This window comes from Varanus komodoensis, unplaced genomic scaffold, assembly GCF_004798865.1.
Source record: "Varanus komodoensis strain SLA01 unplaced genomic scaffold, ASM479886v1 scaffold99, whole genome shotgun sequence".
In the NCBI taxonomy this organism is placed as follows: Eukaryota; Metazoa; Chordata; class Lepidosauria; order Squamata; family Varanidae; genus Varanus; species Varanus komodoensis.
Window position 1 is genome coordinate 19,263 of NW_025336676.1, and position 57,223 is coordinate 76,485.

Sequence of the window (57,223 nt, forward strand, 5' to 3'; positions counted from 1 at the left end):
AGCAGGTGAGGAGTACAAAGACAAGTCTTGCCTACAGTCAAGCATGGTGGTGGGAGTGTCATGGTTTGGGTCTGCATGAGTGCTGCCAGCACTGGGGAGCTACAGTTCATTGAGGGAACCATGAATGCCAACATGTACTGTGACATACTGAAGCAGAGCATGATCCCCTCCCTTCGGAGACTGGGCCACAGGGCAGTATTCCAACATGATAACGACCCCAAACACACCTCCAAGACAACCACTGCATGCTTAAGAAGCTGAGGGTAAAGGTGATGGACTGGCCAAGCATGTCTCCCGGCTTAAACCCTATTGAGCATCTGTGGGGCATCCTGAAATTGAAGGTGGAGGAGCACAAGGTCTCTAACATCCACCAGCTCCATGATGTCATCATGGAAGAGTGGAAGAGGACACCAGTGGCAACCCATGAAGCTCTGGTGAACTCATGCCCAAGAGGATTAAGGCAGAGCTGGAAAATAACGGTGGCCACACAAAATATTGACACTTTGGGCCCAATTTAGACGGTTTCACTTAGGGGAGTACTCACATTTGTTGCAGCAGTTTAGACATTAATGGCTGTGTGTTGGGGACAGCAAATTTACACTGTTATACAAGCTGTATACTCACTACTTTACATTGTAGCAAAGTGTCATTTCTTCAGGGTTGTCACATGAAAAGATATAATAAAATGTTTATAAAGTGTGAGGGGTGTACTCACTTCTGTGATATGCTGTAGCTGTCCCTGCCACAGGGCCAGAGGCTGATCAGCAAGGTGAGAGGCAAAGGGGCTCACACAGAGAGACTCATGCACACTCACACAAGCATGTGCTCACGCACCATGCCTGATCCAGCTCCATGACTCTTCAGACAAAAATACAACCCTTCAGACACAGCCTGAAGAGTCTGTGTGGCCCCACCCCTAGGGAGACCCCAGACTCCCACAGCTGTGGAGATGCTGAAGGGGGCTCTTCAGTGATGGGGCCCTGGGGTATCACGCGAGGTTTGCTCCAGGGTGGCTCTGGAGCTGCGGGAGAAGAGTGAGCATCCGTCGAGGCTGGAAGTGCCCCAGCATCAGAGAGTGAAGGCACAAGCTGCTATCCGGTGATGGTGTCCACAGCCCACAGCCCAGAGCAACCCAGCTGCTCAGGAGTACAGGTCTATTCCTGCAGGTGGAGACACAGCGTCAGCCACAACAAATCAACGATAACTGGGCCAGGAGACTTCATTCGGTGTTTGCTGGAGGCCTAATGCCATTGTTCTTGGAACGAACTCAGAGTGGCTCACACAGCTCCATTTTATCCTCATGAAAATAATCCAGTGAGGCAGGCTGGGCTCAGAGCTGGTGTCTGGCAGTACCTCAGGGTGGCTTTGTCAGGAGCAGAAGGATCTCAAGCCATGATTCTGGGAGTAGCAGTGCAGTGTGACAGCATGGTGTGATGGTTAGAGTATTGGATGAGGGCCTCTTAAAGAGGCTGGGAGAGACAAGGGGACCTTAATGTCCCTTGCTGTCCTCCATGTTTTATTGCTGATTGCCACAGCATATACTGGTGTTCTTCATGAGATGAAATCTGGGGGGAGGGATGCCTTACCCACAAGAAACTGTAGATTTGCTATGACTTCTTCCTTGTGAGGCGATCCCTGGTGTTGAGTTGGGGCCTCAGAAGAACAATGTAGCACTTGGGCAAAAAGATGCAAGCCAAGAGACCAGCCGCAGAGGCCAAGATAGAGAAAATCTCCACGGCCACAGCATACTTCCCCTTGGTGCTCAGGTAGGTGGGCACAAAGGAGACCCACATGCTGCAGAAGACCAGCATGCTGAAGGTGATGAACTTGGCTTCATTGAAGCTGTCGGGCAGTTTCCTGGCCAGGAAAGCCACACGGAAGCTGAGAAGAGCTAGGAAGCCCATGTAGCCCAAGACCATGTAAAACATGGAGGCTGAGCCTTCGTTACATTCCACTACAAACTCTCCAGCCAGGGAGTGGAAGTCCAAGCTCGGGAAGGGGGGAGAGATCAGCAGCCAGAAGGCACAGATCACAGCCTGAAGGAGGGGGCAGGCCAGCACGATGGAGGAGGTGAGCTTCCTCCCCAAGAGTTTCCTTGCCATGTTCCCTGGCTTGGTGGCCATGAAGGCCAGGCCAGTTTTTGCCAACACGGAAGAAACAGCAAGAGAGAACACGATGCCAAAAGCAGCTTGTTGGGGAAGGCAGGTGGCCTTTGTGGGATGACCGAGGAAGAGGAAGGAGCAGAGGAAGCAGAGCAGGAGGGAGACGAGGAGGATGTAGGTGAGGTCCCGGTTGTTGGCCTTGACCACTGGGGTGTCTCTGTGCTTAATGAAGGTCACCAGCACAAGACATGTCATCAGACACAGGAAAAGAATTAGACACATGAAAAGGATCCCCAGGATGCCTTGGTAGGAGAGGAAGTTGTAGGTATTCGGGATACACTGGATATTGTTCTTGTTTGGCCACTGATCGTCTGGGCAAGAGAGACAGCAAGCTGCATCTGGAAAGACCAAGCACAACCTAAGGATCTGTTACACTGCAAAACTCTTTTTGAGGAGGCCAGTCCATCTAACTCTGAAGCAATTTGGCTATGTTAGCTTGACGATTGGACACCACTGGTGGGGTGGCAGTTTGCAGAATAGTAATGAAAGAGAAGTTTGGTGAGATCTGCACTGTATGAGTGAAGGAGCATCAAGGATGTAATAGATTGGCAGGGAGTCTCCCTCTGCACAAATCCATCACTATTCTTGCTGTAGCTTAAGGAGAACCCTTAAGGAGAACCCACTGCTCTGCACATTTCCCACCAGTAAGAGTAAAGATGTTAGAACCAGAGAATTCAGAGGTTCCCCAGTAATTTCCCCTGACTCCCCCATACAGAGCTCAATATACCAAGGCTCCCCTACAGCCTGCCTCACTGTCAAATCTGTATTTGGAACATCTTCTGGAACAACTTGCCTGTTTCATTAGAAATGGTCCCTTCTGGACAAGGAGCACAGGCGTAGCAGCAAACTTCCTTCCCCTCCTGAACTTTTCTGCTCTTCCCTGGGAGGCAGTGCGGCACACAACAAGAGAAGGGCTGCATCTGGAACAGGAGAGATTTGGCCTGCTAGTTCTGTTTTTTATTATTTGTGCCACAGAAATATTCAGTGAGAAGGAAAAGATGGGCCATCTGCCTGATGTCTCCAGGGGCGCTCCTTAGGTCACCTCCTCAAGGCAACTTTTGAGGTAAGACTGAAGATGCAGTGGTGAATTTGGGAGTGCCAGGAGTCCAATGATCACAGACTGGATGAAGCGAGCCTGCATACCGCTGAGAGTTCTCCATTAATGGATTTTGGAAAACAGTGAAACAGACCTTTGGAAAGTTGGAGATCAGCGGGCTAAGAGATGGCTTCTACAGTGTTGACCGTGGAAAACTGCCTTTGCTTGGCTAAGTAAAACCACTGTAGGTTTGAAAGCAAGGTTAAGTCCATAAAAATGAATGTTCCATGAGATTGGAAATTTCCTCTTTAGTGCCAAGTTAAGACAGCCCTTTATTTTGGGGCTTTTAAAGAAGTGAGGGGAAATTCAAGGCCTTGAGGGAATCATTCATCCTTGGTGTTTTACAGTGCTACTTTTCCCTGTATGTTGTTCTAACAATTTTTAGTTTTGCTTTAGTACTTTGTGCACTGTTGTAAACTGCCCAGAGAACTTTGGCTACTGGGTAGTATAGAAATGAATGAATCAATGAGATCGTCATCATTGTCATCACCATCACCATGGAGATGTGCTCAGAAGACGATGGCTGATGCAACCAGAGACTGGCGATACACTGAGTTTGTGTAACAAGGGCACATCTAAGTGAAGATGGGCTCACAGACTTGTATGATAGAAGCATGATCCAATGCAGTTCCTCCAAACTCAGAGAGTTCCAGGCATCCTGCAGAGGGCTAGAGAAAGTCGAAGGCAGAAGGAGAGGAAGCCCAAATACAAGATAGATCAATTGGATCAAGATGGAGGAAGCTGCAGCCTGGCGTTGACAAGAGCAGGGCTGAAATGGCAAGAACAGGACCCTGTGGAGCACCTTCATTCCTAAGGACACCTAAGGCAGGGACAACTTGACAGCACGTAATAGCGACATGGAGGCTAGAAAGCAAGGGGGCCTCCATGCTCCTCATCCCTGCAAAACACAGCTGCTGATTTCAGACTTCTAACAGTGTTGCCCCAGGGTGCAAGGAAAGGTGGCTGAGGTTCCACCAAGACACCACGTCTGGTGCAGAGGGTTGGAGAGTGAGAGTGGGTAAGATTGAGAGCAGGGGTGTGGGGAGGAGGATGTAAGCTGATTTTTCTTTAAAAGAAACATGAGGGTAAAAAATCTGATACACATAACTAAGAGTGCTGGGCTGGAACCTGGGAGATCCAAGATTTGGTCCCTATTCAGCCACCCCACTGCGATTGGGAGACACGTGTTTTAGACCCTGCAGGGCCATGGAGCTCACAGGGTGACATTTGTAAGCTGCCCAGAGAACCTTCAGTTTATGGGACAGTGTATAAATGGAAAAAAATAAGTAAGTAAACCGTGTGAGGTAAGGCTAGGCTAGGTCAGTGATGGGCCAGCAGCCACCCAGTGAGCTCCATGGCCCAGCGGGGTCTAGCGCACATGTCTCCCATCCCAGTTCAGCTCTCCAACCACAACAGCACACTGGCTTTGTTAACCTGACCGAAACATTTTGTGCTACAAAGCCCCCTTTTTGTTTGTGCTTCCGTTGGTCTGTTCTCTCCCTTGCATTGCCAATACACAGGTGAAGCAAGCAAGCAAATGGATGTCCCCCTCCCTGCAAAACAAACACAATCCTTGAAGGAGGCAGGGCAATTCCACAGTGAAACCCTCCTCAAAAGCGCCTGTGCTGATGTCCCACTTGTCCCAGGCAGGCCTCCCCACCTGGTTAGCCCACGCAATGGCACTGGGCTGGATCCTGAGATCAATGCCTGCTGGAGCTTCAGGATCCATCCACCTGACTTTCCTTCGAGTCACTGAGTTGTTCGGAAAGATGAGCCAGTTTTGGATGTCAAACCCAGCAAACTGCATTCGGTTCCCCAAGAAAGAAACCTCATCCCCGGCACTGTTATTGAAATGGATGTTCGTCACGGAGGCAGCAGTCTGAAACAGGAGGATGCGGGACACGAAAGGAGCACAAAGTCACATACCTTTATCCAGCACAAGCTGACATTCATCCACAGAGAGAGGCTGGCTGAAGAAAGACGCATTATTCCTGCCCTCCATTTGTCATCCAGCTCGGCTGCCCCACGCTTCGTCTGCCCTTTTCCTTGCAAACCAAAAAGTCCACTGAGGAGGGAAGGAGGAGCCCTTTTGCCCCTTCAGATCTGCAGCTGTCCCAGGAAGAGCCATGCAGGCTGCGGGGCCAGAGGGAGGGCACCCTGAGGTCCAGTTCTAGCTGTCACCTCCTGACCCATCCTGCAACCCTCTGGATGGTGCCCCATGGACACAGAACGGCAGAGACAAAGACTGTTCTGCCATCCTTTTCGGTTCATGGTGCTCAGAGCTGCCCCCTGGAAGCCTCCGGGCAGCACCAGGCATTCTTCACCCACGCCCTCCAGGATGCATAAAACAGAGACAAGCAATGCTCTTGGTTGTACTAACTGAAGAGCCAAATCTCTTTTCTGGAGAGGTTCACAGAGGAGGATTTCTAATGCCCGAGGCATCGGCAGCATCCCTCCTCCCTGGTCAGAGGCTCGCCTCTCTCCTCCTCAGCCCCCAGCTCCCTGCCAACACAGGCTCTGAAGTGGTCTAGCAACCACGTGGCGCAGCGATTGAGGAAACAACCCCCACCCGCAGTAGCAGTGGGATGACACTTGGAGGCCAGGGGCCCAGGTCTCATCTGGGAACACAGCACCTGGAACCCACAGGATCATGCCCCGAGGAGTGACATGGAAAGCAGCTGCACAGCTCTTTGCAACTGGGGGTGCCGCAGCATTCTTCACAGGGTCAGGAGAGTGGCCAGGGGCTGGCGCTCATGCTGACTGTGATTGTCATTACGCACAAGCAATTTTGTTTCTTTCTAGAAAGCATTTTCCTTGCAGAGAGAGAGAATAGATCCACAGGTTACAATTTCAAGAAAGGGAATACTGGGAAAAAAGGATGTGGGAAGAATCCATTTCAGAAGGGGAATCCATCAGATTCCTGGGGCTCAGGTCCCCAGACTCCAGTCCATTTGTGCTGGCCCAGAGTCTGGGCACTGGCATGCTCACCCAGTGATCATGGGGCACTCTCCAGGAACCGAGCCCCACATGCTGTGGGAGCAGCTCTCCTTCTTCCTGCATGCTGCCCCTGCTGGCAGTCCCTGGCAATGGCGACTCGCCTGCCCACTCACAGCACCACTTTTCTGCATTCCCTAGCCTAGCTGCCCCTGAAACAGGAAAGGAGCACCCCTTGCACTGTGTGGGGCTCAGTTCCTGGTGAACCCCCAGAAACATGGGTCACACCCACCAGGAATGTGGATTTGGGGATCTGACAGACACCCACCCCCACATGGATGCCTGACACATCCCGAGCCCACATCCTGTTCTACTCTAGTGCAGCCTCCTGAGACAGGCAACCAAGAAGCACTCACAGAGAAAAAGAGTCCCAGTGCATGGGCGATTCCATCAGGGATAGCATGGCCATTATGGTAATATTCAGAGACAGGTTCCCCCCGACAATGAAGTCTCCCGGCCTGTGATACTGTTCCTGGGAGTGGAACGGTCTGGTCAGGAGGCAGCTGGGCCTCAGCGTCACCTAGATGGCCTTAGGCAGGAGCCAGAACAGCACCAGCAGGCAAATCCTCAGCCTCTCTGGGAGCCCCTTCTTTGGAAAGCAGCAGCAAGCGCTGCAGGCAGAAGGAGCCTGGCACAAGGACCCGCCGCATTCATTCCACAGTTGCCAGCCATGGGGCTGGCTCTGCAGCCAAATCGTTCCAAACTCCTCTTAACCCAGCGCTGCAGGAACCAGAGTGTATTTATAGCATGTTTATGCCCTGAGTCTGTTTCCATACTGATTTGAGAGTTAATTGGCCCCTGGAAATCCACAGGGGTTGAGCAGGTTTGCTGTCCTCTCTTGCACATGCAATCAACTGTAATTCGAGGGGAGAGAAATAAACATATTCCCTCAGCGCAGAGTTCTTCCTTAGCATCTCGACATGAGGAAAACATGTTTTTGAGGAGGTTCCTGGGTCATGCTTAGCTGGGCTGCTAAACTCAAGGAGCAAAAGAACTTTGGAACTAGATGGTGGAGCTTGGAGGTCACCCAGTCAAACTGGGCCTCCCATGAGAAATTCTGCAGCTATGGCATCCCTGGCCGAAGGCCATCCTGTCTCTTTCTGTAGAGTTCCAGGGATGGAGAGGTTCCTCCTTTGATTTACTGCAATACTTTTGTAAAACCTCACTTGCCAAAAAGCTTACATGCAAGGCTTCAGCTTGAGCAAAATTTGGCAGGTTGTGGAAGGCTTCAAAATTCGCATCTGTGATTGGGCAAGTCCTGCAGCGCCCGTCCTGTGTCAGGGCTTGTGGAAGGGCCTGTGAAGCAGTATTGGCAGAAGGTCAAGAAATCGTCCCGCCATGCCCACCTGTGGATGTGTTTCCAGAAAGAGGTGAGATTGGGCTGGTCAGCAGAAGACTTTGAAATTCGCACCATTTTTAGGGAGGGGCTTGGCTTCTAGGGCTGCTCTCCTGGCTTGCATCTTCCTCCCCAAATGCTATGTCATTCTTTTGAAGGCCCAGCTGAACAGCAAAAATAGTCTTATAAGAAAAAAGAATTGTGGACTCAAGGAAATTGGTTGATCTGCCACCTCACAGTCTGGTCTGTCTGCTGAGGTGGGTGCTATTACCCTCTCCTGGGTGGGGTTGCACTCCCCCTAAGGGACAGGATCCGCAGCTTGGGGGGTGCCCCTGGCTCTGGCACTACTGCTAGAGGTCCAGGTGGATTCAGAGGCCAGCGGCGCCTTCCCTCCACTGCAGAGCATATGAGGGAGCGCTCCCTTTGCAGTCTCCCCCTCTGGGATGCCCATGCCCACAAGCCCTATAACCTGAAGCAGTGGGCTAGAGGGTGGCTGGCAGCATGTGTGTGAAAAGGGCTGGGCACCCTCTTCTTCGCCAGCCCTCAGCAGCCCTGGTGCGGGTGCCAGGCAGCGCGCAGGCCCAGGCCTGCCCGGATGCCCAGGAGGGGAGCTGGAGAGCCTGGCCAGGGCTCCTCTCGCAGTGAGGGCAGGGGGTAGCCTGCGGCACAAGCCCAGGTCTGGCATAATGGAAATACATGACACGGAGAGACCACCTTCCTCCTCTCCAGCTCTCAGCACTCTCCTTGTGGCCACAGCACCCCAGCCCTCGGCCACAGGCCTCTCCCAGCCCCTTCAGGAGAACTTCTGGCCAATCACACAGCCCCAGAACCCCCAACAACCAATCAGCTCTGCCGGCCCAGCTGCCACTCCAAAAAGGGAACCAAGTAGGAGCTGCCCCCTCCTTCTCCCGCCTCCTTGTGCCAGCCACTGTAACCGTGGCAACCGACACACTGCCAGGTGCCAGGCATGGCCACCGGGCTAGGCCTCTGTGCTGCCCAGAGAGAGCGTGGCTACTCAGAGGCTGCCTGAAGCGTGCGAACAGCAGAGCACAGGCACCAGCACAAAGTCCCTGGGAGTCTTCGGGCCTGTCGCCGGCTCTCAGCCTGCCCTGCCTCACAGGGCTGTTGTGAGGATAAGATACAGAGGAGAGGAGGACTTTGGAAGCACCCGGGGAACGTTGCAGGAAGAAAAGTCCAGCTAGAAAAAGAATGAGTCAATAAAATAGTTGCCATTGACTCTCAGACTCACTGATGACACCCAAGTTAACACTAGTGTGAGCACCCCGGTATGGTATAGAGTAGTGGAATCACCACAGCCATGTTGGATTCCTTGTTCCCTCAGAGCGGGAAGGAGGCATTGGTGAAATGAACTCTAGATGGACTGTTGGGGAAAAGTGAGCAGAATCCCAGCTGAGGGTCCAGTGAGAGGACCGATGCACCTACCTGGTTTTGAATCTGAATAAAGTAATAAAATGTATTATGAATTGCAGCTAATGCGAAAACCTCAGAACGGTATGAATAGCCAAGAGATAATGGGCGGGCATGAGGAGAAGAAAGTCACCGGGAAAAGAAACGATTCTTTTATATATATATTTTATTAACATTTTAAGCTCACACTAGAAAACATCAAACATAACAAACATTGGATTTACTGGGTCACCCTCCTATTACATATTTTTTAACATTCTAAAGTCAAATTTCAAATCAATTCATAATAGTTTAAAAAACATCTCTAAGTTTACGCCAGGTCCCATTTCTCCAGCCAATTATAGAAAGAGTCCCAAGTTTGATAGAAATCAGTAGAGAAACTGATTCTTTTTGTAACGTGCCCAAGGGGAGGACTCATTGCTGTGTTGGTGCATTGAACTTGTATCAGGGTTTCTGGCTTCTGGCAGGAGGTATAGAACCGTTGCCAATTGCAGCATCCCAAAACACCGCAAAAGTAATCAGCCAGAGAAAGGCCCCAAAAGTAGTTGGCCAGAGGAAGGCCACATAGTAAAAACACCACAATTATACTGTCCCAGAAGGGAGGTCAGATAAGAACAAAAAGAACTTTGTGTAACCCACAGCTAACACAGCTGGGGCAAACCCAGGTGGACCCCAGACCCGAGCCAAACAGAGTCTGAGACGAGACTTAGAGCCAAAACCAGCTTTATTCTAGTGCACTACAGAAAGAAGGGAGACAAAAGGGGACATAGCAGTGTCTCCAAAGTTGCACCCCAGTACATGCGTTTTATACCCTAGGTAACCAATTAGGTCAGCTAATACACATCTAATGCATTGATACATCAATGTATGCACCCCCTCCCGTGCTGGAGAAAGAGTCCTTTCTTCTGTCAAGGACCAGACATTTCCCATGTCTATTTCTTATCTGCTCGAGATTCACACAGGCTTGTCATGTTCTTACTCCCTGCACATTTGCAACTTTCATGGCAGCTAGAACCAGTTTTCACTGCCCCTTTGATTACTGTATTCGAGGGCAGGCTAGCATGTTAGCTGTGGGTTACACAAAGTTCACTTTGTTCTTATCTGCCCTCCCTTCTGGGATAGTATAACTGTGGTGCTTTTACTATGTGGCCTTCCTCTGGCCAACTACTTTTGAGGCCTTTCTCTGGCCAATTACTTTTGCGGTGTTTTGGGGTGCTGCAATTGGTAACAGTTTCCCCCCTCAAAGGAATCTTCTTATTAAAAGACAGATTCTTCTTGATTAGGGAAATAGTTTCTAAGCCTTTGCAGCTTTGCCTTGAAGGTGCAGACTGCTGGTGCAGGTGAGGGCCATTTGAACAGAAAAACATGGAAGCATAGAAACAGAATGAGTAAGAAGGGGCCTCCTGGATTATCCAGTCTGACCCCTGGCCCCAGCTGGCCCACTCATGACATGTCTACCATGTGCAAGTCTGAGAAATATTAGAATAAATAATTGTTGACAGACACTGTCAGCAACAGCAAGCAAAATAAGGAGGAAAAGCATAAAAAAGCAAATACAAAGTTTCAAGTTTTTGTAGCCAGCCTCAGTTGGAGAACAGAAACAACAATCCTTCCAATTCACTTTTACCAGAATGAAACTGATAGCAGGTTGTAAAGCATTGAGCTTTTGAATGAGATGCTTTAAACAAACAGTTTTGTCTTCTACAAGTGTTGCAAACCCTGTCCTGGCTTGCTAACAATGCAGTGTCTAGCAACTTTATATGGCAAGTTGCTGAAGTTGAGCTAACTTTGTTGTATGTCTGAAATGGCATCAGCTGTTTCACTAGAAACACAGAGAATGCAGAGGCTGCACTCGAATGTCATGGTGATTTGAGAAACCCCCAACTGGCGGAAGGATGGCACAGAGAAAGAAATAGGCTACCCCGCTTTGGCAATGTCTTCCACCAATGTCTGAACTACCTCTCTGTAGTTTGGGCAAGCGCCCCTGGGGAATTCTTATTGTGAGCCGCCCCGAGGCTTATTGTGAGCTGCCACGAGGCTTTGTTGCTATGGGGACGGCATAAAAAATGTTTAAAAAAAATTCTGCAGTAATTCGGAGGTTGGGGACAAGGTATCCAGTGCCCTATCCTTCTGTAGGGAAAGCCATGAAAGCCTTCTGGCTACTAACCCAATGGATCCCGAGGTGGTTTCCATGTTTGGAAGGCATACCTGTGTTGTGAAGCTGAGTCCAGAGATCCTCTGTAGAGGATTTCTCTGTGGAGTTTTGTATTTGCCAATTATTTCCAATGTGGGCCATTGAGCTAGGCATATTTGCTGACTTCCATCTTTTGGCAGCACCAAGTTCACTTGCACTCAGAGTTTGCATTCCAGGCTGTACTTACCAGCCCCATTTGTGTGAATAATGCATAGCAGGCAGCATCCACATGTAGTTGCCCATCCAGCTGCAGGCAGGACCTTTCCAGCTTTGCAAAGACTAAGCTACCTGCTGGCCACCGCACCAAACTCTCCCTCACACACAGGGGCCTATTCCAGCTTGTGCCAATTGCCTGTTGCTCTCTTGGGTGCTGTAGAGATGTTGCCAGTCCACCGCCACCAAACTAGACCACTGTGCCTCAGTGGCTCTTGCCTGTAGTGGCCTCACATGGAGCTTGTTTTTCCCAGGGACCTGTGCAATCCTTTTCAAGCCAAATACGAATTCTTCCTTATTACTCTCCTTTGGCTGATCTGGGATGGCAGTGCCCGCCCTTCTGCAATTTGCATGTCAGTGTTACCTGGTCTTTGGTTAGGATCTAGACATGTGACATTTCCAGGTGTAAGAAATTCATGTGGGTTTTCACCAGCACTACTGAAACAGAAGCATTCTATTGCACACTGAGCCAGTACTCTCAAACTGAAAACTTAGGAATGAGGTAGTCCACTGTTTTCTTTCCACAAGGACATCTGGTGTAGAAGGGAGTAACAAAATTAACAGAAATAAACAGAGATAGCCAGAGTAGCGATTCCAAGAAACTCCCCCTCTTTCCTTCAGCATTATTATCTAGGCTACTTAGCGTTAGGCAAATGCAAGTCTCTTTGTTTTCAGTTTTCAAGCTGGGACCCGATCCTGGTCCCCGATAGGCTGCTTTTCTTCAGGGCTCTTCTCCCTTGCCCCCTCCAGTTGCAGGCCCTTGGCTGACCCTGATGTCAGCTTCTTCTCGTCCTGGTCTGTTACACCACTGGTCCTCCCTTGCAGGGTTGGTGTGTGAGCAGGAACTTCAGGTCCTCCATAGGTTCCACGGTCCTTTGGTCTCCTTGTGGTTTTGGAACTTTCCTCAGCCTGGTGTAGTGTCCCCACATAGGCACTCCCTCAGATCTCACTGCTGTGTAGTGAGGTGCATCTAGGCATGGTCCGTCCACTGCATCAATGATCTCCAGGCAGTCCAGAGTTGGCTGATGAAAACCGGCAGCCCCACCTTCCCCTGTGCCATTGCAAGCCGCAGGCAGCAACCAGCCAGTGGCCACAGCTTCACACACTGCAGGCAGGCAGTTAGCCAGGCACAGCCGGGCAGACAGCATGGCTGCCCTGGCCTCAGAGAAGGAGCGATGCCAGCCAGTTAGCCAGCGTCACAGAAGGGTGGAGAGAGGTGCCTGCCAGGACTGGTGCTGGAGAGGACCAGCCCCAGCCCCCCCCCACTTCGCATGGCAGGAGTTGCCCTGGTGCTGAGGAACAGCCATGTGTGCCCCAAGAAAGCACTAACTGCCAGTTTTCCAAGCCTGCATCTACAGCTTTGGGGGAGTTTGACAAACCGCCTCCTTCCTCTCCTGAGGCAGCTGGTATTTCCCTCCCCCCACCTCCTGAAAGTCAGAAACCCCAAATACTGCACCTGTTCTTGTGAGGTTTGCATCTTCTCCTCAGTGACCCAATGAAATCCAGCAGATGTGCACTCGTCTGTGGCCTCAGTGGCAATTAAAAGATTGTTCACATACTGCAGTAAAAACACCATTAGAGTCTCTAGTCCATTCAGACAAGTCCTTAGACAGCGCTAGAGAGAAAGATGGGTGAATTCTCCCCTGGGAGAGGGTGATTCAACACAGCTGGCTCTTTGTCCCATCCTGGCATTCTCATTTGAAGGCAAAAAGAATTGGTTCCATAGGAAGCACTGCATGGGCCCCACTGCCCTGTGCCCCCGTCATCAAGGATCCCTGCTGTGTCCCCCCCACCAACTGGGACAGTCACAACTGAGCAGACTGCCCTAGTGTTCACCAAGAAATCCATGTCCTCATGTCCCACCCTCATTCTCTCCCAGGGTTGTAGGGTGACATGGAACACAATTATTCCTTCCTTACCTATGAAACTCCAATCTTGGCTGGTGGTGCTTGGACCTTCTGTCGCTCCCTGCCTTTCCCCATTCGTGCTGCAGTGCTGCCTTCATCGCCACTGCCATCAGATCCATTTGCAGGCTGTCTTTTGGTACATCTGCTTTTTAACTATGCATCTTCTTAGCTGTTTCCAAAAAGTGCACCTCACCCCCTCAACATTCTCAGGGAGTTTTACACAATGCTGAGTGCACAGGCACCCAAGTGCTTGGGGAACAAAACTTGATTGAACAAAAGAAACAGAAAGAAGTGGAGGAATTTTAAAAGAGCACATGCACAGACAAGCACACTTACAAAGAGGAAGAGGAAAGCAGATAACAGTGCTGATTACAAACTGAGAGTTTAAACACCAAATCCCAAGCCCCTTGACCACCTCAAGCAATGAGGCTGGCTGGTCTGTGGCTTTCTCAAGAGTAACTAATCGAAGCACCAATGGACAGAGTCCTCATGGCAAGCTGAGCTGTCTCTCAGAGTGAGGGAGTAACTTGCTAGCTTGAGAAACCCCTCCTTTTTTTTCCTGGATCCTAAAGGTAGCCAGTTTGAAGAACTGAAGGGCTGGTGATTCCAAACTGCAGCCATTTGGCTAGGATTCAACCACCCATTCATGCCCTCCTGGCCATGAAAGCTATCACTGCCCCCAGGCATGGTGGCAGAATCCCCAGAGTTCCCCCCAACCCAAAGCCCATACCCACGCTGCGCTGCACTGCTGGCTTTTTGAGAGGAGAGAGTGAGTTCTACTCTCCCTCTTCTTTTCTCTTCTCTGTCCTCCCCAGTGGGGACCAGTCTGCACTTCTCCAGCAAGTTCAGACTGTCAATGTAACAAACACTTGCGCAGGAGCCTGAGCTGTTCACCGGTATGTTGAAAGTTGCAACTGTTGGAGAGTCTGAAAATTGGTAGACCCTCCAGGTGGCCACTCTGCCCCACCATCCAATTGATGCTGGAGCCAAGTAGAATAACAGTAGATGTTTAGTTTTTTTTCTTTGAGATGGAATCTCCTTTTGAACCTTTTCCAATTACCCAAAAGGCAACCCTGTGGTGTACACATTTGAATACAGTAATCAAAAGGACAGTGGAAACTGGTTCTAGCCGCCATGAAAGTTGCAAATGTGCAGGGAGTAAGAACATGGCAAGCCCGTGTGAATCTCGAGCAGATAAGAAATAGACATAGAAAATGTCTTGTCCTTGACAGAAGCAAGGACTCTTTCGCAAACATGATGTCTGGATACAAAATAAATTCATTCCCCTATTATTCTTTGTTCTGTTTGTTAGTTTACAGAAAACTCTATTTTTCCAAGGACTCCCCTTCTTATGTGTCTGCTGATTATCTCCAAACTATTCACACCCGCTTTATGTTTCCACCTTGCTGCTCTCCTGTCTAGCAAGACAGCCAAATAGCCAACCAGATGTCCAAAGAGGCTGCACCACCACCAACATTCCTGAGATCTCAGATCCCTGGGATCTCACCACCCTCCACCCATTTTCACAGGATGCTCCTACTGACTTAAGAAGCTGCCATTGCTGTTCTTTCAGTGCCAGACACAGTGCTGCAAGGATCCCAATCCAGAAGTCTGACAATCCAAAGAACATCATGGACCCTTCTGACGTTCTCTAGAGTCCACAGGATTTGCTCTGAAATGTCCTTAATTGATTACCAATGTTTGCCCCTTTCTTGTCAACTGCAACAGGTGTTCCAGCTCACAGACCAAGAGTTTATAGCTTAGGGATGAGCAGTCTCAAACCTGAGCTGGCAGAGGGCACATTTTGCATCAAATCTGAGGGAACTCTGACCTCCTGGCCTCCTACAGGTAACTCCCTGTGCTCCAGAAGCACACACAACCCTGAATGCTGTTTCAGCTAGGGCTCCATCACCTGGTACAGACTGTCCTTCCAATTATGAATCCATTTCATGACCCAACTGAGTGTCTTCTGTCACTCAAAGGCTTCTGGCAAAAACAGTACACAATAATCTGTGGAAGAAGTTCAAACACCATGCATGTTCAGGCCGAGTACAGATTTGTATAGCTTTGTCCCATGGCTAGATATTCATGGCTGAAAATCAATAGGAAATTCTGTTTGAGAGCAGGCCAATCCGGGGGGGGGGGGGTTACCAGCCGGTCAAAATGCAGTCTCCCCAGATGCCTTTGCAGTGACAGGACAAGCAACCACCTTGTTTCTTGAATGTGGGAGCAGCTGTTGCTTCTGCCTTGATCCAGTTTTGTTGCAGCCATTATATAAATTAGTTCTGTTGATTTTCTGTGTGGTGATAACATTGACACGAATGCTTTCCTCTGCTGAGGACTTTTCTACAAGAAGATTTTGTGGCTTCCACTGTGGATCTCATTGCTAGGTTAAAATCGGATCCTTTACACATTTTTATTTTTCCTATTCATTCCATATGTGTGTTTATTTAGGGCAGAGCAGGTATTGTCTAGCCATGCATCGAAAAAGGCAGAGTCCCTTCAGCAACCTTGGAAAGTTCTTCCAAGCCTGCAGTGGTAGCTTCCTCTTTGGAGGAGATCATTTTTGGCCCAGATGCAATTACAGCTCTTGAAAAGGGGATGGTTCCCGCCGGCCTAAAACAAAATGCAAAAAGAACATAGGAACTGCTCTCCTGGATCAGTTCAAGGGTTCCACAGTATCCCCCAAGCAACTGCTCACTTCTACTTGCGCTGCCTCATCACTGTTGTTTGACGTCTGACACTGAGAGTAGCCTGTAGCCATCCATACATGTACCTTTATCCCAAGGAATTTCACTAATCCCCTTTGAAAGCTGTCCAGATTAAAGAGAAGAATTCATAAGATAAACATAAGAAGATAAATGGAACACACTTCCCCTTTAACATGTATATTTCTTGAATTAAAGGACAGCTCCTTCCCAGTTTGCTGATTGATTCAGGGAGTGTGAACTGATGAGTTCTTTACCCAAAAGCAAACCATACACAATTATCTCCCAGGTTTATCTAAAGTTGACCAACCTAATACGTTATGTTAGACTTTCAATACAGTGTAGCAAGGTTGTTGCTCAGAAGCAAAAATGGTAAAACTAAGGCTGTCATAGTTTGGGCACACTGAGAGAGAGAAAGACCCACTGGAGAAGATGATCGTGCTGGGGGAAGTTGAAGGAGAGTCAAGGGCAACAGGATGACCAACTATGAGATGGATTGACTCCATCAAGGAAGCTGCAGCCTTGAGTGGAGAAGAGCTGAGCAGGGCTGGCAAACACGGACTATGTGGGGGCCCTCAATTCATGCTGTCACTACAAGTCAGAGATGACTTGGTGGTGCATTACAAGGTTGTGGCTCGCATTTTGTGAGAACAGCAGCAGAGCCCTAGTGCTGAGTCCATCTGCTCCAGCATCCGGTTTGCACTGCAGCCAACCTGCCCCAAGCACAAGCAGGGCAGGCGTGCAATGGTACCCTCTCACCCATGTTCCCCAGCAATAAGCATGCACAGACCTTTCATTTCTGACCATGGAGATAGCCCATGGCCATTAGCCACTGCCAGCCTGCCTAATCCCCTTTGAAAGCTGTCCAGTTGGGTGGCTGAGAGGATGCCCTGCCAAGGCGAATTCCGTGGTTAACCAAGACGTCCTACCACTCTGGAGGTTAACCATGAGACACATTCCCAATGCCAGACGTCCACCCATAACCCCCACGGCCTTCCACATCTGTTCAGCTGGGAGAAATGCCCCACCAGATGCCACTTTCTCTCTGGCACACAGCTGTGGGGCGCGCCCTCTGCTGGAAGAGCCATACCTGGTGCGCTGTCTGTCTTGCACCGCCAAGCAAAGCCCGAGCAGCCCCATCAAGGAAGAAAAGGGGAAAAGAGCTGCAAGCACCTGGCTTCCTTTTTTAAAAAGAGCAGAACAAGCAACCAAGACATGGGTGAGTGCAGACGCTTTATTGCTGTGATCATGAGGAAAGACCATTGAGAGGAAGATGGATTTTATGCACCCCCACTTTGTCTCTTGTACATGAACCTGCCCCACCCCCCCCCCCCCCCACCCCAGTCACGAGCCATGAGCCATGAGCCACGAGCCATGGAGCAGATATGAACGAACACACACACACACAGCATTTCCATTCCAAATGCAGGTGGACCCCAACCCAAGGCTTGCTCCTTGATGTCGGAACAAGTCTACTGCCTTTCACTGCAGCTGTTTCTGAGGCTTTGAATGGGTGAGGTTGCCACTGGAAGACACACAGGGCCTGCCTGATTTTTCCATATCAGGCTAGTTTGGAAGACAGAAGAGCAAACACAACAACCAGAGAGTAAGGCCAAAATTGTGCACAGCATTGTATGGCAATTTGCAGCCCATCTGCTGATACAACACATATCAGATCAACTTGCCACCAAGGCTGATGAAACAGAATAAGGAGGCCAAGCTGAGAAATGCTCTGAATTTTCTCCCCAGATTCCTCAACAAGTCTAGCAGCTTGCAGGCCCAGGCAAAAGCTCGTGTAAAGCAGTGTCCTTGAAGATATCACAGAAACTGATGGACACAAGCCAGCCTGCCAGAGAAGGGCCCATGGCTTCTTCCCAGCCCTGCCCTGAAACTTCACCTCCATTCCAACCACTCCAGTTCTGTTTAACTTCCTATCTTCATATCCAGCCCCACAGTCACTTCCCAGGGCTGTGAGTATTCTACCATACAAAAGAAAGTTAAAGAACAGAATGATGTCTCCAGAAAAACTAAATTCTGTAAACTAAATAGAGGCGGAAACGAAGTAGATGTGCACACATTCCCTTATTTTGCACATCAATATTTTTGCCATTTAAAACAATCCTTTGGCATAAATCATAACTTATTTGGGTTTGTTGGAAGACGAGATGCTATGTGCCAATCTTGTTTCCAGTACAACTGGTGTGTATAACAGAACCTTTCTACCTAATGGGGCAGGATATAAATCTAATCAATGGTCATCATCATCATCAGCAATAACCACAGGTGTGTCTGCTCAGAAGTCACGATGAATTCAGTGCTGAGTTCTTCAGTGTATTGGCCCAGCTGTGAACCTTCCTTGTTTTAATGAAGCTTCTGGTTTTCAGTCTCATGGGCATGCTGTGTTGAGAAGGAATGAGGCGCATGGGCATGACTGAGAGTAGCTGGGTGTGAACCAAGAACCTGCTCATCACCTCTCTGCTCTCCCACCTGGGAAAAAATAGATTGTTGCGTGCATTTTCATTTCCGGTTTCCTGAAAGGAGCTCACAGCAACATAAGTGCCTCGCTTATCCTCACAAGCATCCTATTGAGGGTGAGGTTGGCAGGGCTCCAAGAGACCAACTGGCAGGAACTGGTTGTGACCCATCATATCAGGTGATCAAGGACTCAACTCACCTTGGCTGCTCCTCTCCCTCACCTTCACTCCTCCCCATCAGTCACCCCCCCTTGTGCTTTTAACACTGCTGTGCAGGCAGAAATTCAAAAGGTGCAGTTTCACCAGGAATGGAAACATAACAGCAGCAAACAGCAGTGAGTAACAGACTTCCATCTATTGTGAAGCTATTCAAAAACTCAGCACACTTGGGCAGGGGGCAGGGGCAGGATGTTGGCCATCCCATTTCTGGCCCACACTTGCCCTGGGATAGAAGGACAACAGAAATTTGAAATTAAAGAAGCTCTTGCCTAGAACAGAACCTGAGTGCCACACGAAGGGATGGAAGGTTGTGTGAGGGAAGGGAGGTGACTCTAAGTTCTATATAAATGTCCAGCAAGGAAGGCTCCACCTCCCCAGCCCCAGGCCAGACTCCATGATCCTCCTTGCTCAGCTTCATCTCCCTTGTTCCTGGAGTTTTTGCATCTTCAAAATCTGGAACAGGATTTTTTGGATGTCTTCATCCATGCGACCCTGGCAAAAACAAAGTAAACCAGGCCTGTGAGATGAGGACTAATTGGCACCTGGATCATTTGGAGTCTCACTTTCCACCACATAATTCCAACTTTTCTAAATATTTTCCAACTAACCACAATTCCCTTTTCTCACAACCTTCCAGTCCCCTGGAAGCCTCATGCCAGGCCTGCCCCCCTCCCTCCCTCCCGCCTAGGTGAGTGGACTGACTGATCCCCCAGTGAAAGCTGCATTTGGACAGGTACTGGGAAGTTGGTGGGGACAGCAGGGCAGATAAAAATGGCATCAGGAAACAAGAAGAAAGTGGGAAAGAGGGATATCATCCTGGCAGTTGGCTGGGATCTTACAGAGAAGAAGCCTGTAAAAGCCCAAGTGGAAGTGCAAGCCACATGCATGCTGACACACACACATCCTCCAAGACACACCTGTTTGCACCCACTCCACAGCTGTTAGTGTCCCCAGAAAGCTCGTTCACACAAACCCCTTGGAAGTCCTGGAAGGAGCATTTTCCAAAGCGAACTCATGCAGGGGAAGTTCCTGTGGGAGTGTCCTCTACAGGCACCCCAGATGCCCATCTGCACCTCAGCCTCCCCCTCCCTACCCCCCCAGACCCATGCTGGCCCACCTGGATTGCGTAGAGAAGGTGTCCCCTGTAGAGAGAGACGATATTGCTGTGGCGTCGCTCAGCTTCCTGCAACCAAAGGGAAACCAGCCACTGAAAGAAGAGTTCCGAGATTTTCTGGCTTTGTCTGTTCAGCATCTAAGTTCTGCCCAGCCGATAAAGTACACGGGGCATAAAGAGATTTTCCCCAGGCATCAGGGGCTTGGGGTCCACCCCCTGCTGCACCTGCCCTAGCACAAACTGAGCTCGTGGGTCAGGCATCCACCTTTGCTCTGAACAGAAATTATCCTCCACGCTTCCTTGGCTCCATGTTGGAGCTGCAAAGATGGGGAGAGCCTTTCTCCCCTTTGGACCAGAGGCTGGAAAAATTCCAACCACTGTTGCAGCTGGCAGACTTCCTATCTGTAACAACCCACATGATCCACATGCCAGATATTCAAATGTCTAAAAAATGATCTGTTTGCCTTGGGTGCATTGCAGAAGGAAGAAGAGGGTGCTGGAGATTAACACTAGACTCTGCTGAGATGCATTGCAGGTATATGCAGAAGAATGAGGCCCTTTCAGGGTGATTTTCCCTGGGGCAGGAGTCAAGCTGGGTACACAAGTTTGTCAATACTGCCCTCAATCTGAATTGGTTATTGTCATGCTAGTAGCAGATTTCTTGAAGGCTGGAAGGGCAGGGAACATATGTCCAACAGAGCCCTCAAAGCTAGGAATTAGAGGAGGGGAAGTTTTGACTAACTCAGGTTCTGTTTTGACACTGACAATATTTGTTTTGGGAAGTTTCAGCTCAGCCCACAGGAAAACATTTTAGTACCAAGGGCGAACTCTGTTAGCTTGCTTTATAATTACTCCAAGAAAACCAGATTACTGAAGTGAACATTGACTCAGGAATGAGAAATTAATCTAGAACTCCAAGATTAATTGCAAAGTCTTTGGGCAGCCGTATGCACACAGTCTGCGATGACGACATTTGCAGGGATTTGGTCTGTGCATTGTGCTACTTTCTGATGGCACCAAAGATTGCTCTGCAATGACACAGTGCCTGGATTTCACCAGATTCAGGGGGGACCAATGGATGTCTTTCTTTCCATGATGCTTTGAGCCCACCTGAACCCCAAACCCCTTCTGGGTCTGCTTTCTGGGGGTGAGTGGAACCGACAGAAAACAGGCGGCCCTTGAGTGCCAATGCACTGCAGCTTGAAACACTTCCTGCCAGCAAGGGAAACTTAGCAGAGGCATTTCCCAATTTCAGGATTGGGGAAAGGCTTGAAAGTGGAGAAGCCAGCACCCGCAGGTGGGAAATGTCAGGGGGTGTCCCGGGGATCACAGCCCCGCAGTGGGCTTCCTGGTGGTCCTCGGCCGTCACTCCCCCAGCCCCGTCCCTCCCCACTTGCCCCGTACGCACGGCCAGCCGTTGTTCCAGGTCTTGGATTGTGCCCCGAAGGGCCACTGCCTCCTGGCCACTCCCGGCTTTCTGCGGGGAGGCAGCTTTGGGGGAGGCCTCGCCAGAGAGCTCGGAAAGGTCATTCAGAGCTTCCTTCAGCTTGAAGACTTCTTTCGAGAGCTCAGTGATCTGCCCAGTGGGAACAGAAAGAAGACGCCCCATAAGCAGTGACCCAACTAAAGCCCCCCAGGCAGCAGGGCTTCACAGCTCCACTGTCATCGTAGGGGAAGTACATCCCTTCCAGGCTTCACCATTTAAGGGAAGGGGGGGGGGACAGCATTTCCGCAGGGAAGAGAGCACCTTAGAAGTTCAGGCTAACACCTGAAATGGATTCAGCACCTCGCTGAGGTGGGTGCTGTTCCCTTCACTGGCCTCCATGGTTCCGAACAGACAGCAGCTTTAAACCTTTGGGGTAAATTCCCAATCTAGATGGGGAAAAGCACCCCCCCCTGCTTGCAGCTCCACCCACCCCTGGAGTGCAGCCCCCTTGAATTAGTCCTTGGGCTGCACAGGGCTCCCCACTTCCACATCTTCATGCTCCCAGGCCCTCCCGGGCCGCAGCAGACAGGATCGTGCAGAGAAACGCTGGCAGAGAACAGTCAGCCTGCGGTTGGCAGGACCCGTGGATCGGAGGGAGGCCCCTCCAGGCTCCCCCCACCCTCCCGCCCTTGGGCCTCGCCCACACCTTCCTGTCCTTCTCCTGGACCAGCTTGGCCGAGTCCTCGATGTGGCTGTGCAGCTCCCGGACGCGCACCAACTCGGCCCGCAGGCTCTGCAGCTGCTTCTCCGCGGCCGCCAGCTGCGCCTCAGCTGCGTGCTTCTCGCTCTTCATGAAGAGGGCCTCGCGCTGCACCCGGAAGACCTCTGTGCAGGTGCGCTCGTGCTGGCGCCCCAGGTCGGTCAGCTTCCCGCTCAGGGCCTCCACCTCACCCTGCAGGCTGGCCCGCAGCTGCTCGTGGGCCTCCTTGGACACGGCGCCCTGCCGGACCCCGTCCAGCTCCGCCCGGAGGCCAGATGCCTCCTGGGCCTTGGCCTTCAGGTCCTGCTCCAGCAGCTTGGCCTTGGCCTTCAGCTCCCAGAGGGTGCCCTCCAGGGCCTCCTTGGCCTGGGTGTGCTCTGCCAGGGGCACCGACTCCCGTCGGTAGCCCTCAGAAGCCTCCCGTAACTCTGCCAACTCCCGTTGGGCAGAGTTGCACTCCTCCTGCAGCGCAGCCCGGCTGCTCTCCGCTTCCATGAGGGAGGCCCTCAGCTTCCCCACCCAGTCCTCATGCTCCAGCCTGGAGACATACTGGGAGGCCAGCTCCTCCTCCAGCTTCCGGCGGCCCTCTCGGAGCACCTCTACCTGGGCCTTCGCCTCGTCACGCTGCTCCGTCACGGCCGCCAGCTGCCTCTGCAACTCAGTGGCCTCCTCCTGGAGCCCCCGGCTCTCTGACGCACTTCCTTCTGCCTTCTCAGTCTCCCGGTTTCTCTCCTCCAAAGACTCCTTCAGCTTCTGTATCTCTGCCTCCGTGGAAGTGCACCTCCCCAGCAAGGCCTCCTTCTCCCTGCAGGCCTCATGCAAGGAGATGGCCAGTGAGGACTTCCTCTCCTCACACTCTTCACTGGAGCAGCCTTGCAGGGCGGCCTCCTCCTGGGCCCTGAGCCGGCCCTCCAAGTCCTTCACCTTCTGGTCTTGCTCCTTGAGGTCCTTCCTAGCCTGGCGCAGGGCGGTTTTCACTGCCTCAAGCTCGCTTCCAGCACCTTTGGCGACCTCCTTGTCCTCCACCAAGAGGATGCCCAGCTCAATCTGCTCCTGGAGGAGCTGCACCTCAGCCAGAGCCTCCTGGTACTGCTCCTGGGTCACGTGCAGCTCCCTGGCCAGCTCCTCCACCTCCACTCCCCTTGCTTCTGTGCCTGCACCACTTCCTTCTTCCGTCCCCGGTCCAGAATTGCCCTCCACCTCTTGGTCCCCACTGCCCTGATCCATGGAGGAGCTGATCTTCTGCCATGCTGCTTTCAGGGCTCCGAGCTGCTCCTCGCATCCGATCTTCAGCTCCTCAGAGGCCGTGGCTGGGATGAGTTTCCCAGGTGCTCCGTCAGTCCCATCACCTGCAAGAGCCTTCAAGATTGCCTGCATTTCTGCATGCTGCTCCTTCAGCCTGTCAAACTCTGACTTGAGTGAGTCATACAGGACGAGGGGGACAAAGTCCCCGGAAGCCTCCACATCAGTTTTGTCCTTCTCATAATTCTCCAGGACCTGCAGAAAATGGAGGGGTGATGGGGAGAGAAAAAGGAAAGCCACTGACCTCCATCAGCTTTATTGGTGATTGCCTCTGCCACCCCATAGCCAAAGTTCTCTGGGGGAGACAGCAGTCCCTCCTTCTTCTGGGTTCTTTGCAGGATCAAAATGAGCCACTTTACAGGCTCCCCCACAGCACCTTTCTATATTTTCAAAATGGCACTATCCACACTTCTTATTCTAGTCCAGTCCGCCTCTGCCTCATTCTGAAAAAGCAGCAGCAGCATGGCTTGGAAAGCGCAAGTGATGTCCTGGGGCTGGCAGTGCTCTTGAGCAGCACCTGCCAAGGCCGTGAGGAGGCACACAAAATCGCCTCACTTAGGGAATGGTGGAGGATTGCAGGATCAGAGCATGGCAGGTTGGGGGGGGGGGCATGCAGCAGCACATTAAAGCACCCCTCTCCAATGGCTGCACAGCTACTGCTCGAATGCTTCCAGGGTGGGAGAGCCCACTGGCTCCCTCGGTCACGGGTTCCACTCTCGTAGTGCTCTAACAGTCAGGAGGTCCTTCCTGACCTCCAGCCAGAACCTGAGCCCATCATTCCGTGCCCTGCGCTCAGGGGTGATCAAGAAGAGATCCTCTCCTCCCTCTGTGCGACAGCCTTTGAGGTACCGATCTCCTCTGTCTTCTCTTCTCGAGCCTGAACATGCCCAGCTCTCTCAATCCCTCCCCACGGGGCTTCGTTTCCAGTCCCCGGATCATCCTTGTTGCCCTCCTCCAGACACTTTGCAGCTTGTCTGCACCTATCTCAGGTGGTGGTGCCCAGAACCAAGGTGTCCTTCCTCATCCTGCCTGAAGAAGGGCCAGGTCCAAACTAGGCCTGCCTGCAGGGAAGTCGGGGCCATGCTCCTGGGCTGCAGTCCTTCCCCAGTGAGGATCAGCAGCAGAGGCTGCCCAGTTGGTGGCACAGGGTATCCATGCCAGGCTGCAGCCTGAACTTCCCCAGAGCCGCCCATGGGGCTGGCCCAGGCGTCACTGTGTCTGCTTCTGGGCTCCTCAGCTGAAGAAGGAGACAGGCACACCAGAAACAGCCTTGGAGGCGTTCAAGGAAGAGCAGTCCTTGGAACGTGGTGTCCAGGATCCAGGGCGTGGGTGGCAGGAACCAGGGCTCATCCCCAGGACCCCGGTGACAGAGCAGGCCACAAGACAGAGTCCAGGAAGGAGCCAGGCGCGCAGAAGTGGCCAAGGGACCACCCAAAGTCGAATGCCAGAATAAACACCAAGGAAGGAAGGAGCCAATTTGAGCAATTTTGATATACTGCAGCACCCCCTAGTGGAAAATCTAGAAGGAAAGATGGGGGGAATCATGTGTGAAACGGAGCTTCTCCCATGTTTTGCAGCCATTTTCATGGGGGTTTTTTTTAGCTGGAGGAGGTCAGGAACTATTTCCAAACTATGAAAAGCTAATGTATTTTCCCATTTCTACCATATCACATCTTTAACATAGCACCACCCTTGTGGTTAGACCATGCAATATACAAAGGCACAGAAAGAAAACCTTTGGGGGAAATGTGTAAAGGACACACTCTTAATTTCAAGAAGAAAACGGGATCAGAAGCCTCAGTAAGTGGCAGGTTGAAAGCCTCCCACAACCCCACCCACCATTTTATTTATTTATTTAGGGGACTTCTATGCCGCTCCATTCGCCGAAGCCTCAGGGTGGCTCACAAACCATCTTCCCCTTTACCTGGATCTTCTCCGTCAGATCTTTGTTCTTCTGGGTCAGAGACTGAACTTGCTCTTGCAGGGTGTCCAGGAGCTCCTCCGTGGAGACACTGCGACTCCTTCTGGAGAGCAGCAGCTCAGCTCCTGTAGAAGGGAAGCCACATAACGAGGGTGCTGGCTAAGAGCAAAGGGAGCAAAGGGGTCTCATGGTCAGCGTGGCGTGGCCCACGCAGCCAGGCCAGCCCAACTCCGTCCTCCCCGGGTACAAGAGGAAGACTTTCCAAAATCCCTCCAGATCTTGGCAGGATGCCACATCACCCAGGCGCTGCCATTAGGGCAGAAAACACCATCACGAGAAGGGTGAGAACCCAAGGCGCACCGAGAGGTGCTCAAGCAATGGGGACTCTTCAAGGAACCACCTCAGGGCCAGGAGACACCAATTCCCGGACTGTCCAAAGACAAAAATCAGCTTCTGGGCGTTTCCAGAATCTCCACCCAGACGGGTGGAGCAGGGAGTGGAGGATGTGCATTCCACAGCATCTGGATGTCTTCCTCTCTTGGTACAGGAAAAAAGAGCAACTCTCCCAGGGAGCAGGGCAATGTGGTGTGGGCAACTGAGAGGCTGCGCTGCGGAGGGTGATTCTTCCCCAGCAGTCGCCGTCAGGCTGCCTGTGAACGTTTAGATGGCATTTTCCTGCTTCCCTTGCCACCAAACGGCCACTTGATCCCACGCTACGCCACACTTTGTGGTGTGAGGGTGGCCAAACTATTCTCTCTTTACCAGCCATGGAAGTGAATCGCCCTTCACTCGGCAGTGGGGACCACAAGGTGAAAAGGGCTCAAAGTGGCATCCCAGCCACTGAGAGGGCCTCACGGGGGCAAGGAGCCACGCCCGGCCTGCGTGCTGCTGGGCGCCCACTCACAGAAGCTCCAGAGTGCCCCTGCCCCATGTGGGACACGGCATGATGACTGCCCAGCTTTGCAGAGGCTTCGCCTGGGCCTGGCTTGGCAAAGACAAGCAGAGCAGGCAGGGACCTACCTGGGAACTCCAGCAGGGCTCCCTCTTCATCCTGCAGTGTTTCGATGTCATAGCTGGTATTATCCTTCTCATTCTGCTTGCAGGGAGAGACAAGGTCAGGTGGGACTGGTGGCCACAAGCAGGCGCTACGAAGGGGGCCTCAGGAGCCCCACAGGCCTGCAGGCTTTGAGAGGAGTAGCCACGGGCCTGCCGGTCTGTGCATGCACTCCTTTTTCTTTCAGGAGCTTGGAAAGGGATTCCTGCAGAGAGCAGAAGGCTCCAGGCTGGTGTCCAGCCACTGCCCCACTCTAGGGCCCTGCTCCATGCAAGGATTGGGCCCAGCCCCTCTGCAAAGCTGCTGCAATAGAGTGTGGGATACACCCTGGCCCGGGGGCCGAGGGGTCATCTCCAGTCATGGCCCGTAGAACCATTTGGGGGCCCTGAGGTCGGCTCATCCTGCCATGGGGTGCAGTGCCTCAGAGGTTGCCCACCACTTCCTGTGGCCCAGTGGATTCTTCCGCCTCTCTCCTCAGGATCCCAGCCTCTCTGAGGCCCTGCCAGCACCTACAGGGCCCCTGCCAATCCTGGCCCAGCCACTGAGTGTGAACGAGACCAAGACTGAGCTCAGAGGAGCCTCAACTCTCCCATCCGGGACCTGCCTCCTGTACTTCAATAGATGACAGGCGGCTCCGAAGGGCCTCCAGCTCCTTGCCCAGGTCTTCTTTCTCACCAGTTTTCTCCACCAGCTGCTTCTGAAGCTCTTCTACCTGGTGAAACAGAGGAGACCACACTGTGTGTGGTGAAAGGACGGGGGCCAGGGGCCCTGCTGTGAAGCCGAAAGCTCAGGGTCATCTACCCTGAGAGACAGCATCTCTCCCAAGGTTTCGGACAAGGGTCCTTCCTAGCCCAGCCTGGAGACACAAATCAAATGCCTTCTGCATGCAGAATTCATCCTCTGCCATTGTGCTCTGGCCCTTTCCCCAGCATCAATAAGATTCCAGTCCTCATGGTTCTGCATCAAGGGCTGATCTGAGCAGGACCACAGGAAGCGGCCCTCTCCGAGTCAGGCCTGGCTGCAGTTGCCTCAGGTGCTTCGCCACTGAGCTACTGCCTCTCGCCAACAACTCAAGTAAGTTTCCAGTCAAGTTTCAAATTCAAAGAGGAACACAGGAAGATGCTCATAGCAGAAAGGACCCCTGGCTTGTCTGGCTTTTGCTGTGCTCCATCTTCCCTCAGACCTCCTCAAACGGCTTCAGGGCCTCTCATTCCAGGATGGGATTTACCTGTTTCTCCAGAACGTGCAGGGAGCTGTCCTCCAAGTCCAGCTGCAAAGACACACGAAAGGAAAAAAAGAATTGTTGGCACAGAGCAGTTAAAAAAGCAGGAAAAGTGGGCGTCTGCAGGAACTATGATGGGGACCCATCCATGGGTATCAATGGAGTTGCCCATAAGTGCTTTGGTGCCCACAGATGCTTTGTTCAGGACCCCTCCTGGAGAAATCACATGCCAGAGTCTAATTTCTAAACTGAGATGTATCAAGCATCAGTGGAAGCACGTACCTGCATAGGAGCAAACCTTTCCCAGCCGCAAACCCCTGCAACCAAGTCAGGTTTTGCAAGAACTGCAAGCATCCATTCGGAGCCAGTGCTCCTCTGCCTCCAAGGTTCTCTCTCCCACCTACCAGTAATTCCCATGCTCCGCAGCTACCATAAAACCAGATTCTGGGGCTCACTGGGAATGAACCCTCAGATACAGGCCCTGAGCATTGCTATGTGGGATCTGTAATCAGCACATGGGGCCATGCTATGATGCAAGATGGGAAAACCGTTGCCCCTTAACCTCCTGCTTCCGCTTCTCCTGCTGCTGCTCCAGGTTCCGGATCTTCTGCAGAAACTGAGCCCTCTCTTGCCGCAGCCTGACAATTTCTTCATAAGCTTCCCGATCATCCTGGGAAGGGAAGTCCATGCCCAAAGTGAGGAGAGGCCCATTTCCACCCACATGCACCTGCCCTGTCTCCAACACCAGGGTCCTCACCGCGTCAGCCAGAATGGGGTGCTGGTGTGTCCGAGCGGGCTTGGCTGTGATCACCCGGCTGCTCCGTTCTGCACAAGTTGTGCCGTGTTCCAGGACACCCTGGGCAAAAAACGTAGGCCCCAGAGAGCAATGAGCATGGACTTGCAACAAGCAGGGGGTTGCACGAGGCCCATTCGCAAGGGGTGCAGCCTGGCAAAGGGCAACTTCCCCTTCCCCTTGGTATTCCTCTCCTAGAATACTGGGAATCCTGGAACAGAAAAGTGGAATTGGAAAGGGCCTTTTGGATCACTGATACTGGGGCTAAGCCAGGCACCTCAAGAAGTCAGAGGATTCGACCCAGACGAGGAGGATGGGGACCTTGAGGCTTCAAGACCACACGTAACTTGGATAACCCACGAGAAATGGTGGCAGCGCAGATGTGAGGAGAAAAGAAGCTGGAGGGTCCGGGAACTAGAAACCCCTGAGTTAGGCTTCAAATGAGGAGGGAGGAGCAGCACAGGGAAGTGCGCCAGTTGAGCAATTTGCTGCCCCCAGCAGACTTGCAAGGAGAGGACCTGCCCGGAGGGCTCACAGCTCTCCCGGACAGCAACCCCAAGAGTTTGGTGCCCGCTTGAAGAGCCAGTGTGGCCAGTGGTTAGAGCACTGGCCTGGGACTTGGGAAGACTGGGTGACTTTGGGCCAGGCACCAGCTTTCAGTCTAACCTCCCTCATGGAGTTGTTGTAAGGATAAAACGGAGAGGAAGGAAGCTTAAGGTTCTTCACACAAGGGAAAAAACAGAGTATAAGTGTAACCCTTCATGAATTGATAAGATGGGTGCCACCACAGGTAAGGCCTACCTTGGGGTTGCAGCAAATAATGAAACAAATTTATACAAATAAATTCTCACAAATTTAATGAATGAATGAAACAGCCAGGCCTCTTCTTCCAATGTGCTTTTGCTTCAATAGGATGCAAGAGGAGAGTTTGTGGCTCCCCAGCCTGTCACCTGGACATCTCATCCACCCTCTTACCTGGTTGGAGGTACTCACAGGCGGTGGGGGGGCCTTCCTTTTCCTTGGGCTCTGGTTTTTTCCCTTGGTGAGAGAATGCCGGGGAGAGGATGCCTGGGGGGAATGCAGGGGAAGAAAAGCAGTGCCAAAGTAGGCATCAAGTAGGCTTGGTGAGAGGCCCTCCCGGCCTTTCATGCCAAACAGGAGCATGTCTGGCGATCGCGGGCTGCAGGTGTTACCTGGGATGAAATTTCAGTGGATTCCTCTTCTGCAAAAGAAAGCAGAAAGGACAGAGGGTGACGGAGCGGCACCAAGAACAGATTAAATCAGGCTGCCCGCAACAAGAGTAGGCATGGACTGGCTGGGTGACTGGCCAAATGGCAGGACCTCGGAGAGCTCCAGACCCAGTGCTGGGCGTCTGACAACATGATAACCAGCACATGGGCACTGGGTGTAGACTGAGCATGAGTTGCCACTGAACCCTGAGTATTGTCTGAATCCAGCTGGGATAACAATCCTGATACATTTATTTATGTATGTGTTTCATTTCTGTATGCCGCCCCATAACCTGAAGGTTCTGAGATAATAGTTAACAACCCAGCAACAAACCACATGTTCTGTCAATGGGTTGTGTGTTATTAACAAGCCATGGCTTGTTAGTGCAGCTGGGTTCAGGTCACAGGATAATGCAACCACCAGCAGTTCCATGACAACCAACACTCAGCCCTTGAGTGGAGTGGATCAGGAAGCCTCGCACTCCACTGAGCTTTCCTCAAACCCTTCCTGGGGCAAGCCATTCCTCCTGGGCTCCACACCAGGATGGGCTTGGTGGGGCACTGCCAAGGGGGTTCACCCCTGCAGGGACCCGGTAGCCAAGACTCCCAGACTGGCTGCTCCTCTTCCATGGAGCTTGCTGGCTACCACCCACTGCAGCTATTTTAACTAACCTCTTGGTAGATCAGCCAATAATAAAACTCAAGAATCAGAACAGTCCCATGTGACTCAACAATTGAAATGACTGGACAATAAAAAGGTTTTCACCCGGTGCCTAAAAGGTAACAAAGATGGCACCGGGCCTACTTCTCTGGGGAGCATGCTCTAGAGGCTCATGCCACTACCCAAAAGGCCCTTCCCCTAATTGTTACCCTCCTCAAGAAGTTCCCTGAGAGACCTTCAGCAGATGATCTTAAGGGTTGGGTAGGAATATACGGAGCAAGGCATTCCTTCAGAAAGCCTGGCCCCAAGCCCTACCCAGATCAGATGAAGACGAGAGGCAGAGCTCAGGGTCATCAGCGCGTTGATGACACCTCAGCACAAACCTCCGGATGATGTTCCATGCAGCTGTAGAACAGCACGGGGGAAGGGAGGACCCTGCAGCACACTGTGCCATGAAAGCCATGGGGCCAAGGTCCCATCCCCCCGTGACACCTTCTGGAGTGGAACCAGTGCAGACCAGTGCCTCCAGCCCCCAAGCCCAGCCAGCTTTTCCAGTAGAACACCATGGTCAATGGCTTCCAACGTCACTGAGGGTGCCAAGAGAACCAACAGGGGCGCGTTCCCTCTGTCTCTCCCCTGGCAAAGGTCATCCCACAGTGCGACCAAGGCATTTCTGTGCCAAAACCGGACTGAAGCCGGACTGAAATGGATCCAGATGATCCGTTTCCTCCAAGAGTGCCTGGAGCTGCCCGGCCACCACCTGGTCAAGCACCTCACCAATGTTGGCCACAGCCTGCAGTGGTTAACTGCACTCCCCCACACCCCATGATCCGCCCAATCCCCTTGGAAGCCATCCAAGCTGGTGATGACAGGGAGCCTCTTCCTGCCCGTCTCTTCCTTCCTCCCTGCGTGAGGGACCACCTGTGATTCCTAGGTCACCTGGGGACAGTTAGCACAGCCTCCCTTCTCCATTAGCCAGCGTTTCTCCAGGAGAGGTGGATGGGGTGCCTTACCACTGGCCCAAGAGTGCCGCTGGGCCGCATCCTGCAGGTAGTGCTGGATAAGGGCATTGCCGGTGGCTGCCCCGTAGTGTGCCGCATCATGGCCCGTGGCATCCATGAGGCCAACCCGTGCCCCGCCGTGAACGAGAACCTCCACAGTCTCCACACTGCCGTTCTCGCAAGCCACCATCAGGGCTGTTCTGAAACAAAGACAAGCCCAGTTATGCTTGGAGAGGAGCTCCTGCAAGCGGGTGAAAATGCTCACAGCATGGCGAGAGCTTCAGCCACCCTGGATCTTCCATGGATTTCTCTGTTTCTATCAAGCCTTTCTGCTACAAAGGCCCCCAAGATGGATGTCCTAACCCTCCCCTCTCCCTTTCATCCCAAGAACAACCCTGCAAGGCTGACCAGACTACAATGCACCAGTGCCTTCTAAGCGGTCTTCCCAGAGGCCCAGAGCCTAATGCATCCCCTGGTTTGCCGTAAGCATGCAGGAGCAGCGGAGGGGGTTAGGCAGGCTGGGTCAGAAAAAAGCCCCAGCACCCTGTACATGCCCCGGCCAATCACTGACAGGACCCTACTCCATCTGGGCCTGCACAGAATCGCGCCTTAAGCCTGGCCTGGGCAGCTTGAACCCCTTTAGACGTGTTGGCCTGCAACTCTGCTCCACCCAGGATCCTCACAGAAAAAGTCCTCACCGGCCCTGCTGGTCCTGAGCATTGACAGCAGCTCCACGATGCAGCAGGTAACGACAGAGCTCAGAATGGCTCATCTTGGCTGCAAGCATCAAGGGGGTTGCCCCATCCTGCCAAGGCAAGAAAGGCACTGAAAAGTGGGATCACCGTCCATTGGCTCTGACCATGCACTTGTCATCTCCCTCTCCCAACAATGGTCCAAAGGAAAACTCCAGAAAACATCCTATGCAACAGTCTGGAAGAACAGAAAAAAGTTAAAAAGCTGGATGTCGCCCCCTCTCAAATGTGCCCGCCCGGGTATCTGGTTCAGCACCGTCCATGCCTGGAGGGGAGGGGAGGGGGGGTCGCTTTGGTTTACCAAGCCTCCATCTCCCTCACGGGACTTCCAGTCCCTTCGAGACCAAGGCTGGAGTGCCTCTACTTGGTGTTGGGCGATCAAGACAAATTGGGGATTCTGTTGGTGTACCGTGCACCCTTCTGCCCAACAGTCTCCCTGCCTGAGCTGACAGAGATCGTCTCGGACCTGGTGTTGAGGACCCCCAGGATGTTGGTCCTGGGGGACTTCAATCTCCATGCTGAGTCTGGTCTGACCGGGGCGGCTCAGGACTTCATGGCCTCCATGACGGCCATGGGGCTGTCTCAACACTGGCCTGACCCATGTCATTGGCCCGACCCATGAATGTGGACACACTCTGGACCTGGTTTTCTCGATGGGGCAGGAAGAGGGTGGTCTGAGGGTGAGGAATTTATGTCTGACACCCCTGTCATGGTCAGATCACTTCCTCATGAGGTTTGTGCTCGAGAGCGGCCTCTCCCTCTGTAAGGGTGCAGACCCAATTTTGTGGGTCTGTCCCCGGAGCCGGATGGATCCAGACGGATTCCTGAAGGCCCTGGGGGAGTTTCCAGCTGACAAGACTGGTGCTCCTGTCGAGGCTCTGGTCGAACTATGGAATGGGGAGATGACTAGGGCTGTTGACACGATCGCTCCTAAGTGTCCTCTCCCGCCAGGCAGAGCCCACTCTTCCCCTTGTTATACATCTGAATTGCAGGCGATGAAACAGGCCAGGAGACGGCTAGAGTGTAGGTGGGATGAATCTCACCGAACACACTTAAGAGCCCATTATCGGGCCTATGCTGTGGCAGTGAGGGCAGTGAAAAAGAAATTCTTCTCCGTTTCCATTGCCTCCTCAAAATGCCATCCGGTGGAGCTTTTTCGGGTGGTACAAGGGCTGGTCCATCCTGGCCCTAAGAAAGATCTGGTTCCACCCTCGAAGGCCCGCTGTGACGACTTTGCCAAGCATTTCAGGGAGAAAATCGTTCAGATTCGTCACAAGCTAGACTCTACTAGTGATTCAGAGGCTTCTGGGGAGATACCAATGTCGCCGTCTGGTCCAAAATTAATGGATGAATTTCAGTTATTGCGGCCTGATGATGTGGACAAGGTGCTTGGACGAGTACGTCCCACCACTTGCCTATTGGACCCTTGCCTATCTTGGCTAATAAACAACCCCAAGCATGGGATTTGGATCTGGATCTTGGAAGTGGTTAACACTTCTCTGAGGGAGGGTCGGGTGCCTGCCCCTTTAAAGGAGGCGGCAGTCCGACTGGTCCTGAAGAAAGCAACACTGGATCCAGAGATGGCCACTAATTATAGACCAGTGAACAACGTCCCGTTTCTGGGCAAGGTGTTGGAGCGGGTGGTGGCGGGACAACTCCAAGCACTCTTGGATGAAACTGATTATCTGGACCCATTGCAGTCCGGCTTCAGACCCGGGTACGGTACTGAATCTGCCCTGGTCGCCCTGTACGATGACCTGTGCAGGGAGAAGGACAGGGGGAGTGCGTCCCTGTTGGTTCTTCTGGACCTCTCAGCGGCTTTCGATACCATCGACCATGGTATCCTTCTGGATAGGCTTGCGGGATTGGGGGTCGGAGGCACTGCTTTGCAGTGGTTCCGCTCCTATCTCAATGGCCGGTTCCAGAAGGTGGTGCTGGGGGACTATGGCTCTGCACCATGGCAGCTATGCCATGGAGTACCGCAGGGGTCCATTTTGTCCCCTTTGCTGTTCAACATCTACATGAAACCGCTGGGAGAGGTCATCAGGAGGTGTGGGCTGCGGAATCATCAGTACGCTGATGATACCCAGCTCTACCTCTCGTTTTCCACCAATCCAGGTGAGGCAGTGGCTGTGCTGAACTGGTGCCTGGCCGAGGTAATGGGCTGGATGAGGGCCAATAAACTGAAGCTCAATCCGGACAAGACAGAGGTCCTGTTGGGTGGCAGATTGGGCTTTGGGGAGGGTGAATTGAACCTAGTCCTGAATGGGGTTGCACTCCCTCTTAGGGACAAGGTCCGCAGCTTGGGAGTGCTCCTCAACCCAGAGCTTTCACTGGAAGCTCAGGTGACAGTGGTGGCAAGGAGCTGTGCCCCTACCTGGAGAATGACTGCCTGGCGACAGTGACACACGCGTTGGTGACTTCCCGACTTGACTTCTGTAACGTGCTCTACGTGGGGCTGCCCTTGAAGATGGTCCGGATACTTCAATTGGTTCAAAATAGAGCTGCCAGGCTGCTGACAGGGACTGGGCGTTATGTTCACATGACTCCAGTCCTCCATCAGCTTCACTGGCTTCCCATTGAAGTCCAGGCCCAATTCAAGGTGGTGGTGATGACCTATAAAGGCCTTAACAGCTTGGGTCCTGGTTACCTGAAGGAGCGCTTATGTCCATATATGCCCACCCACCCCTTGAGATCAGCAGGAGAGGCCCTTCTCCGGGAACCCTCCATGAAGGAAATTAGGAGGGTAAGTACCCAGAGGAGGGCCTTCTCTGCGGTGGCGCCCAATCTATGGTATGTGCTCCCCAGAGAAGTCTGCCTGGTGCCGTCATTATTTGTTTTTCGGTGCCAGGCGAAGACCTTTTTATTCAAATGGTATTTTAATTGTTAATATTATCTATTCATTTTATTCTTTGGCCAGGGCAACTTAATTTATATTGTTAATTTATATAGTTTTATTGTATTCTATTTATTTATGGTTTGTGAGCTGCCCTGAGGCTTCGGTGAATGGGGCAGCATAGTAGTCCCCTAAATGAATGAATGAATGAATGAATGAATGAATGAATGAATGTATAAGTCAGCCAGCCAGCTCAGAAAAGAACTGGTAAACACCCGAACTTTGGCTGCCATATTATTTACTCCAAATGGAACTACTGGGACCAATCAATTGGTTCTTAGGATCTGAGAGTTACACCAACCCATGCACTAATAGTCCTATTTCTGCACATTGCATTATGTGCCTTCCATGCTTCCCCAGTTAAGGAGAGGTTGCAGAATTGCACAAATGGGTAGCAGCTCTATGAAGGAATACAGGAGATGTCTAGGGTTGCATCATATTTGCTTGATTTACCAATAAAAAACAGAAGTAACCAAGGCTCTGGCAGCAGCAGCCAAACGGCTACCCCACAGACCTTGAACAGACACCTTGTGTCATTTCTGCCTTGCTCACTGTTGCCAGGGCTGCCCCCGGTTTTAGCTATTCCCAGCAAGAAACTCCTGGCCTTCCCTAAAATCCAGCCTCGCCCAGATAACTCTAAACTGCTTTTCCATTCCTGTGAGCTAAAAGAAGCCTTGTCCCCAGCTTAGATGGATGCTCCACTCCAAAACCTAGAGGGGATCCCCAGCTAGCAGGAGACTTCAAAGGGCTGGTGTTAATGTTAAAAGCCCCAAACAACTTTGAGCCAGGTTCCCTGAGAGACTGTTTCCTCCCATGGGAGCCCCTGGAGGAGGCAGTGAAGTGAATAGCTCCCAAGAACAGGGCCTTTTCAGCTGTGGCACCCCAAACGTGGAATGAGTTGCCAGGAGTGGCTCACTGGGCATCCATGCTGTGCTCTTTCCACAGGCAGGTGAAGAACATCTTGCTTCCCCAGGCATTTCAGTGGGGAAAAATCTGGGGGAATCAAAGGGATCAAGGGACTGGAGCTGGTCCTCTGTGCAAAGAGACCGTCTCGTTTGCAGCTCTGAAGAAGGTGAGTACTGTGAGAAATGACAGATATTGTGTGACATTGTGGCTGTGTGGAAAAAAACAGAAAGGGAAGCACAGGACGAGAACCTGAAATGATCTGCTGAAGCTGAATGGAGGGAGACTCGGGCCAGATGAAACTGCGTGTTTCTTTACAAAGCACCAAGCTGGAGTGCAGAATTTGCTACAGACAATGTTGTGCTGGCTGCCAACCTGGGCAATTTTAAAAGGGAGCTCACAGACAAATGATGGAGGATCAGAATGGCTCCCCTATTGCTTCTAGGATCAGACATGCACTGCTCCTGCATCCCTGTTGTGGGAAAACTCAAGCAAGGAGGTATTTTTACACTCATGCCGTGCAAGTGGCCACTGAAAGTTGGTCCCTCCGAAGTCCGTGGGGCATGTACCCACTCCAGGTTTTAGTCCAAACGTTGAAGGAGCAGTTCTTGGCAGTGAACCCTGTCCCTAAAATAGGTTCAGGTTCAGCATCATGGGTGGCTCCTCTGGCATTCAGACTGAAGTGGATACCCCACCTCACTGACTTCGGATCCATCAGCTTTCAGTCTGATCCAGCACAGCTCTTCTGACATTATTCTAAAAAAACATGTAGACTCCCATTCTCTAGATGCAGGATGAAGGGGGCTCCATGGAACTAAGTCAGCACCAGTGTGCACCAAACATTTCCATGGGCTCCTACAAATCATAAGGGCTAGAAACCTAGTTCTAAATGGAAACCAAGAAAGAAGTATTTTGCCTGCAGCATCCCTTTCAGGGGCTTCTTGGTGGCCACAGGGAAGGGCAAAGCACGCCTGGCCCTGCTTAATCAGAGGCTGGACAGTCTGCGAGAAAAACCAGCTCTGAGTTGTCAGGCAGCTCTTGTCTTACCTGGTCCGTGATGTTCAAGGGAGCCTTGGAATCGCAGAGGATTTCCAAGCAAGAGATGCACCCACTGACAGCTGGAAAGGGAGGAGAAAGGATCTCATCGCAGTTGGGCAGAGCTGGGGAATGACTCGCAGACCAAGGGCCCAGTTCCCCCCCCAAGGGAGGCCCAGGGGCTGCACTCCTGCAGGGGGCAGGCCTACACTTCTGAATCTCCCCACATATTTTAGCTTCGGTGAAGCCAACTGCAGGCCGGCCAAGCTCCCGAAGGCCATACTGGGGCTTTGGGCAAGGCAGAGTCGGCCACAGGGCTGCAGCTGCGCAGGGGCGAACAGCATGTGAAGCCCTGCAGGCATTTAGCAAAGGCAGGAAGGGTCGCCTCCAAGTTGATCAGTAGCGTGGGCTTCTGTGGGGCCACAGGAGGCCTCAGGGCTTTGCCGCTGCCCGCCGTCCCTGCTGCACAGCCCCGGCTGCTTGCATGGGGGGCAGTGCTATCCCTTGACTCACAAAAATATGCAGGTCTGTCTTAGAACCCCAGAGCAGGGAGGTTCTGTGCCAGCCTGGTCCCATGCCTCGCGCAAAGGCTTGCGGTGCGACTGTTGCTCACCTGCACTGTGGGACACACCTTGCCGCACAGGGCCACCCTCCTCCTGACCACACAGTCAGCCTGCCTGACAACACGGTACAGGGCAGGAATGTGCAGAGGTGATGCCCAGTTAGCAGCCAGCCCCCAACCCCCTCCCAGCTCGGGACAATGCTTCAGCGGAGCACAGTTCAGACAGAGCTCTCCACCAGGCCCGGATCCAGGCGGTGGCCTGCCAGTGTTTCTCCTTCTCTTGAGTAGACGGAGCTGCAACTATCAGCTGTCTGCCGGGGGTTGGAGACCCCCAGCATGGGCTGGGCCGAAGCCTCACAAGTATTTCAAGCGTGGGTCCCTGAGCAGGGAGAGGTGCCACCTGGCCCCTAGTTGGCAGCCCTGAAACTCTCGAGCCCTGGCCAGGAAGCTGCAAAGAGAAAGAAAGCGACTGCACCCATCACTGGTGGACTTCTGGGTGCCTTTCTCTCTGCCATCTGCTGATTTGCAATCTCAGAATTTGCAGGAATGTGTTCAAGTACTTTTACACAAATTCAGAGTTGCTCGAGGTCATGGTCCCAAAAATGTGCAAATTCCCCTACAATGCACATTTTCATGCTTTACTGTCAGCTATCTGCATGTTTTTGATCATGCCTTGTATTTTCAACATTTTTCTATGGCTACCTTTTGCAAACATGCATTTTAAAAACTGGTCCACCAGCCCCATGGACTCAGCATGGCCTGGAGAGCTACCCTGATGGACTTAGTCCAGATGCATTTGAGTCTGTTGCCTGTGGCCCTTTCAGTGCAAAAACCTGCTCCAGGGGGTGTGCAGATTCACCAGGGCTGACCTGCATGGTGCAGCGCTGTCCGTCCATGGCTGTCCACCACATCAACGGGGCAGGAAGCCTGGGAGAGGAGAAAGCAGTTGGTCTTCCTTCCTATCTTGCATGGGATCCCTGGCTCTGTGATCCTGTGTCTATGCTACCCAATAGCCACAGCTTGCTGGGCAGTTCACAGATCCAGACTTAAAGCCACAAAATGCAATTGTGTAATTTTAAAGCCTTAACATCAGAACATTAACACATTTTAAATCAAAACAAAAGCCAAGGGAATTGCAAATATCTCGAAACAAAGTCACAAAGATTCCAAGCTAGGCACAATCTGAGCCTCTCTGGATGCTTCACAAGCAGACCACGAAATGGGCTCTCTCTTTGTAGGCAAAGGGGCACCGAGAACAGTCTCTGAGGTTGGTATTATGAACCAGGAAGAAATGATATAAGAGCAAAGTCTTCTGTCTTATGTGCACCCTTACTCAAGAGTAAACCCAATCAAATACACTAGGACTTGGGTTCAAGTGAAAATACACAGAATGAATTTGGATGCATTTTCTTTCCCAAACTGAAAATCTGAACCTCAGAATCTGAATTTGTGTTAGTTGAGGGTGGAAGAAATGTAAGCAGGAAGGAGAGCAGGAAAAGATATCAGGGTCTGCACTGGGCTCAAAATGAATTCGAATTTCTAAGAATACTACCTGCAGACTGCACAAGGCAAGCTTTTCATGTGCTATAGAGCCTTGCGGAGCATTTTTAATTACTTTTGTGATTCTGTAACACCAACCAAAGACACGCATTTCTCTCATTGGCTAAAGCACAAAAGGGTTCCTTTAGGCAGAACAGGCCATGTTGTGCAGATGTGTCCAACACACTTGCACAGGATCTGATTCCGTCCATGAGCAGCTGAGGCTCCAAGATGCATCTCAGAATCTGAGATGCATCTTGCACAGGTGGAACAGATGTTGCAATATCCACACATCTCTGTGGCTACCGAGCACCAAGTGGTCACTGGTACATTCTTGAGTCCAAAGCCAGAAGAGCCATGGGCTGGGTCTGCGGTTGCATATGGAGCAGGATTCAGAGTCATCCTTTTTCCTCCAAGGAGCACACACAGCTATCCTCGCTGTGGTCCTCTTCATTGCAGCCCTGAGCGGGTGGGCCGAGACTCCAGAACCAGCCCAAAGCTTCCCGAAGCCACTTCACGGCTGAGTGGTGACTAGACCTCGATCTAACCACTGCACCTGACTGCTCCTCAGGGGCTTCTGAGGAGGCACATCGCCTGTGTTTGGCCCTTGGCAGGGGGCAGCCACCTGGGCAGCTGGACACTCACTGCGCTTCCAGACGGAGGACCATTACCTGCAGCAACTTGCTTACGCACTGGGGGTGGCCATGCTTGGCGGACAGGTGCAACGCCGCATACCCTGTGGCAGAAGGGGCCAAGAGAAGAGGCACAAGAGGTCACTTGGTTTCAGTGTTGGCAACTGCACATTTTCCGGGTTTCTCATCCCTGCTCCCTTAAATGCACCCTTTCCCCAGTGTTTGGAAATGGAGAAATTCATTGTGACCCAAGGCCAGCCCAAAACTCCAGGTGGTGGTGCTGCTCCACAGCAGCAGACCCGTTCCAGCAGTGCTCACCTCCATCAGAGCGAGCTCTTGTATCAAGTGAGTGGGACCAAACCACTTATTCAAGGCAACATCTCCCTAAAGTGTTTTGCTTTACAACGGGGTCATTACACTGTTGCTCAGAAGAGGGATGCTGCCCACCATCCCTGTGAAAGTTGGACTGAAGTTCAGAGGGAGCAGGGCATTCTGGGGGGCAGGGGTGATCCGGCCAATTAAGAAGTCCCTGTGTTGCATCCCTGTGAGCCCTACTTCTGTTGCAGAAATGAAGCTCATGTTGTTGAACCAGTTTACTACTTTAAAATAGAAGTCTGTGCAACGTTTGTGCACAGCTTGGAGAACATTTTCTCGATGTTCGCCTGATGCATGTATTTTGTACAGATGTTTGCCTGATGAACACTTGGTTGTTGTTGCCGCTGTTTGGAGGGGTTGTGCTAGCAATTCACCTTAATAGAGAACTGCATCATTTTCATCTCCATGCACCCCTAACAGATCTTTTTGCTTGCACTTTTACTGCTGCTGTTTGGAGAATTGAAGGGAGGTTGCATTGCACCCTGGGAACACTCTAGGGAATGTGACCTTGCTGCCTTCTTATCAAGGGGGGCCCTCTGCCCCCTCCCTCCTCCAAGACTGTCAGTGCAATCCTAGGCAGGACTGCTTGCAAGTCCCATGGCATTCAGGACTCTTGCTGCCAGGGATGGGGCAAGGCATGTCCCCTCCTAGATGCGGCTGGACTACAAACCCCCTTCGTCATTGGCTATGCGGATGGGAGTTGATCAGAGTTGACGACTCCTGGTTAGACAAATTCACCAAGGAAAAGGTGGGGGCTGCGGGTCCCGGGACTTGCCCACCTGATCCATCGGCTGTCATGGCATCCGCCCCGTGTGCCAGCATCACCTCCAGGCAATCCACATTTCCTCTCGTTGCAGCCAGGTGGAATCTGTGGGATAAACCAAAACTCCCTGTCAATTCACGACCCCCAGGGGCAGATTAACAATAGTTCCAAGAAGAAGTTCCAAATAAGCAGGTGGCCTGCCTGAAGCCTCCACCTGATTCCAGGCCAGTGAGTGAGGAACCTGTTTGGGGGTGGGAATCCATCAGATTGCCTGGGCTCCACTCTGTGGACTGCAGTCCACTTTCCAGCAGCCCAGATCCGCGTGCCTGGGGAGCATGCCCAGCATTCCTGGGGTGCTCACCAAGAATCAAGCAGATGTGCCGTGCAAGGAGCGTAACAGGAACTCCGAGGGAGTTCAAGGCTTCTTTTTTGCTTTGCAAGATCAGACTGAGCATGGGATGGATGGATTCTGACAGTAGAGAGGAGAAGGTGGCTGAGAAAAAAGGCAGGGCATGTGAGAAAGCAGTGGCAGAGAAAAAGAGGAGGAAGCAGTGGAGAGAGAAAAGGGGGGTGCAGAGAGAGCGAGAGAGAAGGAGCTGGCACAGACAGAAGAGAGGGGATGGCAGAGAGAAAATGAGGCAGCAAAAGGGAGGAGAGATATGGACAAAGATGCATGGGGGAGACAGAGAAGGGACGGCCCTTGCTGCCTTGACTTGTGGCCTGCGGAGCATGGCCGGCAGACTCCCAGCAGCATATCCCCTGTGGGAATGCAGTGCTAGGCACCAAAATGCTTCCCCACCCCTGGAGCAAGAAGGCTGCCTGATGACGCTCCAGCTCAGGCTCCCACCCAGGCTGAGACAGGGCAGGCCGCCCTGGCACCAGTGTTGCCAAAAAGGCCAGGGGGTCTCACGTGCAAGTTCTGGTTTGGTGCCCTGCATGGACTGCCCTCTCACAATCCTCCCAAGGGCTGCCAGGAAGTCCACGTGCAGGACATTTGAGGAAACCCCTCCACCACTGCCTCCCCCCACCCCAACACCCAGAACACGTGCTTTGGAACAGGTGGGTGGAGGAAAGGTTTCCAGTCCCCGGATGTAGGCCTTTCACCTCTGGACACTGTGGGGCGGGGGCACATCCTAGGACCCCCATCACAGAAAATGCAATGTTTCTGACAAATCTGAAGTCCCCTGGGAGCACAGCATGTTTCTGGGACCTGGGGCCAAGCACACAGACATGCAGCCCCCCGCCCCCCGCCAGTCCAGGCTACCTGCTGTCCACTTTCCTGCCTTGCTAGCAGCTCTGAGGACATCTCCAGGGCATCCTGAGAATGCGGCACCCAAGCCAGCCCATTGTTGTGGCAAGTGCAGAGAGAAAAGCAGAGTGGCTTCCCACAGGAAGACTCACCCACCTCCCCAGGGAGGCCTGGCTGCAGGTGGGCCCAGCGGCATGTGGGGGATCCCTAGGCAAGCCTTCCTCCACTGGCCCCCTCCCCCACTGAGCCCCCTTCCTGTGACCAGGGTCCTGCTGCTCCTCCTAATGGCTGCCGCCTGCCTGCCTGGCAAGCAGGGGACCAGGCACAACCCCTGCTTCTCGCCACTGCCCCTCTCAGGGCTGCAGCAAGAGGATGGCAAACAAGCGAACGGCCACAGCAATGAGGAGCAGCAGCAGCAGCGCGGAGTCTAGCCACTGGTCCCACCAGCTCCTGCCAGGACCAGTGTCAAGGGCATGTGGAGGCAAGGGCAGACTCTCGAGGCCGGCCGGCCAGCTGAAGGAGCTGGAGGCACAGCTGCCCAGGAGGTGGCAGGCGCCTGGGGTGGGCACAGCGCTACAGTGGGTCTTCTCGCACAGAAACACCCAAAAGGTCCACTGAGAACAGCGCCAGGGAATCACTTAAATAAAGAAAAGGACTGACGCCGATTTCCCCTCTGAGTCCAGTTTGGTGGAGACGAGGCCCTTCCGGAGAAGGAGGGAGGAGACACGATTGGCGTCATTGTACTCCACGGCCTGAAGCAGTTTCTCGTCATTCTTGCTCCAATCCTGGCTCTGAAAAGCAGCAGAGGACATAAAACCAAAATTTAAAAGTACTTTAAAATTATTATTGTATTGGTTCCCACTTTGGGGTCCTGATCCGGAGGTGATCAGCCTGTAGAGCAGCAATGCCAAAGGTGGCTACCAACACAACAGCTGCAGGGAGAATGAATATGGATACTGATCTGCAAGATGTTGAAAATGGCAGTTCATATAAATAGGCGCAGATATGGAAATGGAGTCTCTTGTTTAAGATAAAAACAGAGCCTGTCTCACCCTCATGGGGCAACCAGGCCTAGAGAGGGTTGTGGCAGAAAGCAAGAAGTGGCAGCCCAGGAAGTCCTGAGCTCGTTCTGCAAGGAGTGTTTGTAGAGACCTCTCTTACGCCAACACACACTCACAGAAATCAGCCCATATCCCCGTCCAGGGATGCCTTTTAACGGCCCAGAAAGCTTCACCTGTTGGGAGCTATGGAGACTGGAAGAATAAGTGTACTTTATCAGGCGGAGTACAAACACCCGTCAACATAAGTGTAGTTGTGCACATTTTCCAAGCATACCCACATATGGGGGAACACTGTGCAAACTCAGAAATGTCTTCACACCAGTGAAAAGCCTGCGTGTCGGGTGGGAGGCTGGTTGGAGACTTCCAGTGAAAAGGCTAGGTAACGCGGCCTTCTGTGATGCGAGTTACACCTCCCAGCTTCTCCCAGCCAGCCACTCAGTAGTGCAAGACTCCTGCAGAACAAGATACCTGCAGAACATCAGATTTTATTTATTTATATTACGATTTCTATCCTGCCTTTTTCCTACAAAGAGCTCAAGGCAGCTTACATCACTCTCCTCCTCCATCTCATCCCCACAACAACAACCCTGTGAGGTAGGTTGGGCTGAGAGTCTGTGACTGGTCCAAAGCCACCCAGTTGGCTCCATGGCTGAGCGGCAACTAGAACCCAGATCCTCTGAGTCCCAGTCCCACGCTCTTAACCACGACACCGCACTGGCTCTCCAGTGTTCTGGAAGGTTGGCATAAAGTCACCTTTAATACCATATATTTAATGTGGAATTAAAAAGAAAACCCAGATGGAAGCTTCTGCCATGCTGCTAGCACATGCCCTCTTTCCACAAAATTCCATTCCACTCCCCCAGGGAGCTGGCATTCCATGTTCATCAGGCAACATAATTCCTCCTGGAGAGCCAGCACGGTGTCCTGAGGACGCGTGGGACTTGGGAGGCCCAAGGTCTAGTCCCCAGTCAGGCCAGTTGCTGACACGCACTCCAACCCACTTGCAAGGTTGTTGTGAGGATACAGAGAAGTCCCCTCAGGCTTTTTGCAGGAAAAGAAGGGCTTCAATATAACAAAGACGCTGGATTAAGAAGACAGAGTTGGGCTGTTCAGAAAGGTTCCCCCACCAAAAGATTTTTCGTCCTTTTGAGAACATGGAGACTCCCCCAAGCCTTCCTGCACCTTCCTCTTGGGTTTGAGTCACGCCACTCTGGTGATTGATTGGTTGACTGATTGCATTTCTAACCAGCTCAATTACGCATGCGGCTCTGAAACAGGATGGCCACATTCTCTGAGAAATTGCAGCCTTTGCGCCAGAATGCAGGAAGCTACATTTCCTCGTCCAGGAAGCTTATCATTTTCTGAAATAGAGGAATATTTTGCCTCCAGGGGCTCTGCACTTGCAGGAAGAACTGCCCAAGTGCCTTATTTAATAAATTGATTTTCAGCCAAATAGGTGTGATCCTAGGGAAATGAAAACAAGATGGAAATAGGATCCCTGCTTTCAAATTAACCAAAGGGCTGTCTCAGAAGATGGAAGCTCATCTCGGTTGCTTCAGTGGGCAGGACTTGAAGCCAGGTGTGGTTGCTGCAGATTTTGGCTAAACATTAGGAAAACTTCCTGACAGTAGCCACAGCTAAACCACTTCTCTGCTGGCTGCTGGGAGTTGTAGTGTAGCACCTCTAAGGCTCCAGGTGGCAGAAGGCTGCCTGGGGATCTCCTTGTGGGAGGGGTTTGAACATAGGCCAAGAGGCCATCCATTGAAACCCTGCATCGAGCAGGGGTGGACTAGATGACCTCACCTCAAAGGTATCCCTCCATATGAGTGAAGGAGATCAGAGTGGAACCTATAAGCGCAGGGATGTAAATGGTCCCCCTTCCGTGTTTACTTTGGAACGTCCTTTCCTACTGCCACCTGGTTGTGCAGGAAGCAGAGTTCTCTGGCAGTGCGCCACTTCGCCCCCAACCTAAGACTCAGCCCCAGATGAGTTCACAGAAAAGTAAAGCACACATCTCGGCCTTGTGGTGTGCTCTTCCTCCCCTGCCCTAGATCTGGAATAATCCCTTCCTGGGCTGGAGTGAATATTCTCCAGGCTTCACCTGGCTGCCGCAGTGACAGTTAATCCCGAACAGCAAGAGCTCTCCTCACGCAGGCCTTCTGAGTTTCAAACACTGTTGCCACTTTAGGTAAAAAAGACAGACAAAACCAAGGCTGTGTCCTTCACTGGGGCTCGGAGTTTCTGGGAGGCCCTCTGCCCCAGCACCCTGCAAGGAAAGGTGGGGCTGAAAGAGAGCTCCAGGGACCCGGATAGCCTTCGTGGCATCTGATCCCCAGGGTTGGCTGGCTTTTGAACCACAGGTGCTTCCCCTCCTTCTGCCTGGGTTTCTTCCTGAAGCCACATGCCCTGAACAACCAAATTTCCCTCCCCTGCCCTCCCCATGCATCCCTTTTTACAGACTGCCATACTGTTAAGAGACAGGACCCTATAAAACCCTATAAAAACACCCACAGGGACTTTAGAGGACCTGCAAAGTAGTGCATAGATTTTTCCTATTTTTTGTTATTTATTATACTTATATCCCCTTCCTTCCATGGTGGATCTCAAGGAGGCCACAGGCCATTCCCAGGGGACCTCCCATCTGAGTTCAGTCCAACCCCAGAGGTGCTTCGCTTCAACATGGGGGAGGCCAGGTGCCTCCAGACCACGCTCTGGGCCTGAGTCCTGGATCCCGGGGTGTGGGGACCACCCTGGATCCCAGGCACAAAAAGAGAGGTCAAAACCAGACATGCTTCCAGAAGCCTTCACAGAGCTGTTGTGAAACCCACCCCGACCTCTTAAATGCACACGACTGTTGGGTTTCCCCCTGTTCAGCAAATCGGGTGGCATTTCCAGGGCGGGGGTCTGTGGACCAAACTAGGACAGCCAGGCTGTGACTTCGCCTGGAGGTCTGTTGTGAATGCCTTTCCCTCTTGGCCGGCTAGAGCTATTCACTGTTCCCATCACTCCATTTATTATATTTCTATCCCACCTTTTTCCTTCCAAGGAACTCAAGACAGCTCACATCATTTGTCTCCTCCTCTCAATCTCATCCTCGCAACAGCCCTGTGAGGTAGCTTGGGCTGAGAGTCTTGGACCGGCCCAAAGTCCCCCAGTGAGCATCACAGCTGAGTGGGGACTACACCAGCCAAACATCTTGGGAGAAAAACCTGTTTATCCTCAACTCCACCTCCCAGAGCATGCTTCTTCAGAAGCAAAAGTGGGCTAAATTTTGTTCTGCTCACAGCCCCCCTCTGCACAAAGATGCTTGGAGGATTAAGCTGTGAAATACAAACAGAAAGCCGGCTTAAGAAGATGCCAGCTCTGCTTGTTTAACTGGCTTCTCCTTGCTCTGCTTTGGGCAGCAGAGGGACTTGCTTGAACTCGCAGCCGTGCTCGTCCCCCTGCAAGAAAGGGGCTCTGCACTCCCTAATTTCCCTGCCTTTGGTCGAGTGACTGGTGCCTGGGGTGCCAACTCAGTGGCCAGCATTTGTGCAGGAAGCGCCTTCGTCCCAGCATGGGTGGGGGAAGTATGCCTGGGACTTGGTGGCAGTGTAAAGGCACTCCATACGTCTTGTGGTAGACAAGATGCCCTTTCCAGCTGCTTCTAAAAGTAACTAGAAAGGAAGCCCAGGCTGGGATTCAAGGAAGCAGTGAAACTGAGGCAGAGTGGAAACCACAGGGGTGGGGCATGTGGTAACCTTTTACAAAGGGAGGTGATGCCCCTGTGTGGGAGCCTTGCTGATCCATCCAGGAAAAACCCCTAAATGTAAGACCCAGGTTGTGGGGGGGGGGGCACTCTGCACATGCCTAGAGACACATCTCTCCATGAACATGATACTTAAGTTTCTGTTTCTTTAAAGCACAAAGACAGCTGCAGCAGCCCTGGGTATAGCTTAACAGGCATGGCTGAAAGGCAAAAGTCATAGTTATAAGGCCAGTGAGAGTGGACAGCTCTGCCTGGCTGACAGCCAGCCCCTGGGCCCCGAGACTTCACTGCAAAGGGAGGCTGCTGCGCCCCTGAAATCTCCTAGGCCGGGGCTGAAAAGGTCAGCTGCCAGAGGCCAAACCAAGAGGATCCTGTCAGGTGAAGCTGCAGGAAGAGGGTGCCGGACTGAGGGCAAGCCCCGGGTTTCCTTCCCCACTCAATATCTTCCCCACATTGGGGCTACCCACTTCCAGAAAACTGGAGGGGGTGGGGAGCAGGCTGGCTCCTCATACCTTACCAAAAAAGAGGCGAGGTACTGCAGACAGAAGATGTGGATTTCTTTTCATTTGCATATGTCAGTATATGCATATTATGGTCTACTCAATGTAAATGAGCAACTCTAAGGTCCCTTCTTGGGCTTCTCCATCTTTAAGTAGAGAGCCCTTCAAACTAAGGTTACCTTGAAACAGAAAAGGAGTGAGGGAAACAGGAGAAGGTCTAGCAACTACTTCACCACCACATCACCCCAAATTTTGACTGGAAGTGGGGCCATTGCACCAGCCCTGCTATCAATCTTTATTTTTCCTCTGCCCTGCCCTTCCCTCTGTCCTTTCATGTCATGTCCTGTGGAAGGCTATGGGGTAAGAAGTGTGCTGTTTACTAATTGATTGCAAGCTGCTCCAGAAGGATTGGTGGGAGTGGGGTCTGAAGAATGGGATTAAATTTAAGTAACAACATAAGTTACAGGCCTACCCTCGGTAAAGTAGGTAAGGGTGCTCACAAGATGCAATAGGTAAGGGAAGGTTGCAACACACAACCCCTTCCTCTCCCGACAGGAGTTTGGACACTCATGGTAATTCACCTCCTGTGTTCCACAAATCTTCACAGTAACCTTGCAAGGTAGACCTGACACAGTACTGCAGAGGGAGGGGCTGGGGCTGAACAGCTGGCCACTCAGTGAGCTCATGGAAGAACTGCAATTCCAGCTGGGGGTATTTCTATTTGCAACTGCCTCTCCAGCCCCACATCAGCATCCCTCTGCAAAATGTGCTGCTTCCCGGGGCAGGAGCTTCTGTGAGGGCAGGAGGGACCCACAAAAGAGCCAGGTTGCACCTGCAGGGCCCTGCCTCAGTCAATTTTCAAGGCCTGCCTGGGAGGACGCAGGACTGCGATCAGCTGAACTTGGGAGATTGCGCCCCCCCACCCACCCCATGAGCCTTGGGCCAGTCACTTGCCCATGCCCTAGTCTGCCTTGCAGGGTTGCTGTGAGGATAAATCAGCGCTGGTGGTAATGAGGAAAGTGCACACCCACTCAGTGGAATGGCTGGGCAGAAACAGGCACAAGTGCCATAAGGAACAGCTGGAGTGGCACAGTGGGCCAAGTGTTGGGCCAGGACTTGGGAGGTCTGGTTCTCATCCCTGCTCAGCCACAAAGCATTGTGGGTGACTCTGGGGGCAGCCGTTCACTCTCGGCCATGCCTACCTCACAGGGCTGTTGTGAGGATAAATGGGGAATAGTTATGTAACCCACCTTGGGTTGCTTTCAGGAGGAAAAAGGTGTGATAGAGATATGAAAAAGCAAAGAATACTACATCGCCAGAAACCATCCCATGGTGGGATGGATGAAAACAATCCTCCTTTCCCCCCCATGACACGCAAGGGTCACTCAGAACTGTGATGTGCCATCAAGGCAGTTCTTCTCCCAGGAGGATCAAATTCTTAGATTCAATGCTTTCTGCAGCCCTTTGCCTTTTCTCCTTTCATCTTTTCCTGGGAAGGCTGCATTGCTACAGAGCACAACCACAGAGGAACACCTGCCTCTCCTGGGGCATATACAGAGTGCACTCAACCCCACACACAGCAACCACTCTATGTAAATCCTGGGGAGGCAGGCAAGGAGAGGAGCTAATCCTGGGGACCTCTCATAAGAATACAATAAGAACAGACCAAGGCGGGTGCATTACAGGAGGTCAAGCAACAGGGCATTTCAGGGAGGAGGGGGAGGGAGGAAGAGAGCAGCAGATGGGTGCCCAGCAGGTGAGCCTGGGAGGCAGCGGGGTGGGGGGCAGAGAGAGACATACCACGAAGGAGGAGGCAGCGCAGAAGCAAATCTGCTTCATGGTTCCACCCAGGAAGTAGCGGGTAGCCATCCATCCGACAGGTCCCCCACTTGGCCCGGCAAAAGAGGAGGAGGAGGAGGAGGAGAATCGACCGCAGATGCAGGATGCAAAAGGACGGATGCTCCCCCGGCACTGATGCTCAGCCTGGTCCAAGCCAGGGCGCAGCAGCAGTGCTGCTCCGGCAGACGCTGCCCTCTAGTGGCTGACGCGAGGCCTCTGCGTGCCCAGGAAAACCTCGGCGAGAAAAGGGCTGTCCACTCCCACACCCAGTCAGTCTTCAGGGCTTCATCCCCTCATCATCCTAGCAACATGCAGGAGACACGATCCCCCCTCTGAGACACAGCCTTGCCCCGTTGTTTACCCTCTGTCTGACTACAACTCCATCATCCCCATCCCCGGCAGGTGGGGGGCATGCTGGTGTTGCAGCCTGACACATCAGGGTGGAAGGAAGCCCATGCAAGGCAGAGGAAGCCCATGTGGCATTGCTCCGTGACTGGCTTGTCACAGCCACCAAGCAAAAGTCCCTCGGGGAGAGGGCAAGGCACTGGTCGAGCCCCACATGCTCTGAGCAAGGGGGAGGCGGCATCCAGATCCCACCCCATTCCCAGCACCACCCACGTCCTTATCGGTTGTTCCCAGGCCAGTCATGTCGCCAGAGAGTGGTGCAAAAGCTAGCCCTCCCAGCAGCGGCGCCCTGCTGCCGGCACACCCTTCCGTGCCTTGTTCAAGGTGCACAGAGTACAGAGAGCTTAATGCAGGACTCCCGTCACTTATTCAGGACGATGCCTTGTGGCTGTGCCTGCGTCCTGCCTCCGTGCCGATTATGCCAAACACTTTGTATCCAGGACAGGAGAGCCTGGTCGTGATGGGTCAGGCATGACTTTGCATCCTGAACAGGGAGGGGTTGCCTTAAGTCAGGGATGACTTGAGGGTGCTTGACACACACACACGGACCCATGTTGCAGCCACACTTGGACAACTGTGCACCAACTCTGTCAGTGGGCCCACAAAAGGGTATTGGATGCTTCAGAAGAAAGCAGAAAAGGCAAATGAGAATGTGATCCTATGCATTTTTGGACAGAAAAAAGGGCCGACGTCTCCCAGCTGGAAACGCTGAGGGTTTGAGGCCTTTTTCCTATCTAAAATGCATAGGATTGTGCCTTCACAGAGGCAGCTTCTGACCTTTTTTAGGTTAGAAAAGGGTGGCGGGAAACATGATAGAGGGGGACAAAAGGTGCCTGGCATGGAAGAAGTGAAGCGGGAGACCCTTATCTCCTTTCTCCTAGTCCTAGACCCTCAGAGTGGCCTGAGGGAAGCTTTCAAAAGGGAGAGATTGGTGGGATCTGCTATTTCCATTTTAGCAGGGCCATCCATTGCCTTGCATAGCTACAAAGTAGGCAGAAATTCAACAGGAGGAGTTACCTCCCCTTCCCACTGCTTCTGGACAGTTAGAGCACTGCAACAATGGAACCCATGACGGAGGGAGCTGGCGGCCTCTCCCACTGGAGGCATTCAGGATGCAACTGGACAGCCTTCTGGGAGGGATGGTTTAACTTGCAGTCCACACTGAGCAGGGGTTGGATCCGATGGCCCTCTTGGCCCCTTCCAGTTCTACTGTTCTGTTTCTCACTAGGCTGCATTGTCATGTCTGCCTCTGATGCACCTGGTAAGCCAGGAAGGCAGAACTTGTGCTCCGAAGACCAGATGCGGCTCTCCTGGGGATGAAATCGGGGTTCAGCCAAGCAGCCACAACTCTTTCTCCACCACCTGTCCCTTGGGGGCTTCCTGGCCTTTGTGTTGATTCTCCCTTATCCTAACAGGGACAACAAAGGCCCCCATCTTGGCAGGAGGCTCCTTACGCCAAAACCCACTTCTGTTTCTAGTGTACTGGTCGCGCCCCATAGCTCCAGCCTCCTCTGCAGTGCAGCCCAAGAGGTTCTCTCAAACAGAATGAGCCTGAAGGTTGAACTCCCTTGTGACAGAGGTGCAGGAACAATGCTGGGTTGGAGGTGGTGGCAGACCTTTGGGAAGGGCTCACAGAAGGGGGCTTGGTTTGCTTTCTTTGACTTGGGTGTTTCTCCCAGGATGCCTCAGTGCCCCTAAACCTGAGCCCCCATCACTTGCAGGAAACTAAGACAAAGGTGGGAAGAACGTGATCTGAGGACCCACCAGGGCAAAGCCTCAGAACTTGCTTTCAGTGCCAAGCTTCAGCCGTACAGTTACCTCTGAGCATATGCAGAGTGCTGGTCTCACCTACTGAGCAAACCAAGCAGCCTCTCTCCCCACAGGCATGGGACTGGGGTGCAGCCAAGCTGTCTGGGCCAGAGGCGACATGCCAGCTCTCTCCCACCCTCTGCGCTCACACTAAATGTCACCCCAGCTCCCACATCCAGACCAGTTCCACCCACAAAGCTGTTGGTGCAGCCTGTGCACACAGAAGGGGAAATAGGAGAGGTTGCCCAATAGGTGGTCCCTCCCCTCCCTGCTTCCCTCTCAGCCTGACCATTTAGAGGCAGCAGCTGGACGGGCCATGTGCCAGGCAACCTGGGCTGCTGCCAGCTCTGATCAGCTTGGGGATTAATTACGAAATGAAGAGCTTTGCACAAGTAAGGCCAGTGGTCGCATCAACGGGGACTCAGCTCCGTGCCACTGCAATGCCCATGGCCACCGCCCTGCAGTGGGGGCTCCGCTTGTCTCTCCTCGCCCTGGCACGCAAAAAGTCGCTGGTCCAGTCCCCGCCCTCCTGGGAGCGCAGGAAAGGCCCTGGTTTGAAACCCCAATAAGCCTCTGAGGTCAGCCTGAGCCAAGAGGATGCAGGAGCAGCAGCTTTTGAAGCTCCTTTGTTGCAGACAGAAAGAGGGAAGCAGCATGGCTCCTGCAAAAACACAAACTGCTGCCGTAAATCTTCCCTTCCTGTTCAGGGTCCCAGCCAGCCCAAAGTGTCCTCCTTCCTCCTCCTTCCATTCCACTATTGAGTATGCTTGTGTGCAGTTGATAAAGCATGTGCCCTTTATGCATTCGTTCCAGGTTGGGGGGGGGGGGGGGCTTACACTTCTACAGACTTGCAGCCCTTCCCTTGTCTCCTGCCACTCTGCACATGCACACACATGCTATGTGTTAACACCTCCCTCTTGTTTCCCAGTGGCCACACTTGGGCTCCCATTCTGTCAGGACTCAGCACCTCTCTTTGCTATTGGAGGGAACTCCAGTGTGGCCCCGCCCCACACTGCTGGGGGCCCTTAACGCATCAGCTCTGGGATGGCAGCATCCCAGGCAGCAGTCGCTTTGCTCCAATATCCAGGGAGGTTCCGTTCTGCAGGCTGGACTTGTTGTCCCAAAGCATCCCATCACCCGTGTGGGCCTGCTGACTGGGGGTGATGGGTCCTGTAGTCCAACCCATCCAGGAGGGTTGGTGACTGAGTCCCAGTCAGAGAATGAACTTCAAGAGTGCATGGGCAGGACCTAAGCTGGTGTTGGATCCCTCCACATAGCTTCACAACCACAGCAAACCACGGAGACCTCCCCTCACAGGGAAGGAGTTCCATTGGCTGCCCTCGGAGTGGGCGGCTGCCCCTTCCTAAGGATTAAACGGGCCTGTAGCCAGCCTGAGAGATGCGTGGGGGGACAGCCAGAAACCTTGCAGGAACCGTTCACCAGGCATGTAGGCCTTTTACATACAACCTGCAAACCAGAGTTTAATTACTTCCTGCAGAATAAGCAAATAAATCAGCTGGTGAAACCAGGACCCTAGGCTTGCAAGCATGACATTTGCCTTCCATGGCTCTTCCACTGAGCAAGTCTGGATGCCCCTGAAATAAAGGGGGATGGAGAAAACCGGGGACCAGGGCTGGCCCCTACTAAAGGTCCAGGCTGAAGAGCAGAGTACCGGCATCAGCTCCTACTCACATCAGCTTTCTTAAACCTGGCTTTGAGACTCTTCATCTTGACTTCAGATCTTTCACCCTCTGCAACAGACAAACCAAGAAGTGGCTCAGCATGGCACAAGTAAACAGAGAAACACTGGAGAGAGGGGAAAGCCACATTATTCGGCCCAGAAGTAGGGATCCCTGGTGCCGAGACAAGGGTTGTGTTACCAGGGCAGTGCAAGAGGAAAGGGGGATACATAGATGGGGCTTCAGAGCGAGTGGGAATCATGGAACCATGAACATTTCTATGAAGTTAGGCCATTGGTCCATCTATCCTGCTAAGAGTAAAGGAAGATTCCAGTCCTCATGGGTCTGAGTAATGAACTAATTTACATAGGAAGCTACTGAATAACTTATGGTGAGTTATTATTTTGTATAGTTATATCCCCACTTGTTTCCTCTTCTGAGTCATCCTCCTCTCCATTCTATCCTCATGACAAACCTGTGAGGTGGGTGAGGCTGAGTCAGTCAAAGTCACCCAGCAGGCTGCACAGCCAAGTGGGGACTAGAAACCAGGTCCCTTGCATCCCAGTCCAACAGTCTACCCACTAGGCCAGGGGTCCTCAAACCTTTTCAATAGGGGCCCAGTTGAAAGGCGGTGGCTACATGTGTGGGCAGGTTGGGGGGGTTGGGCGCACGGGCCAGCGAGGCATCCTCGAGTGCGTGCAAGGTGGTGTTGAACGTGCATGGCAGCGGTGGCTCACTCGGAGTTCTCCCAGCGAGTCCAAAACCACTTGCGAGTGAGCGACGCAGGCCAGATAAATGGGCATGGCAGGCCGGATCCATCCCGCGGGCCATAGTTTGAGGACTCATGCACTAGGCTGTGCTGGGGAAGTGCATTATCATGGGTCTTTTCTGCTCCAAGCGGCAGGAACTGTCCAAAGTTCAGGCAAGACCCTTTTCCAGCCTGGCTTGGAGATGACAGGGACTGACATGGGGACTCTCTGGGGGGCAGAGCAAGGGCTCTTCCAAAGAGCAGTGTCTTCCCTCTGCATGTAAGGTAAGGTTCTGTCCTCATGGTTCTGACTCCAGAGCTGATTCAAACAAGAACCTTAACCTCAGTCAGATGCAGGCTTGCCTCTAGCAGCTGCCAGAGGCTCTCCCAGGCCTCAGGAGCAGAGGGGGTCTTTCCCAGCCCTAGGTTAACTTGCCAAGGGTGGATCCTTCGACCCTTTGCATGCATGGATTGGAACTGTAAGCCTCAGCTGGGTTCACCCTGCAGCCTTCTTGCCACGTGACAGCTATCTGCACTTTGGGGCCTTCCCTTTCTCATGCTGAATGGTGGATTTGCTCACTCTTCTTCAGCACAGCCCACCTGGGATAGGAAACCAGGAATCAAATTCTCTGCTGTCTCTGCTCAAACCTCCAGATGCCGCCACCCTCCATCCCACTGGCGTAAGTAAGGGCGAACCATCCAGTGCACCAGGGAGCAGCAGCTCCCACAGCTGCTACTCGCTCAACCCTATTGTGTGTCCAGGAGAGCTCCCTTCCACTTTGCTGGAAAGGGTGGGGGAAGGAGAAAACCACAACCAAAACCAAACCAGCACAAACCAGGGGCTCTGCATTCCCTGTATGCAAACCTTGGGAAGCTTGCCTAACAGGCCACCCCTTAGCTCTAAGGAAGGAAAGAATCTGCCATTTCCAAATATTTTTGTCAAATGCAGCACTACCAAATACTGAATTTACTTGATGTAGTCCCTGGTGCATGACCCAGGATAAACTCTCAGAGCAGTGCTCTTTCATTCCCCTCCTTTCCATTTTATTTCCCCCTCAATTCCCCTCCTTTACCTGGTCACTCCTGGTGCTCTGCATCCTCTTACAGCAGAGGGGAAAGAGAAAAAAGCAAACTCAAAAGTATCTTTTTACCTGGCCTGGCCAACATTATCAGGGTGCTTAAAGCAATAGCTGAGCAGCCAGTGAGAATCAGATTGCACTGGAAGGGCGGATTCAGCCACAGGAATTAAGTTACCACCTGCAACAGGTAAAGTTACCCATGCCTGACCAATTAGAAGCCGACTGTCTTCTAATAGCTGCAGAGCTCCCCCATAAAAGGGAAACATGGTGAAGACAGGTTGCAAGTTTTGAGATTCTACAGCAAGGAGGGATTCTGTACCCACCAGTAGCATTAAACCCACTTGTTCCACATCGTGGTGTTTTCTTTACTCTCAAGAATGCAGAAACAGAAGCCAATACTACATAATTTGGACATCATTTGTGCCATCACTAATAGCATTACTATTAATAGCATTATCGTGCTATGAAGAAGGTGATTGGGGGAGACATGACAGAGGTATACAAAATGGTGCATGGTTTTGAGAAGGAGGGGCTTTTTTGCCTTCTAGGAATCAAAGGGGTCATCTCATAAAGCAAACCTTGGGCAAAGTTAAACTGTAGAACTCACAGCTGCGAATCTGGGGGAATTTGGGGGAAACATGACTGGACAAGCTCATGGAGGAGAAGGCAGTCCATGGCTACTGGACAGAAAGGTGGACAAAAGGGACTCTAGCCCAAAGGGGGCCTTTGCAAGACAGGCTCTTCTGAGGTTCTTCTTATACAAAAAATGGGATCACATCTACTGTCCCTTCCCACTGCAGAGATATCCCAATATGGCAGCATATTGATAGTCTGCCCAGCTCTCTCCAACTTCTGGACCAAGAAGTTCCTCATTTAGTTGTCACAGGTTAATCGTTCAGCTGCCCCACCTATATCAATCTCACCTGGCAAGGTGCTGTGTGGGAGGACAGAAGGAACCTGGGAGAGAGGAGAGGAAGGAGCAGTGCCTTCCACCAGCCCAACAGGAAGTCTGCTTCATTTTTCCTCTGTCCTCCCCTTTGCTTTTTCCTTGTGTGATGTGTCTCTTTTTAGATCATAAACTTGTGGCTTGTTTACTAATGTTTTAGGTGGAGCCTTTTGCTTTGTTGAGGAGCAGATTAAAAATGGTTTGAGGGTACAATCCTAAACAAGCTTAGACAGAAAAAGAGCCTACTGCTCTGGTTGAGGCACGCTGGCTGAGCCATGAACTGCAGGTCTTCTGCCTAACCTTGGATAGGTTTATGCATTAATTCCAGAAGGCAGCCACCACTTTCCCTTACAGGAAATTCCGGAATGATCCTCTTCCTGCATGTGATTACACTTTTGTGCTCAATTCTCCTTCAGTAGGCCTCACCTTCTTCGGAGACCTGGCTGCGGCCAACAGGCATGCTTCCAGGTCATGCAAAGCAAGCTCACAAATAAGTGGCACATGGGCAACTGGCAGCAGGAAAGGAAGCTGCCGCAACTTATTTTCCCAGGAGAGCCAAGCACAGATGGTGCAATAGGGAAGAACTGGCTTTGCATTCAAGGACAGGGAAAAGAGGCTGCCACAGCTTTCCCCACCCCATAATCATGCAAACCTGGCCATGGGAGATGCTCAGCAAACAATCCACAGAACACCTGGCCGACAGTTGTGCACACCACAGCTTGTTTTCCTTGTCCTTCCCCCACAATCTCCCAGGTGGTCTCTGGGTGTCTCACGTCACCCTGTGACTCTTTAATCCTACCCCTTTTCATTTGCAGCATCTTGTTTTTTGTTTGTTTAGGCACTTTCAAAAAGTGCATGGGGGGGATGTATGTTTTTTAACCCCAGAAAATTGCACAACTGTGTTCCTCATTCTTCAATATAAACTAATTCTGTTCCTTGGTCTTTCACAGGTGTACAAGGTGTTTAATCCAGTCTTGCCTTATGAGTTTCAGTTGTCAAAAGGCTGAGAAGGGAGGGAGGAAACTGAGAAGGCAAGTCTGCATGTGACCTAGTTACCTATTCTCTACTGAAAACGGGGGGGGGGATTTGTGCACGGGGGTGGGGGCACAATATCATGTCCTCAGACATCTGATCCTATGTGATCTGGGGTGGAAAGCAAGCTGAGAAAGCAAGCAAGCTGGGGAAGGTTGGCGGTAAGAAAATTGAAATACAGGTGGGAGGGAGGGAGGACAACTAAGGTTTGAAAGGAAGGAAGGTATGAAGAATGAAACTGGGATTCGAAGGAAGGAAAAAAGCTGAAGCAGAGAGAAATGAAACTGAGAAAGGGAAAGAAAGAAAGAAAGAAAGAAAGAAAGAAAGAAAGAAAGAAAGAAAGAAACCGAATCAAGCCAGCAAGAAAAAATGAAGCAAGGAAGGAAGCAAGTTCAGGCAGAAAAGCAAGAAAGCCGAAGCGGGGGAATAAAGAAAAAATGAAAAAAGAGGAGTAGAA

General features: G+C 52.2%; 1 protein-coding gene across 1 annotated transcript; it reads right to left on the reverse strand.

The window, feature by feature from the left end:
• Positions 1-18,937: 18,937 nt before the first annotated feature.
• On the reverse strand, positions 18,938-49,093 carry LOC123017598 (ankyrin repeat domain-containing protein 24-like). The gene is made up of 19 exons (XM_044419057.1): positions 49,030-49,093; positions 42,581-42,711; positions 40,688-40,776; positions 39,573-39,637; positions 38,232-38,289; positions 36,813-36,883; positions 31,913-32,019; positions 31,227-31,414; positions 29,517-29,545; positions 29,299-29,391; positions 28,093-28,200; positions 27,537-27,578; positions 26,922-27,020; positions 26,275-26,347; positions 25,258-25,379; positions 21,978-23,528; positions 21,254-21,421; positions 19,849-19,914; positions 18,938-19,223 (listed from the first exon to the last, which is right to left on the reverse strand). Exons 1-19 carry the CDS (start codon positions 49,066-49,068, stop codon positions 19,146-19,148), a joined length of 3,177 nt encoding a protein of 1,058 aa, XP_044274992.1. The 5' UTR covers positions 49,069-49,093; the 3' UTR covers positions 18,938-19,145.
• Positions 49,094-57,223: the final 8,130 nt, after the last annotated feature.

Coding starts and splice junctions, on each gene's coding strand:
- LOC123017598 (XM_044419057.1), bottom strand. CDS start 49,068: ATGAAGCAGATTTGCTTCTGCGCTGCCTCCTCCTTCGTG. Junction 39,638..40,687: donor CATGACAGCCGATGGATCAG/GTGGGCAAGTCC, acceptor CTTCTGCCACAG/GGTATGCGGCGTTGCACCTG. Junction 29,546..31,226: donor GCGGCACTCTTGGGCCAGTG/GTAAGGCACCCC, acceptor TTTCTTTTGCAG/AAGAGGAATCCACTGAAATT.